Source organism: Schistocerca piceifrons, chromosome 7 (genome assembly GCF_021461385.2).
Source record: "Schistocerca piceifrons isolate TAMUIC-IGC-003096 chromosome 7, iqSchPice1.1, whole genome shotgun sequence".
In the NCBI taxonomy this organism is placed as follows: domain Eukaryota; kingdom Metazoa; phylum Arthropoda; class Insecta; order Orthoptera; family Acrididae; genus Schistocerca; species Schistocerca piceifrons.
Genome location: NC_060144.1, coordinates 537950348 through 538022436, shown reverse-complemented (window position 1 = coordinate 538022436; position 72089 = coordinate 537950348). Strand labels below are relative to the sequence as shown.

At 43.1% G+C, this 72089-nt stretch overlaps 1 protein-coding gene across 1 annotated transcript; it reads left to right on the top strand.

Moving 5' to 3' along the window:
- Nucleotides 1-29347: 29347 nt before the first annotated feature.
- On the top strand, nt 29348-55068 carry LOC124805199. The gene is made up of 6 exons (XM_047265695.1): nt 29348-29467; nt 36300-36410; nt 38142-38278; nt 43334-43398; nt 51581-51664; nt 54900-55068. Exons 2-6 carry the CDS (start codon nt 36300-36302, stop codon nt 55022-55024), a joined length of 522 nt encoding a protein of 173 aa, XP_047121651.1. The 5' UTR covers nt 29348-29467; the 3' UTR covers nt 55025-55068.
- Nucleotides 55069-72089: the final 17021 nt, after the last annotated feature.

The following is a 72089-nucleotide window of genomic DNA, read 5'->3' as shown; positions in this document are numbered from 1 at the left end:
TGTAATTCATGGGAGAAATTAAAATTTGGAGATTGATAAGCAGGACGCAATACACAGTTAAAATCACCACCCAAGAGAATTTCCGGAGAACTCTTACACAACAGATAAACTATACCCTCTTTATAAGAACAAGGGCGATCCACCGCGCGACCAGTGCCAGAAGGGGCATATAAAAGATCGAAGGAAAGATTAAAAAGTTAACGACCTATTCCCCTGCCAGAATCCAACATTTCCACCTTCACGGAAGAATAAGACGATCCCCGTAGAATGTTCAGGTGCTACATTAAAGATCATACGAAAAACAGGTAAGGCGAAATTACTATATAACGCCTTCTGTAAGAAGACTACGTCCTTTAAATGCGAACATTTTAGGTTAGGCTTCACCGTCACAGTTATTTACAAGTTTATTGTTACCAGTCACCGTTAAATGATAACAGTAAACTTGTTGTTTCATTTAAAGACTATGTCGGCACACGAATCCTAACTGAACTGACGCAGCGAAGCCAATCGCGTTTCTGATTCCACACTATTAACATTTAAGGAAAGGAACGTGCAGGCTTGGGTCATTGGTCACAGCTATACAGGGATGTACGGAAGGTACTGAGCAGAATTAGGTAGACAGCTGAGCGTCAAGGTACATTGTGGAGTACACAGATGAATCAGACATCGGGGGACCAAAACCTCAATCATCCCAACCTTTTCTCTTCGATTTCTTACGTTCCACCGCATGATCAGGTCGTGTACGTTGTTTCTGTCGGCTGCGTGGCATGGCGGCCTCCCACGGAGGTGTGGGAGGGGTTATAGGCACAGCCTTCTGCCCCTCAGAACAAGGTTCACATACTGCAGGTCCAGTCACTAAGGCGGAAGCATTCTGTGGAACTGCCAGCACTACAGGTGATACTTGGACGCTAATTTTATTATCCTCAAGAGTTGTTGTAGCCGGAAAATTCGGGAAACCGTCGGCGTCTGAAGGCGAAGAAGCAGAAGGACATTGCGTTGTCTCAGACTGTAACGGAGGACACAAAGACGAAGGGGAGGACTCCGCTCCCCCTCCACACACAGGCAGTTCTGGAGGAGCCACTTCGCGAGCAGGAGGGATGCTGGAGATAACTTCTGCGCCACTCACCGTACCACGGATGGGAGGTATCGTAGCATCGAGAGGAGCAAGGGACACAATCGATGCGGAGGAGATTGGGGCAGAAGGCACAGCCAAATCGTCACCCTCACCATCTTGAGTGCGACGTCGCTTGTTTGTCACTGTTACGGGTTCTATCCTGGGGACAATAGGATTCTGAGCCTGTCGCGGAGGTAAAGGAGGAAATTCAGTTACATGATTGTCAGAACAGACTTTTTGTTCATTATGATCAGAAGCAGTCGTAGGTTCGATGTCGAGACTGGAATGAACGAAAGCAGCAACCGTCAATTTGCGCCTCTGCATTAATTACGGCATTAATACAAAAGACCTCCGTGGGCAATTAGGACGAACGTGTCTTCTTTCGTTACACAGAAAGCAGATTCCCACTTAACTAGTATACATGACACGATCGCGATAAGCACACACTAGTAAATGTGATGGAATATTACGTTTAACATGCATTTCCACGGAAAGAATTCCACAATAACACTGTAATCTGTGTCGAGTAGACGAGTAGACCAACGTTCACGACGGGCGTTATCCACGTTACCATAAGGAGTCCATACGTCCTTTAGAAATTTGTCATCAGCTTCCGGCGGGAGGTTGAACACTCGAACATTGCTATAGTCAATTTCAGCATCCTCGAGTGATACCATACTAACAGAATTATCGCGATGCTTGAACGGGATTAGAGAACCATGTTGCGACAATAATCTTTCGACGTGTAGGGGATCAATAAACTTCACTTAAAACACGTAGTCGTCTGCGTCAAAATAAACGGTGTGCACCTGATCAGAGTTCGCATGATCACATGAATGGCACCGACAAGCCAATCGTGGATTTCTAGGGTCCCGGGCTGCACATGACGCGTTGTTATGTCGAAAGTGAATCTCACAGCACCTATTCGTGGAATACACGTGGAAACCATGGTAGCCATAGCGGAGCGGTCGACGCTGCTGCGAGCAGACGAACACAGACAGAGAGTAAGAGCCGAGCGGAGGCGGTACGACTCACTCGGCAGGCAGAACAACGCTAACGAGGAAAACCTTACACAAGCGATGCTGCGGTAAGTGAAATAAACAAGAGCCTTCTCGACGCGGAACAGCCGGCCCGAGTGGCCGAGCGGTTAAAGGCGCTACAGTCTGGAACCGCACGACCGCTACGGTTGCAGGTTCGAATCCTGCCTCGGGCATGGATGTGTGTGATGTCCTTAGGTTAGTTAGGTTTAAGTAGTTCTAAGTTCTAGGGGACTTATGACCACAGCAGTTGAGTCCCATAGTGCTCAGAGCCATTTGACGCGGAACTGTTAGACCAGCTTACCCTACTTTTTCTCAGAATTTGAAACACATTACACCTCTACATTGTCGAACGCTATTCTATTAAGGTCTCTATTTATCGGCAGTCTATTTTCCATTACAAAGCTCAGCGTCAGGACCGTCTCTCCGATGTGTTTACCATTCAGAAAGCCGGACTTTTCGTCAACTAATATATCCTAACTTTCCTTTTCCATTATTTGGTGTTCAATTCGTGTCAGCAGCCTAGACGCGTAAGCTGTTAAGCCGACTGTGTGATGTTTGCTGCACCTATCACCTTTGCTATCTTCGGAACTGTGCGGACTGACGTTTTTCAGTCAGTCTGATGATGTCACTTGTCTCACGTATTGTACACGCCAACTTGAATAGTCGTTGGGTTGTGACGTCCACCAATGATTTCAGAAATTCCGATGGAGTATTATCTACCCCTTCCAAACCCAAGTTCTGTTACCGGATCTTCTACCTCGTCTCACCAATTTCTTCTTCTGTCACGTTATCAAACACTTCCTTCTCCTCAAAGAAGCAATCGATGTACTCTTTCCACGTATCCGCTCTCCACTCCTTTTTCAGTCAGAACGTTTTGACATTGCCGTAATTGCTATTAATTTCATCGAAGTATGTTTTCTGTTTTCAATACGTGTTACCAGCTCTCCCGATGATCATTTCTTTTTCTATTGTTTCAATTATTCCTACAGCCATTTCGCTAGTCTACATTTCACATTTACTTCGTTCCAAAGTAATACATATATAAGTTTTGCCCTGTTTTTATCTTTGCCAGAATATCTTTGTACTTTCTTCTTTCACACACCACTAGAAGTGTTACCTCTGTTACTTCAGGGTTAAAAAAAAATGGTTCAAATGGCTCTGAGCACTATGGGACTCAACTTCTGAGGCAATTAGTCCCCTAGAACTTAGAACTAGTTAAACCTAAGTAACCTAAGGACACCACGCACACCCATGCCCGAGGCAGGATTCGAACCTGCGACCGTAGCGGTCTCGCGGTTCCAGACTGCAGCGCCTAGAACCGCACGGCCACTTCGGCTGGCACTTCAGGGTTCCTCGTAGTTAACTTCCTGATATCTATCTTACCAACATCAGTGATTCCTCATGTTACAGATATCCAGTACCCGTCAACTGAACAGCCTACTGAGCTATTCTCTATCAGACTATCCACATCGCTGGAGATCTTCAAACGTGCTTCATCCTTCGTCAGTGCTTCAGTATTCCAATTCTGTCCACATTGATGGTTCTGGATCATTCTATGAAACTTCAGTCTTTTTCTTATCATATCTAAGCTGTTGTCTTTATCTACGCATGCTTCTGGGTTTGCCTTACAATACAGTATCGGACTTCCGAATCTCTGTCTAATCATGATGCAATCAATCTGGAACTTCTCCTTGTCTCTGGGTCTTTACCAGTTGTTCCTCTTCCTCACGTAAGTCTTAAAGAAAGTATGTGGTAATTACGTCTGAAATTTATTGCATTACTTACTCTTTCTCGTCTCTCATTTCTACCACCTAGCCTACATTCTGCGTAAGCCTTTCTTGTCCTTCTTCCTACAACAGCATTCCAATTATCATGACTACTAGATTTCCATCTACCATTACATACTGAATCAGTCTTTCAACAAGCTGATATACTTATTCTGTCTCTTCATCATCTCCTTCCGACGTAGGTCTTCATTACTGAACTACTTCCATCAGCTCTGGTTAGCTATCGTTTCTGATGAGAGCAAAGCTACCACTGAAGAGCTCACGATATCTCACTGTGCACAACTTTCCTTGCCGGCCGGAGTGGCGGAGCGGTTCTATGCACTATCGTCTGGAAGCGCGCGACCGCTACGGTCGCAGGTTAGAATCCTGCCTCGGGCATGGATATGTGTGATGTCCTTAGGTTAATTAGGTTTAAGTAGTTCTAACTTCTAGGGCACTGATGGCCTCAGCGGTTAAGTCCCATAGTTATCAGAGCCATTTGAATTACTTTCCTTACTCATAACGAATCATAGTTCCGTTATAAAATTTTCTGATGGTGTTGATATTACTCTATATTCATATGACCGGAAAGGGATATCTACATCCCCTTTGGCTTGACTGACCTCCAATAGACTAAGCTTTAGGACTTCACTCTTCAGTGGTCACTCTTCGGTTTTCCTGATACTGTCAAAACTTCTAACATACAAATCTTCGACTCGTGTAAATCTCATCGTTGGTTATTCCGTCTTTTTCTCATGGTCGCCTGTCTCATTCAGAGATCTGAATGGGGGATTAGTCCAGAATACTTTGTGGGGCCAAGTCATGAGATACCTCCTAACATTTTGGCGGATCTGCTTTTGCACAGTGTAGTGCAGCAGCTTAACGTGGCATGAACTCAACCAGTCGTTGGAAGTCCCCTGCATAAAATTGAGTCATGCTGCCTCTATAGCCGTCCGAAATTGTGAAAGTGTTGCCAGAGCAGGACGTTGTGCACGAAACAATCTCTCAATTGTGTCTCGTAAAGGTTCGATGGATTCACGTCGGCCGATCTGGGTGGCCAAACTGTTCTCTCGAATTGTCCCAAATGTTCTTGAAATCAATCACCAACAATTGTGGCTGGGTGACACGGCGCATTGTCATCCATAGACCTCCCATCGCTGTTTGGTAACATCAAATCCACGAATGGTTGCAGACGGTCTCAGTTGGTTCAGTTGGGCCAGGGAACTAAGTACATTCCATGTGAACACAACCAATACTATTATTGAGCCATCGCCAACTTGCTAAGTGGATCTGCGCCATTCTAGAACCCTATCATCAGCTCTTACCAACTGAAATTAGATCTATTCTGACCAGTTCACAGATTTACAGTCGCCTAGCATCCGACAGATATGGTCACAAGCCCTGGAGAGGAGCTACAGGCGATGTCGTGCTCTTAAGAAAAGTTCTCGCGTCGGTCCTCTACTGCCGTAGCCCATTAACGTCTAACCACTTGTCTACACCGAAGCCATAGCAATAGAGACTTGATATCAATTACAGGATGGCCGTTAGTGAACTGTAAGAAATAAAATCGTCATAACTTCTCAACGGTTAGCGCCAGGACGTTGGTCGTGGGGCATGATAGGAATTAGTATGCGCATGAATGGTTTGGTTTAGCAAAGAAGCCCATTTTCATTTGGATGGGTTCACCAATAAGGGAAATTGGTACTTTGGCGATTGAGAATCCGCATTTGGCTATAGAATAGTCTGTTTACCCTCAACGGATGACTGGTGTGCAACGTTCAGTCACGGAATAATCGGTGCGATATTTCTTGACGGCACAGTGACTATCGAACGATAAAAGGAGGTTTCGGAAGATGATTTCATCCCCATTATCCAGAGTGACCCTCAATTCGACAAGACGCGGTTCATGCAAGACGGAACTCGACCTCCATCGAAGCAGGAGAGTGTTTGAGGTCCAGGAGGAGCACTTTGGGATCCGCATTCCGGCTCTGGGGTACACACAGGTCACTGTCATGGGCCTCGATTGGCCGCCACATTCTCCGAATGTGAGCACATACGACTCTTTCTTGTGGGCCTATATTAAAGACAAATGTGTACAGCAATAACCCCAAACCATTGCTTAGCTGAAAACAGCCATTCAGGAAGTAATCGACAGCATCGATATCGGCATTTCAGCGGGGTCATGCCGAATTTCCCTTTCCGTCTGCGCCACATCACTGCCAATGATGGCAGGCATATCGAACATATCATTACCTAATTTCGAATATTTGTAGTGACCTTTATATGTTTAATAAAGTGGGTGCACGCCGTACTTTGTAATTAATTTACGTTTTTTCTCATGTATTTCAGTAATTGTCACCCTGTACTTCAGTGGTGTTGTCAAATAACAGTTAACGGCTTTCAAGTAAGGTATAAGTTTATAAATCTGGCAGTAACAGTGCTTTATTCTGAGATGATAGTAACTATCCGTAAAACAATACATTAAATCCTCAAGATAATACTAGTCAAAGGAACTAAATTACTCACCAGGTCAGTTTGACCAGACCTTCAGGAAGCCGACATGCAACCACCTTAATTACAGTTACCATTACCAGCGACGAGTTAGCACGTTGCTCTACAGGGAAGAATGGCGTGTGTGGTACGTAAATTTAAACTGAGCCATCGACCAAACGTCACTAGTTGGCTACCGTTAACTTACAACAATTCTTCGGCACGTAAAATGGAGTGCACAGCAATTTACAATACTTGAGTAAAACACAAAGAATAGAAAACAGTCACCTTAGCAACGAAGTATTGGCATCAGAAGGCACAGTCCTGCGCGAGTTTACATTTACTGTACTTCCGTCTGAACATTAACGGACTGCGTGCCAGCAACAGGTACTGGTCAGCCACTCATGTGCCTTCAGCCAAAATTAAACAAATGTCATCTGAAAATTGTAAGGACGGAGTTAAAGAAAAACAAAATACTAATAATGTCTATTAACAGAGATGAAGAAAAGAAACCTGGGATATATATAGACAGAAAAAATTATAAAAAAGATCGTAATAAAAAGATACCGTTGTGAGTGGTGGGAGAGGTTCATTGTTAATGTTGAACACGGCACTCAAAGAAGACAGAATATAGCGTCTAAACTAACGAAGTACGGAACAGAAATGAGAAAAGATACTACAAGCATGAATATAATAACAGAAAATCAATGGATACACCATTACAGAAATCTATGTTATAATGAAGATAGTGAAGAAACTTATTTTATAAAGACTAATAGTAACTTCGTAATCAAACAGACATAATAGAATTAAAAAGAATCGTAAGAATAACAAAAATACAAACGCTCCTGGACTAGATGGCATTAATGCTGAATTAATCAAACATGGAGGAATCATTTCAGAATTTTACTTCCTACATTTTTTTTATATACATATGTTAGAAAATCTGTTCTGCACCTGGAGAATGGAACGCAGCTAAAGTCGTTTCTGTGCTTCAAAAGGGCTATAGGAGAAACACGAGAAATTATATGGGAATAAATCCACTAATGTAAGATATAAAACTTTGGGAAAATTCTTAATCAAAGATTACAAACTATCGCAGATGCTATAATCCCAGAAGCAAAATCATGCTTCATGAAAGGAAGTTTATATAAAGATTATACATTTATAATGATGCAAATTATTGAAAGACGTAGCGAATTTGGCTTAGAAACGTATCTAGCATTGAAACTTCCTGGCAGATTAAAACTGTGTCCGGACAGAGACTCGAACTCGGGACCTTTACCCTTCGCAGGCAAGTGCTCTACCATCTGAGCTACCCAACCACGACTCGCTCCCCGTCCTCACAGCTTTACTTCCGGCTGTACCTCGTCTCCTACTTTCCAGATTTCACAGAAGCTCTCCTGCGAACCTGCAGAACTATCACTCCTGGATGAAAGGATATTACAGAGACATGGCTTAGCCGCAGCCTGGGGGATGTTTCCATAATGAGATTTTCACTCTGCAGCGGAATGTGCGCTGATACGAAACTTCCTGGCACACTGAAACTGTGTACTGGACAGCAGGGGAGCTTCAGTGAAGTTTGGAAAGTAGGAGACGAGGTACTGGCGGACGTAAAGCTGTGAGGACGGGGCGTGAGTGGTGCTTGGGTAGCTTAGATGGTAGAGCACTTGCCAGCGAAAAGCCAAGGTCCCGAGGTCGACTCTCGGTCGCAGGTTCGAATCCTGCCCGGACATTAATGTGTGTGTTGTCCTTAGGTCAGTTAGGTTTAAGTAGTTCTCAGTCTAGGGTACTCATGACCTCAGATGTTACGTCCCATAGTGCTCAGAGCAATTTGCTGACAATATTGACCCGATATTCTCGCCGCCGCCGACCGTCAGTCCTTTTGTCACTAGTGACCCGGTGATGGAAATCACACGCACACACACACACACACACACACACACACACACACACACACACACACACACACACACACAATGAGAGAGAGAGAGAGAAAGAGAGATGTTCAGCATTCAGGCCATTGCAGCAGGCCACAGTACATCATATTACGTTCATCAAATTTACTTTCCAGAGACATGTAGCAATATCACCCACCAGGATAGCCGAGAGCGCTAACGCTCTGCTTCCTGGACTCGGGTAGGCGCGCCGGCCCCGGATCAAATCCGCCTGGCGGATTAACGACGACGGCCTGTGTGCCAGCCAGCCTAGATGTGGTTTGCAGGCGGTTTTCCACCACATCCTACTAGGTGAATACTGGGCTGGTCCCCACGTCCCGCCTCAGTTACACGGCTAGCAGATATTTGAAACACATTCACACTATTTCACGATTTACACTAGACGCAGACGGCAGGAAGGGCATCCGGCTACCCCTTAAAATTCGCCGTGCCAAATGTGTACTTAACCCTGTCGACACTGCGCACAATGCGGGATAAAGGCAGTAGCCAAAGAAGAAGAAGAAGGCATGTAGCAATATCAGTTCATCATTCTGAAGACAGCCTTTCGCAGTAGTCTACATCTACATTTATACTCCGCAAGCCACCCAACGGTGTGTGGCGGAGGGCACTTTTCGTGCCACTGTCATTACCTCCCTTTCCTGTTCCAGTCGCGTATGGTTCGCGGGAAGAACGACTGTCTGAAAGCCTCCGTGCGCGCTCTAATCTCTCTAATTTTACATTCGTGATCTCCTCGGGAGGTATAAGTAGGGGGAAGCAATATATTCGATACCTCATCCAGTCGCTAAGGTAATGAAGGGAGTCGTATTTGCTTTTCATGTGCCTTTCGCAGGCTGGTGCTCAAACGCGAAGCAGCTGCGGCCTCCAGCAGCTAATACTTGTGTTTACCTTTCTCGCACGTGCCTTAGCCAATTGTAAGCTGTTCTTGCCCTTGACATTATGTCTGATTCTGTAGATCATTAAACGTCTTCAGTTCTTATCTCTACAAACCATGGAAAATTCTTAGTGCTTCGGTAAGTAATAGATTACAATTATACGTTTTAATGGAGTAATACGAGAGGCTGCTGAAAAGTACTGCCTGCTCATTTTTTATGTCAGAAGTCCTAAAGCATTTTAAATGAAACAAACGTTATTAACATTCTACAAGTTTACTCTTCACATTTGTATAGTGATTTCTAAAATTAGCCACACTAGTAGCGAACACATTTCTCACAACAAGAGACCAGTTTGTTGATTCCGTGATTGTAAAATGTCTGAGTTTGTGGATGGAGCCACAACATTATTTCCGCCTTGACAGTTTCTTTATTATCAAAGTGAGTCCTCGACGGTGGTCTTTCACTTTTGGAAACACATGAAAATCGGATGGGGACGAGTTGGGACTGTAAGGAGGATGATCGATGACAGTGAACCCAAGGAATCTGATTGTTACAGATGTTACAGCACCCGTGTGCGTTCTGGTGTTGCCATGCCGACGGAGAGCGTGCTCTGTGCTTCCACTTTGTCACATTATTACCCTCAACAGACTCCGCAGGTAATGCAACCACGATAGAAAGGCGTACCTAGATGTACTAACACGAATTCTTTACAGATGAATGGAAACACTGGTAGAAGCCGACCTCGGGAAAGATCAGTTTGGATTCCGTAGAAATATGGGGACACGTGATACAATACTGACCCTACGACTTATCTTAGAAGAAAGGTTAAGAAAAGGCAAACCTACGTTTCTAGCATTTGTAGACTTAGAGAAAGCTTTTGACAATGTTGACTGGAATACTCTCTTTCACATTCTAAAGGTGGCAGGGGTAAAATACAGGGAGCGAAAGACTATTTACAATTTGTACAGAAACCAGGTGGCAGTTATAAGAGTCGAGGGACATGAAAGGGAAGCAGTGGTTGGGAAGGGAGTGAGACAGGGTTGTAGCCTCTCCCCAATGTTATTCAATCTGTATATTGAGCAAGCAGTAAAAGAAACAAAAGAAAAGTTTGGTGTAGGTATTAAAACCCATGGAGAAGAAATAAAAACTTTGAGGATTGCCGACGACATTGTAATTCTGTCAGAGACAGCAAAGGACTTGGAAGAGCAGTAGAACGGAATGGACAGTGTCTTGAAAGGAGGATATAAGATGAACATCAACAAAAGCAAAACGAGGATAATGGAATGTAGTCGAATTAAGTCGGGTGATGCTGAGGGAATTAGATTCGGGAATCACACACTTGAAGTAGTAAAGGAGTTTTGCTATCTGGGGGTCAAAATAACTGATGATGGTCGAAGTAGAGAGGATATAAAATGTAGACTAGCAATAGCAAGGAAAGCGTTTATGAAGAAGAGAAATTTGTTAACATCGAGTATAGATTTAAGTGTCAGGAAGTCGTTTCTGAAAGTATTTGTTTGGAGTGTAGCCATGTATGGAAGTGAAACATGGACCATAAATAGTTTGGACAAGAAGAGAAGAGAAGCTTTCGAAATATGATGCTACAGAAAAATGCTGAAGATTAGATGGGTAGATCACATAACTAATGAGGAGGTATTGAATAGAATTGGGGAGAAGAGGAGTTTGTGGCACAACTTCACAAGAAGAAGGGACCGGTTGGTAGGACATGTTCCGAGGCATCAGGGGATCACAAATTTAGCATTGGAGGGCAGTTTGGAGGGTAAAAATCGTAGAGGGAGACCAAGAGATGAATACACTAAGCAGATTCAGAAGGATGTAGGTTGCAGTAAGTACTGGGAGATGAAGAAGCTTGCACAGGATAGAGTGGCATGGAGAGCTGCATCAAACCAGTCTCAGGACTGAAGACCACAACAACAACAACAGATGTTATTGTTCATAGTTCTTATTTTGAATGTTTCATATAACCTGTAATGTGTATTACTTTAACCGATTCCATAAACAGCAGACTGGCGTGACGGCCATGTGCACACGTCAAAAACACTAAAACTAAGATTTACATTTGTTTCACAAAGAATGTACAAATCAGTTTATGATAGCCTGCATTTTAAGGGTGCTCTGCGTTGTGATTTATGATGACCACGTGAGTTGAACCTAGGGAAATAGTTCAGGCAACGTACGACGATTGCGGCAGGGCTTAAGGCAGAATGGTCATCAACCGCAATAGTAAGCGGCTGGCATCTGCTCAGTCTCCCATATATTTAAAGGTTTCCTCGGACGGATCAGCATTGCCAGGTTAAAAGAAACAATTGACAATGGAATGGTTACCATGTAGAGTTTGTTCCAGACTGGTTATTTTGAAAGTACTCTCGTTAGAGCATAGCTACGAATATTTTTTCATAAATATTAAGAACAAAATATGTTATTAATATAGTAGATGGATCTATGTTTAGTACGGCGGGAGTTTTTCGTGGGTCGCGTACACCGAAGCACCAAAGACACTGGTGTAGGCATGGGTATTCAAACACAGAGATAGGTAAACAGGCAGAATACGGCGCTCCGGTCTGCAATGCCTATATAAGGTAACAAGTGTCTGGCGCATTTGCAAGATCGGTTACTGCTGCTACAATGGCAGGTTATCAAGATTTAAGTGAGATGGAACGTGGTGTTAAAGCCGGGGCACGAGCGATGGGACGCAGTGTCAGTGAGGTAACGACGAAGTGGGGATTTTCCCGTACAACCATTTGGTGAGTGTACTTGATTGTCAGGAATCCGGCAAGACATCAAATCTCCGACATCGCTGTGGCCGGGAAAAGAACTGCACGAACGGGACCGCCGACTGAAGAGAATTGTTCAACATGTCAAAAGCGCAATCCTTCCGCAAATTGCTGCGGATTTCAATGCTAGGCCTTGACCAAGTGTCAGCGTGCGAACCATCCAACTAAACATAATCGATATGGGTTTTCGGAGCCGAAGGTGTGTAACCTCGATGACTGTACGACAGAAAGCTTTGCGCCTCGCCTGGGCCTGTCAACACTGACATTGGACTGTTGATGGCTGGAAACATGGTGCCTGGTCGGACGAATCTCGTTTCAAACTGTATCGAGCGGATGGACGTGTACGGGTATGGAGACAACCTCCTGAATCCATGGACTGGGTATGTCAGCAGGGGACTGTTCAAGATGGTGATGGTTCTGTAACGGTGAGAAGGGTCTGCAGTTGGAGTGATATGTGACCCCTGATATGTCTAGATATGACTCTAACAGGTGACACGCACGTAGGTATCCTGTCTGATAATCTGCATCCATTCTGTCCATTGTAAATTCCGACTGACCTAGGGAATTCCAGCCGGACAATGCGACACTCCACACGTTCAGAATTGCTACAGAGTGGATCCAGGAAAACTTTTCAGAGATTAAACACTCCCAATGACCACCAAAGTCGTTAGATATGAACATTATTTACCATATCTGGGATGCCTTGCAACGTGCTGTTCAAGAAGAGACCGTCACCTGCTCGTAGTATTACGGATTTATGGACAGCTCTGCAGGATTCACGGTGTCAATTCCCTCCAGCACTACTTCAGACATTAGTTGAGTCCACGCCACGTCGTGTTGCGGCACTTGTGAGTGCTCGTTGGGGCCGTACATGATATTAGGCCGGTGTACCAGTTTCTTTGGTTCTTCAGATTACGAAACGTTACTCATTTTCTAAAACATGGCGTTTCAAACCTCTATGTGATGAATGACCTCACAGGGTCTGAATCAACGAACCTTATAGTTTTCAAACACGAACTTCATTTCAATAATGACGACGTGCCAAGATTTTTACTGACTCTTAGGACTGGCATCCAACCCACAGAGCCGGCCGGTGTGGCCGTGCGGTTAAAGGCGCTTCAGTCTGGAACCGCGTGACCGCTGCGGTCGCAGGTTCGAATCCAGCCTCGGGCATGGATGTGTGTGAGGTCCTTAGGTTAGTTAGGTTTAAGTAGTTCTAAGTACTAGGGGACTGATGACCTTAGAAGTTAAGTCCCATAGTGCTCAGAGCCATGTGTGGAATAGCACGGAAGCGGTCCGAATTGGGAGCATTCGATCCGGAGTGGATGGCAGATGGAACTCCAGTCACCACCCAGACATAAAACTTGATCCTAGTCTGCCAGACAACCAGTCTCAGGGAAGACCTGATCAACACGTCGAGATACGGCTTCGAAATACTACGCTGGGAAGACACTGACCACTGCTAGGACACCCGATCTCAATGAAATGACTAAATACTGGGAATGTAGGCCTTTACGGACGTATTGTGTCTACATCTGTACTTGGCAGCCAGCTTAGCGCAAGAAGATTGGGACAGCTTAGAGGGTGTATAACGGTAGCTGCTGGCAAGCATCAAGCATAACGCTACACCACGAAAACTGTCAATCTCTGAGCGTACGAACAACAGAGTACAACGAACACGTGACACCTGAAAGGTGGTACAATTCAGTTATGAAACTTTCAACGTAGCCTCCCTGAACGTACTTAGAAGCGACCTTAGCTTTGCGGTTACTCGCAGAAACATGCCACTGGGTAGCTTCATTCACTTTGTGGAGTGTGTGACAGACACATGCAGGAAGCTAACCAGAGCCAGGCCGCCCAAACTGATGATCTCAAGAAATAAGAGGATGGCCCACAAGAGACTGTGGGATGATGATGGCATAGTGGTATTACCCACAGACAAAGGGAATCCCGTGGTCATACTGCAGAAGACTGACTACGATCTGAAGATCAACTTCTAGAGGACGCTGCTTATTATCCGTAGCGGTAGGGTGGATAGAAAAACTAAAGCTCTTGTTCAGGGCAGATGTAGACCAAAATTTATACTGTCTTTTGAACACGGCTTGTCCTACAATAGTACAGTTAAAGTATTAAAACTTGAGACTGTGATGTATAATATGGTTCACAGTATTCTGTGTTGGTTTTGTTTGATAATCTTCATCGACATTCGTTTTATAAGGATCTGAATTTTGAATTCTTCGAGGAAGGTTTAAGAATTTTTAAGGCTTGTGTCAAATTTCACTATGTTAGCTTTTATAGTTCCTGAGAAATGGTTCATTATATCTAAAAAAACACTCTTCGGCTATTCTCATTTAAATTTATTATTTGGTTTGTAATAATATTCCCATACGTCTAGTCACCAATGCTGTCCATTTCCCTAATCTTCATTCTTTACCTTGTCTTCCTGGAAAAATCTATTCTCCTACCACTTTTGTTTAGTCAACTTCTGAAAATTTTCTTATGCTTGCCGGGCCTTTGTCAGTGGAGCTTCATCGGCACTTCTGACTATCTTCATACCGAATGCACCTGGACGGAAACCTAGTCTCTGTAAACACTTCGCCCTACCTACATTTTCAGTATTGAACGCTAGACAGGTATCACATCCAGCTATTTTCGTAATATTTGTAGTCACACTCGTCCATATGAGGTAACTTTGTCCCTCCTTCGTGTTTTATATTTTCCCATGTACATATTTTTTCCAGTGGATCAGGATAGGCTACGTATCTGAAAATTGGTTTTATAATATTTAAAACAGCAAGTCGCAAACCACGATTATGGGTGAATGGCTTTCCAATGGCTTCTGCATCAAAATGTTTTCCCCACGATATGTCTCGAAGGGATTGTTGAGGATACTCATGTGTGGGAAGTTTGTGGAAGAATGTCGCCTACACTGCTTGCTGCATTGCTTTCACACTATGTGTAATGTCCTTGGTGTAGTTTCCATGTTATATTTGTGGTCTGTGAGTTTCTTTGTCTTTCAGTCTCTTAGCACCTCAGAGTAGCTTCCTAATTTCTTTCGCTTTATTTCTTTCACAGCCTTCTAGATACATCTGCATTTCGTTTATACTGACCGACAAACAGGCACAGAGGGCAAAGAATTTTTCGAAAACTTTTTTCTATACAGGTTTCGATAACTAAACTTTTATATGTCCTTCTTACAACATCAATGTAATAAATTAAGCAGAGAAAATTACCTACTTTTTCGCTGGTTCGCCCTTCATCTGCCCTTAAGGTAACAGGCTGGCCTGAGAAGGTTGCAAAGCGACTTAAATCTAAGCTTGCCCAGATTAAACTGGTAACCCAGATTATATGGATTACGCAAAATCCACAAAAAGTGTACCGCTACCTATCACTGTGAAAGACTTTGGTGCAGCCGCCTACCCGACAGCACGATATATGGGAACGTGCATCGACCACATCTGCAATTTGTCAGACTTCGTGGAACGTCTCAAACATTTACTTATCTCGGAAGCAAACATCATGATCTGTGTAATGGTGGATCACTGTTCATCAGGGTACCACTCCAGGACACATTCGATTTGATCGGTGACAGATTTGATGCAGTTTTTCTGGATATTTTTCAAGCGTATTTTGACATCGACTTACTACGTCTTGGCCAATTCTGCGAGTAGACTGAAATTGTAGCGATAGGTAGCCCCCTTTCCTCCGGTAGCAGCCAATCCGCTTATGGAGATGTTAGAGGACGAGGACGTTACAACTGCCATCTGTCCTCTATATGTGGATGACATCTTCATCATCTGGTCGCACTGCCGGGAAAGACTGGACGAGTTCTTGGCCTACCTGAACTCATGCCACTGCAACATAAAATTCGCCATGGAGCAAGAGAAAGATGGTCACCTTCCGTTCCTGAATGTCTTCGTGAGGAAGAAGACAGATGGCACCTTTAGCCACAGTGTGAATAGAAAGCGAAGACACACTAATGTATAAGTAAACGCTCACAGCTGCCATCACCCAGCACAGAAGATTTGGGTGCTTAGAGCACGTATACTCTGAGCCAAGATACTTTCGGACTCTGGCAGCTTGACCACGGAATTAGAACATCTTCAAAGAGTGATCACTGACAATGCATATTTAACCACAATATCCGCAATGCATTGTATTCCACCAGATGAACTGATACACCCGAAGAGGAACAAGAAGAAGGGACTAGGAAGGTAGCTTTTCTACCGTTCTGCCAGCATCAGTAGAATGCTGAAGAAACATGAAATCAGATGTGTGTTCCACCTGCCCAACAGCATCGGGGTTTTCTTGGAACGGTCATGGATGATCTAAGGTTACGGAAACCCTGTATTTATCACACTATTTGAGTCTACGGAATGTTTTATATAGGTCAGACTGTCAGATCAGTAGAGAACATGGAATATGATAAAACCAGGATTCTGGCCCAAACCCCAGATCGTGGGAAATATCATCAATGAATTACTCAAAATCAAGACGGCAGACAATGCAGTCAGTTAGAAAGCAGGATACCAACTCAGCACTGCGTGGAATAAAGAGTTTGAACTGCAATGGAAGCATAGGGAAGAAGTTCGCAGCTCCAGTAAAGAACCTCGGACAACTGTAGGTGTAAGTGGCTGGATTAGACCACATATGGAGCACAGGGCGGTAGCTACCACAGTGGGAGACAGCCACAGCCGGCTCAGAGGAGATGTGGGACAACATCAACAGCCTCAGACCTCAGGGATCGCGCGTCACTGGAGCAGCTCTAATGAAAAACACCAGTCGTCTCCTCAGGAGAGGCTGCTGCAGTCGGAACGGACACAATACGAGACTCTAGCAGCAGCGTGAGACTGGAGGCAGTGCATCTCGCGGATGCGGCCCGAATGCGGGACACCAGGTGACTGGTTGACTGATACTTCTGTTAAGGACAGCCAAACACGGGCGCTGACAAAAGAGGAAACAACCAATCCAGAGCGGACGGCAGAAGGAATTATAGGCACCACCCAGGCGTAGATATGGGATCGAATCATCCAGGCAGCCCCTATCAGAGAACACCGAATGAAGCTACAGCATCAAAATACCGTGTGTAGAAGACGCGGATCACCGGCAGAATTTCGCAAAATGTTTGTGGGAAGAAGTAACATGTCCAATTTTTCCCGGAAAGTGGTCTGTCGAAATTTCAATGGTAAAACTACTCGTCATGCACAACGCTCTCTTTTAGAGCACTACATGACAATGCTCCAAATAGAAGCAATCTAGGTGACGTCAGTTGAAATAAACGGTCATATATGTAACCTGTTTGTTGTTCTTGACCGTGTAAACTTACTGGAATTGATTATTTTAGACCTTGGTCATACCCTTCGATGAGGCAGCGACATACAAATTATTTCAGTAACGTTAACTTATACTTTTATTGGAATGAATAGTTTTTTTAAATTGAGTAGGTTTATTTTACACTATTGACTACCTTGTATCAACTGGGTTTCACACTATTTTTTCGGTCCCTTATCATTTCTTTCCTGGTGTTAGGAACGAACTTGTCTAAGTAAATCACGCCACTGTTACCTTAGTATGACGACAGTACAGAATTTTGCAAACGTAACTCTAGTCTACCTTGCCCACCGTTCACTACTAGTAAACAATGTTTACCTAACCTATGTCTGATTAGCAATTCGTATGTTCTCCTTTTTATAGTTCATTATTAAAATAATAATAATTACAATGTACAATGTTCCACGCCTATATCATTATCCATTAGAATAACGGCTTGTCGCTTAAGCTTTTGTATACTCCCAGTTTTAATACCTGATGTTAACCTATAACAAAACGATTCTGCATATACAGCTTCATTTGTATTTAGTGATACCACGTAAATGGCTAATGTTCAGAGTGATGGCATTTTAACGGAAATGACAAAAAATGTAATTAGATTCATTAAAATTATCCATTATGTAATATGGTTATAATAGAATTGTTTTGCATAATAACTCATAAATTACTGTTCAAATGGTTCAAATGGCTCTGAGCACTATGGGACTCAACTTCTAAGGTCGTTAGTCCCCTAGAACTTAGAACGAGTTAAACCTAACTAACCTAAGGACATCACACACATACATGCCCGAGGCAGGATTCAAACCTGTGACCGTAGCGGTCTCGCGGTTCCAGACTGCAGCGCCTAGAACCGCACGGCCACTTCGTCCGGCTAAGTTACTGTTGTTGCATTGTTTGTATATGTAAGGTATGTTGTATTTAGGGTCTGAAGATGATGTTGTAACAACATCGAAGACAGTTGTCAATAAAACCAACACCTTAATACAGCTGGAGGAATTTCGTCATTTTTAACAAATGCCTTATTAGTCACTTCCTTCGTGCATGAGTTACATTTCCTTAAGATTCTTCTTATGAACCTCAGTCTCACATCTGCTTCTCTTAGAATTAGTTTCATGCGGTCATTCCATTAAGATAGATCTGAATAGTAACTCCTAGACATTTTATGGTAGATACTGTTTCCAGCAGTTTGTCGTCAATAGTGTAGCTGAACCGAGTGGATTTTTTTTTCGTAAGTGTGCGCGATATATTACATTCTCTCTTGCTCAGGTTCAACTGCCAGAGACATCATTATGCATTATCAATCCTCTCTGCTTGTCATTCTGCAAATCGTTACGACCTTTGGCATTCCTGCTATTCTATAGACAACCGCATCATCTAAGAACAATCTTAAAGAGGTTTCGAGGCATTCTAGTAAATCATTAATGTGCACTACAAAATAGTAACGGTCACATCACACTTTCTTGGGTACTCCAGAAATTACTCCCTGTCCAGTTTGTTCCTTTAATGGCGACGTGTTGAGTTCTATCTGCAAGGAAATCTTGAAGCTGATTGCAAGTCTGGTATTATACTCGACAATCTCGTATTTTTATTTCACGAACCAAAAAGTTGAATGCAAGCGTTCAAGCGTCCATGAATTTTCTTGTACAGGTGCCTGATATCAGTTTGTTGGGTGGAGTTCATGCCTGCTGCAGTTGTCCTGTTAGTATAGGGACAGGGACGGTTAATGACGGTTGTGGTCGACGCTGGATTTGTTACCCTATGATTTGCAATATATGCTCGACTGGAGACAGATCTGGTGATCGAACAGGCCAACGCAACATTTCTACATTCCATATACTGTAGTATATTGGAAATGTCGTGTGGCTAGGGCCTCCCGTCGGGTAGACCGTTCGCCTGGTGCAGGTCTTTCGATTTGACGCCACTTCGGCGACCTGCGTGTCGATGGGGATGAAATGATGATGATTAGGACAACACAACACCCAGTCCCTGAGCGGAGAAAATTTCCGACCCAGCCGGGAATCGAACCCGGGCCCTTAGGATTGACAGTCTGTCACGCTGACCACTCAGCTACCGGGGCGGACATGTAGTATATTGGGTTATATCAGCTGTACAATGGCGAGCGTTATCCCAGTGGAAAACACTCCCTGGAATGCTATTCGAGAATAGCAGCTCAAAAGTTCAAATCATCAGTATGACGTACAGATTCTTAGTCAGGGTGAGTGGGATACCAACGGGAGATTTTCTGCTGTCATTATAATCGTATCCGAGATCATAATTCAAGGTGCAGGTCAAGTGTGTCTAGCATTCAGACAGGTTGGCTCCAAGCCCTAAACTGGCCTCATTGCCAAGACACGGCCATCTCTGGAACCGAGGTGGGACCAGCTTTCATCGGAAAGACCTCAGCCCTCCCCTCCACGACCTCTCACTTGGTGGCAATGAAATCGCAAATGGCGGTGGTTCGGGTTCAGGGGAACACACGCTAAAGGGCTTCTGGCTCGGAGCTGTCCTTGAAGAACCCGATTTGTAACCGTCCATTGTGTCACTGTGCTGCCGGTTACTGCTCAGATTGCTGCTGCAGATGCAGTACAATACGCCATAACCATACATCGAACAGCCCGCATCTCGTGGTCGTGCGGTAGCGTTCTCGCTTCCCACGCCCGGGTTCCCGGGTTCGATTCCCGGCGGGGTCAGGGATTTTCTCTGCCTCTTAATGGCTGGGTGTTGTGTGATGTCTTTAGGTTAGTTAGGTTTAAGTAGTTCTAAGTTCTAGGGGACTGATGACCATAGATGTTAAGTCCCGTAGTGCTAAGAGCCATTTGAACCATACATCGAACACGATGATCTTCCCTCTCGGTAATGTCGTGTGATCGTCCGGAACTCTGTCGTCTTGCGACTGTACGTTCTCGTGACCACCTCTACCAAAAATCATGTGTACCGGCTGCATTCCTGTCGTGTCTTTCTGCAGTAAGGAACATCTAGCTTTTCGTAGCCCTTTTACAGATATCGCTGAGGCTCACTGAAGTGTTGGTAATTGCGTATTCGTCCCCTTAAAGGTGTTCTTGACTGTTATCAACTCACTACGTGCAATCTCATAGATAACTGACGCTCACCACAGTACAGCGTGTTTTGAAGCAAATCTGATTTGCATCCTCATCATGGCACTATTAGTGCCACTCTTATGTGACTGATGCGAAATTTGTATAGACACAATCTTCCTGATATAGAAATACACGTACCAACTATCCTTTATGTCGCATTACTCCTTCTTGGTGTTACGGTTTTTTCTCCGGCCACATATTATCTAATTTTTTACTGCAAAAATACGCCAAAATCACCGGCGACTAACCTGTCCTTACGATAAATAATCCAGTCTAAGCGACTTTGGATTTAATTGTAATTCACTTCAAGTTTCAACGAATTTTCTGTTTCTGCACTACTGGCTATTAAAATTGCTACACCAAGAAGAAATGCAGATGATAAACGGGTATTCTTTGCACACATATATTATACTAGAACTGACATATCATTACATTTTCACACAGTTTGCGTGCATAGATCCTGAGAAATCAGCACCCAGAACAACCACCTCTGGTCGTAATGACGGCCTTGATACGCCTGGGCATTGAGTCAAACAGAGCTTGGATGCCGTGTACAGGTACAGCTGCCCCTGCAGCTTCAACACGATACCACAGTTCATCAATAGTAGTGAATCGCGTATTGTGACGAGCCAGTTGCTCGGCCACCATTGACCAGACGTATTCAATAGGTGAGAGATCTGGTGAATGTGCTGGCCAGGGCAGTAGTCAAACATTTTCTGTATCCAGAAAGGCCCATACAGATCCTGCCACATGCGGTCGTGCATTGTCCTGCTGAAATGTATGGTTTCGCAGGGATCGAATGAAGAGTAGAGCAACGGGTAGTAACACATCTGAAATGTAGTCCATGCTGCTGCAAACGTCGTCGAACTGTTCGTGCAGATGGTTGTTGTCTTGCAAACGTCCCCATCTGTTGACCCAGGGATCGAGACATGGCTGCACGATCCGTTACAGCCATGCGGATAAGATGCCTGTCATCTCGACTGCTAGTGATACGAGGCCGTTTGGATCCAGCACGGCGTTCCGTACTACCCTCCTGAACCCACCGATTCCATATTCTGCTAACAGTCATTGGATCTCGACCAATGCGAGCAGCAAGGTCGCGATAAGGTAAACCGCAATCGCGATGGGCTACAATCCGACCTTTATCAAAGTCGGAAACGTGATGGTACGCATATCTCGTCCTTACACGAGGCATCACAACAACGTTTCACCAGGGAACGCCGGTGAACTGCAGTTTGTGTACGAGAAATCGGTTGGAAACTTTGCTCGTGTCAGGACGTTGTAGGTGTCACCACCGGCGCCTGCCTTTTGTGAATGCTCTGAAAAGCTAATCATTAGCCTATCACGGTATCTTCCTCCTGTCGGTTAAATTTCGCGTATCTAGCACGTCATCTTCGTGGTGTAGCAATTTTAATGGCCAGTAGTGTAATACGGTCTGAACATTATAACTTTCTATCTGCCTTGCTACTTCTGGGACATTTCCTTGGATGCTTCTGCAGTATACTAATACCGTATTATACTTACACGATCTGAGAGGACAAGCATTCACCGAGAATACTGTCACTGCTATAACTTCGATTTTTGCATGCAGTTCGTCTCTGATTACAATAGGATTTCTCTAATCCTAAAAACCTCATACACGCTTTACCATAAGCCGCAATTTTTCCAAGACATTCAGAGAAAATTTAGGCTTCTACCGTCGTATTAACTCATGCTTCCAAGACCCTTCAGGCTTTTGGGAAGGAATACAAAAGATAATAGTGAAATTCTAGTCAACATTTCAGTACAGTCCCTAACTGTGAAGAGCCATCTGAACATCTCTGCTGGTTCGCTTCCACTCTCAAACGAAGAAATCGTGAAAATAATCAATTCGCTGGAAAACAGTGAGGCACTTTGCGAAGGAGGAATTATTGCACAAATATGGAAAAAACACATAATACCAAAAATTCACATAATAATATCAGAAGACCGCTAAACAGAGAAAATTCTAAATGAATGGAAGAGCACCATGTACAAACATTTCACAACAAAGCAGATAAAACTACTACGATGGATTACATAGGAATCTCACTGCATCAGTGATTTACAAAGTTCTCTGCAAAGCTTTGCTAAACCAACTCTAGACTCAAGGGCACCATCACACTGGAGAGTATCTGGTGGCGTTCCAGAAAAGGAGACTCCGTTACGAACAAATCTAGAATCGCAAAACCAAACTACACGTCAGACAACGTTGGAATATCACCGTCAAAGTTGTGAATTTCAGAAAAGCTTAAGACTCTGTTGTGGGAAAACGCTGTGTAATAGCCTAGAAGTGTTAGAAGTCTGTCGGAACACCTGACCCATCATGAAGAAATTCTTATCATTAACCACCCGAAAAGTGTATTTCGTGGGAGAAATCTCCTATTCAGTCGAAATTCACACAGGAGTCCGATAAGCATATGGCTTATCAGCACTGTTGTTCAACATTGTAACGTCCCGGCGGGGTCAGGGATTTTCTCTGCCTCGTGATGACTGGGTGTTGTGTGCTGTCCTTAGGTTAGTTAGGTTTAAGAAATTCTAAGTTCGAGGGGACTGATGACCATAGCTGTTATGTCCCATAGCGCTCAGGCCCAGAGCCAACATTGTAACGGAAAAAAATCATCATCGAACAAGAGGAACACATCAAAGGTATCCAAATTGGAAAGACAAAGGAAAAAGAATCATTGTCAAATTCTTAGCCTTTAGAGACGACCTGCCTATAGTAACGAAAAACGAAGATGAAGCCCAAGTAGTACTAGAAAAACTATGTGAAGTTATCTTCGAAACTAGTGTCTAAGTTTGATATGAAAAGACTCAGTATATGGACCCAAATCAACCGGAACACTCCCACTGTAAAAAATGACACATTTTTGTCACTTAAGAGAAACCGTCCCACCTACACTCCTGGAAATTAAAATAAGAACACCGTGAATTCATTGTCCCAGGAAGGGGAAACTTTATTGACACATTCCTGGGGTCAGATACATCACATGATCACACTGACAGAACCACAGGCACATAGACACAGGCAACAGAGCATGCACAATGTCGGCACTAGTACAGTGTATATCCACCTTTCGCAGCAATGCAGGCTGCTATTCTCCCATGGAGACGATCGTAGAGATGCTGGATGTAGTCCTGTGGAACGGCTTGCCATGCCATTTCCACCTGGCGCCTCAGTTGGACCAGCGTTCGTGCTGGACGTGCAGTCCGCGTGAGACGACGCTTCATCCAGTCCCAAACATGCTCAATGGGGGACAGATCCGGAGATCTTGCTGGCCAGGGTAGTTGACTTACACCTTCTAGAGCACGTTGGGTGGCACGGGATACATGCGGACGTGCATTGTCCTGTTGGAACAGCAAGTTCCCTTGCCGGTCTAGTAATGGTAGAACGATGGGTTCGATGACGGTTTGGATGTACCGTGCACTATTCAGTGTCCCCTCGACGATCACCAGTGGTGTACGGCCAGTGTAGGAGATCGCTCCCCACACCATGATGCCGGGTGTTGGCCCTGTGTGCCTCGGTCGTATGCAGTCCTGATTGTGGCGCTCACCTGCACTTCGCCAAACACGCATACGACCATCATTGGCACCAAGGCAGAAGCGACTCTCATCGCTGAAGACGACACGTCTCCATTCGTCCCTCAATTCACGCCTGTCGCGACACCACTGGAGGCGGGCTGCACGATGTTGGGGCGTGAGCGGAAGACGGCCTAACGGTGTGCGGGACCGCAGCCCAGCTTCATGGAGACGGTTGCGAATGGTCCTCGCCGATACCCCAGGAGCAACAGTGTCCCTAATTTGCTGGGAAGTAGCGGTGCGGTCCCCTACGGCACTGCGTAGGATCCTACGGTCTTGGCGTGCATCCGTGCGTCGCTGCGGTCCGGTCCCAGGTCGACGGGCACGTGCACCTTCCGTCGACCACTGGCGACAACATCGATGTACTGTGGAGACCTCACGCCCCACGTGTTGAGCAATTCGGCGGTACGTCCACCCGGCCTCCCGCATGCCCACTATACGCCCTCGCTCAAAGTCCGTCAACTGCACATACGGTTCACGTCCACGCTGTCGCGGCATGCTACCAGTGTTAAAGACTGCGGTGGAGCTCCGTATGCCACGGCAAACTGGCTGACACTGACGGCGGCGGTGCACAAATGCTGCGCAGCTAGCGCCATTCGACGGCCAACACCGCGGTTCCTGGTGTGTCCGCTGTGCCGTGCGTGTGATCATTGCTTGTACAGCCCTCTCGCAGTGTCCGGAGCAAGTATGGTGGGTCTGACACACCGGTGTCAATGTGTTCTTTTTTCCATTTCCAGGAGTGTAGATGACGGGACACTGTCTCCCACACAGAAGGAATATTGAAACATCGAAATGCGTGCGAACTGACATGGAATCACTACAAAAATGAGTGATACCTGTTAACTCAAAAGGACGCTATTACAACACGTTACTTTTGCCAGAAGCCTTGTGTGCTTCAGAAACGGCAGCAATTAAAGGGACGATAAAACGTCACGACATAGAGAAACAAAAAGGGAATTTTTTTAGAAAAAAAGTATGGCACTGTTCTCAGAGTAGTAACTTGTCTCAGACGAACGAGCAAGCAAGTGTATGAAAACACAGACAAAATCATATATAAATTTCGGAAAATATACCTGCAGTTCTACGGGTACCTTCTTATGATAGGTCAAAGCAGACTCTCTAAGAAAATTGTTACATAGTTAATGGATGCAAATTAAAGAGTAGTTGGATGAAAGAAACGCTGGAATACATGCAAAATTTGACAATTTTTGGCAGAAGTATATGAGAACAGAAAACAATTTAAAAGTAGAAAGAAATGTCTCCTCGAAAGAATAAACAGAGAATATATGGACAAACGAAAGGAAGGAAAACACTGTGAATAAAAAAAGACCTTTAGAGAAGAAAAGAGGAAGAAGAAGTGAAGCTGCTATTAAGTGATGTTTACAGGCTCTTCTAAGTGGGAGTAACCGAAATAACAATAGTAATATGTGTTATCCACTGTAAGAATTTCTGTATCCACTGATAATACGATCCAATATTAACCGACGGCACATGAAAAAGGAGAGCAGTATCTCTCCTGCATTTATGGGGAAATTCAGTTTCTATTTATAAACGTAAATAGAATTAACCTAATAATTTTACAGAAGAACATACATTTTCCTACATTTATGCTACATATTTCATAATTCCTCTTCAAATCTAAGTATACCTTTTAGGGGAGTTGCTAAGCAAAGCTAAGGTAATCCATTCGAATGAAGTCGTTCAATGTATTTTAGCAAACTGTCATGCAGAAGTGGCTGTTGTCCGATATATCCTTTGAAATAATCTCTCAGTTTCTCTACAGCCGGATAAAACATGAAATATCGGAGGAATAGAAAACAGCAAAGATTATTTTAACAACAATATGGGACTGTGTGTACGCCTTGATGCAGAACACTTCTGTTTTTTTATTCATTTATTCACAAACTAATTTCAGCGACAATATCTCCACAAGTGTGGGTTCTTTTAATTCTAGGCTGTTCAAAAATAGCATAGTTATAAACATTATAAAACGTAATTACATATGTACAGTTCGACTCCAAATATTGCGTTCTGTAAATAGTTTTATAATACCTTATTTACTTTAAATGGTAACATGGTTTTTTATGTCTATTCGGCATATTTTCTGGTTTTTTGTTGTAATGGCAACAGCGACAAGAAACGTATAAATCATGACATGACTTAAAGTAAATAAGGTGGTTTGAAACGATTCACAGAATACAATATTTGGAACCAAGACTACAAGTGCAGCAATATTTTATAATATTTATAACAATGATATATTTGGATGTTTTAGAATTAAAGAACCCAGTGATGATGTATTGGGAATAAATGAATAAAAAAGAGATTTCATTAAGGTGGACCCACAGTCCCATTTAGTTATTTTTATGCACACACGAACCAATGGAAGAGTTTCAAGATAAAGTGATTGTAATTTCATCATACAAGAAACGCGAAAGAAGTAATGTAGCTAATTACGGGGTTGAAAGTATTCTGAATGTCGCTTACGAAATGTACAGTAAAATAATAAATGAAAGGCAACGAAATATCTCCTATACAGTGCTGGGGCAGGGTTTCCGAATGGGAAGATGAGGAAAACGAATTCCAAAATTATTTAGATAAGATATCTGTATGGTGCGGAAAGTGGCAGTTGACATTGAATAAAGAAAAATGTGAAGTTACTGAAATGAGTATTAAAAGAAATCCACTAAATTGTGATTAGCGATAAGTCACACAAATCTTAAGGCTGTTAATTCAAATAAATACTTAGGGTACACAATTACAAATACCATAATTGGAACGCTGATACATACATAATGTTGTGGGTAGAGCCAACCAAAGCCTGCGATTTAGCGGCAGAAAGCTTAGAAGGTGCAACAGGTCTACTAAACTGACTGCTTACACTTACTTGTCCTCCCCCTTCTGGAATATTGCTGTGCGGTGTGGGATCCGCATCAGACGGGACAGACGGATGACATCGAAAAGTACAAAAAAGGGCAGCTTGTTTTGTATTGTCGCAATGTAGGGGAGATAGTGCCACAGGCATAATATGTGAATAGGAGTGGCAATAATTAAAACAAAGGCTTTTTTTCTTTACCATGGGATCTTCTCATAAAATTTCAATCACAAGTTTTCTCCTCCGATTGCAAGAACAGTCTGTTTGCATGATTATCGTGATAAAATAAGGGGAATCAGGGCTCGCACGGAAAAATTCAGTTCTCAATTTTCCCGTGCGCCGTTCGAGAGTGGAACGGTACAGAGACAGACTGATGGTGATTCATTGAACCCTCTGCCATCCACTTTATTGCGATTAGCAGAGTAATCACTTAGATGTATATGTAGAAGATCATGCGTGAATAGACGGTGCCTTTGCACAGTAGCAGATAACACAAAAGGTACGAGAATGTAATGTAGAAACTCACCTAGCATCTGTGAAATTTACAGAGATAAGCTGTGGGCAATAATGGAAAAAAGGGAAAGCTTTAAACGTTTCCCAACACATGATAAAGATGGAACAGCAAGCATCTTCAGATTTGCTTAATATTGGATGTCGTTAAGTGCATGGTATATCGTGCATAGAGAACGCCCCAGCAAATAACTGCCGTCGTCAAATATTTGGAAACATTGCGTGGTGTCCTCGTTGACGCATGCGACGAAGTCCAGTGGCATGAAATTAGGATCAGGCCTACACAGATCTTTCATCATTCAAACATATCGGACATGTTCCCACGATGACAGATCTGTGTTGGCCTCATCCGTTTTGCTTCGATAATTTTGAGCTCATATCATATAATAATTCATTAGACATACTGTAAGCGGGAACTAAGTCATCGTCGGACGTTTTCCCCTGCTAGCGATATTACGTTTGAAGAAGTTTTAATAGGCTAAGGTAAACCAATTCACATTAAATTCACATGAACTGAAAATGGTCTTTACGTCTGCTTTTTGTGTAACTATGTTTGGAGAGATTGTTTAGTATGACCTGGCCTCTTACGTAAATTAAATTGGTGAAGAAACAGTGGTTGCCTCATGCGCTTTGTCCTGAGCGTAAGATATAGCCGTAGCAAATATTCGGAAAGTTAATGTATGAAGCAGTAGAATCAGTATCTCAACAGACTTCTGCAAAACTGCTCCATGACACGGTAACATCTCACAGTGTAGAGAAACGCTTTGTGTGTAGATAATATATCTTTATTGCTCTCCCTCTCTCTCTCTCTCTTTCTCTTTCTGTCTCTCTCTCTCTCTCTCTCTCTCTCTCTCTATATATATATATATATATATATATATATATATATATATATATATATATATACGAGGGCCGTTCAGAAAGTAACCTGCGGTTGATTTTAAAAAATGCACCAAGTTAAATAAAAATATTTTAATATATACATCTTACAACTACATCTTTGCACTATTTTTCTACATAGTCTCCATAGCGATTGAGGCACTTATCGTATCTCTTCACAAGCTTTGAAATTCCTTCTGCATAAAAATCACCCGCTTGTGCCTGGAGCCAGCCTCTGACCGCATCTTTGAGCTCTTCGTCGTCATCAAATCGCTGTGACCCGAGCCATTTCTTCAAATGCATGAAGAGGTGATAATCACTTGGCGCCAGGTCTGGGCTGTAAGGTGGATGGTTGATAACGTCCCACTTGAAGGACTCAAGGAGGGCCGTTGTTCTGCGAGCAGAGTGAGGACGGGCGTTTGGCTGTAAAAAACCTTATGACAGCACGCACTTCACATTTGGCGGGGTTTTCTATTGCAGCACACATTTCAAACTGCCACAAAAACTAAACTAGCGCAGGTACGACGTTCACTCGACCACAGCTTGATGCCGACTGACCTGTTGAGTGCGTGAACGCACAGATGGCGTCGCTACTCCCCCCGCAACCCGCACTGTGACCAATCGGAGGTTACTTTCTGAACCGCCCTCGTATATATATATATATATATATATATATATATATATGTATAACTTTAATCTTCTTTATGTTTAATTAATTCGTTATTATTAAGTAATTATGCAAAATATATTTTATTTACATTCTAAACTAAGAACTTTCTCAAGTTAAATGGATGCCTAAGAGAAGTAAGGAAAACCTTACGTAACAGAATAGCGACTAAAATCTGGACTCGTGGCGAACTGTCTCACGGCTACACGTGCAGGAGTTTACTTTCGGTGTTCGCAGCTGTTTAATTAATGTCTGTATTGTTGTCATTAATGTGGAACCTGCACTCAGTCAAACAAGTAGCATGATACACATACATCCTTACCAAATGCACAAATGCACATTTGGCGTAATCCTTCTGCCTTTTCGTATACTCAGCTGGCAGCGGGTCGCAGAGTGTCGTTATGAATTTGAGGCGCATCTGATATATAAACGGTGTGAAGATGAGCTGTGGTACCACTTTGACAAAGCACCGTTAACCGTAAGTGATTCTTAGCTTTACTTGCACTGTACGTTTCCGGTAAGTTTTTCTATCGTACTTTGCTCTTTCGTATAGAATTTCTGAAGTGGTTAGAGGGCGTTACTAACTCAGATTTGCGAAACTGATCACTATAAATCGCTTGAAAACGTCTCAAAATTATCTCCGGCACCCATAATAACAGTGTTACGGTTTATGAGGCCAAAAAAGTATTTACAGCTATATTAACTTAATGCTGGTACTTGCCTAAAAGAGGCTGAACGGTTATCGTCACTGAATTTTGGAAGTAACAGTATCGTTACATAAGTATTAAAATTATCGCAGCCGCTACGATTTTTCAGGTGAAGTGTATCGGATACCAGGAATTATTCTCAGTTCCATGTGCAGTAGGTTCCACTTCTTAACGTGGAGGTTCCATGTTTGTTCAACCCATATCAATGATTTTGTATTGTTCCTTTTCTACTATAAGCAAGTTACAACAGAGCTATTTGGTACTTGGTTGCCACTCTTTCCAGATGACTGCTAGCCCATATCTTAATCTCCTTAATGGTCCCATCTCAAACGAAAATAAATCTCTTCACTGAAGAATACTTAAATTGTCAGTGGCAAAAATTATATAAAATTCACTCAAAAAACTTGTAAATTCTACACGTAATATTTAAATTATGGTTACTGAATAGTGTACACACAAGCAGTGTGCCGTTGAAAGCATATACTTTTTACGCCAAACATATAATTTATATTTAACAAAGTCAAAATGTAATAATGAGGTATTTCCGACCTTACTGCGTTGCTTCCACCCGATTTCCCCCAATTGTAGCATATTTGTAAATTTTTTTCTGCATAAGAAAGAAGGTGAAGATATTTTTAACGTTGAGTACGTTTATCAAGCCTGTTAAAACCATTAATCATTCTATTACTAGTCTGACTTTGTAATACGACGCCGTAAGTTCCTCATTGAACAAAAAACATCACGAAGTAATATACACAAGACAAAAATCTAACAAGTTACTTTGCTTAACCACTACGCGTCTTACACTCTCAAGACGCATGGCAGTACTGAAATTGCGTCTATTATCATGGTCTAACTCGTAAAGAGAAATATGAGGGTTCACGGTTTCACCCCCATAACCGATTATAATCCATAATAACCCAACTTCCCCCAAAAGAAAGGCTCCGCGACAACTATGTTTTCCAAAGCTCCAATTTAAAAACTTCAATTATTTGTTAATTTATTTTTATTCTGTCTTCTGTCAATGGACCACATTTTGAAATATGTTTCATTGGCTCAGTATTTACTATTGTATTAAACGTTATCTAATAACTATTGTTAATAACATTACACGGATTCAAAGAAAGTATAACTCGTTAAAATCGATTTTCTGCTCCTGTATTAGGTTTAGTCTTTACTCAGTGGTTGTAATTTGTAAACACAAGTAGCGTGGGTTATTTTTTATTTTAGCAAAATGATGGATTCTCTGTAGCTAAACAGAAGCGAAAATTATGACCAGTTGAGAGACTGACTATCAGTTTCTTATTTAGCGTCTCTTCTCTTTATTTTTGTATGATTTACCGTAATTTCTAATTCCTCCACTACATACGTTGCTTAAGAATTTTGGGTCTTCTTCGACTTTCTTTTTCCTGACCCTATTCCGTGTCTTCACATCGTCGCTATGTTAATCTGGGTTTGACAATGTTAGCGGTAGATGGCGGACGGATGACCTTCCAGTCGCTAAACTTCTCCCTCTGAAACGGAATTTGGTGCCCTCGTTTGTCTGCGTCTTGATTTATCATATGCGAAAGTATGTAAACATTTTCGGAATGTTTGTATCTCATGTAACTGTGACGGTACTTGGGTACCAGCCCGCTATTCCCTTAGTGTGTCGTGGTGAACAGCCTAAAAACCAGCAAACGGGCCGTCGTCATTAATCCGCCCGGCGGATTGATCCGTAATGGCCGTGCCTCCCGGAATCCCGGAAGTGGCGTGCTAACACGTGCGGCTAACCTGGAATGCCTATACATTTCCTGGATTTTCTTTTATTCTTTTAATTAATGTTTTGTATGTGTTGCCGGCCGGAGTGGCCGCGCGGTTCTAGGCGCTTCAGTCTGGAACCGCGCGACCGCTAAGGTTTCAAGTTCGAATCCTGCCTCGGGTATGGATGTGTGTGATGTCCTTAGGTTAGTTTGGTTTGAGTAATTCTAAGTTCTAGGAGACTGGTGACCTCCGATGTTAAGTCTCATAGTGCTCAGAGCCATTTGTATGTGTTTGCTGCGGCTGACTTTATGATTTTGGTGGTTGAAGTTGATATTTTCCTTAAATCTACAGTTGTAACAAAGACCCATAGATATGAAAGATATCTTACGACTCTTAAGAAATTCTCTATCCTACAGTATGAGGGACTGTCAATAAGTGAAAAGGCAAATTTCTGAAGGCAAAAAACTGCATTGTTACAGAATGAGACTTTTAATACTTCGATACCCCATTCCCACCACTATTTTTTTTTTTTTTTACCCACGCAAAGAAGCCTTTGTCTTCTTGTTTGACCCGTTTTCCCACAATTTCTTAGACATGCTCTTTGTTGCTAAACTTTTTCCCATGTAATGCCTCCTTGTGTGGATGAACCGAATGAAGCTTGTTTAGAAAGAGGCAGATTCACTTCCATGACGCTCTTTCATGCCTGTACATACTATGAGTCCTGTTTTGTTGAGTTTACTATTTCCAGACCTACCTTGCACTTGCTTTATTCTAGTTTAGTTCGTTATTGATAATAGTATGAACTTTACCAACACCTATTGCCACTATTTTTGCTATAAGTTCTACAGCAACACGTCGGTATCCATGAATTATGTCGTCAATGTGTGTTTCAACGAAGGACATTTCAACCGGGCCGTCCACGACGTTGCTCATCATTCACTGGGGTTCGATTGTTTTTGAACCATGTTACCACCTAGTAAAAATGTTTATGATTGTACAAGTTTCACTACACTGCAAAGTAATTCGAGAGAATACTTTCACAAAAACAGTATCACTGAACCATTTTCAGCTAAGGGGGAAACTTCAAGTGGACACGCCTTCGTTAAATGTAGTAGTCCCAGGGATAGCCACCTAAAGTCATGAAAGTACAGAACTTCTGCTACAAACTGTTTCATTTCCACATCAGTTTGTCTCTTTAATTATTAAATGTACCATGTACAGCTACGAGGCCCTGCCGAATTTTAATTTATACTTTTACATGTGAAAACTCTTAAAGCTTTTTAAATAAAACAAATATTATCAACATGCTACATCTCCGTTTTTCATATCTACGTATTTGGACCACTATGCCGCTAGAGCGCTCGGAATCGTAGCGTGTAACATGGTAACCCGGTACTTGAGAAACAGTGTGCTGTGAACGAGTTTCACGAATCCGAAGAGTTTGTCCACACACGGTGCTCCCTCTGCTTCAGCGTAACAACACCAGACCACACACGACTGCTGCGACGTCTACAACGACCTGACGCCTTGGGTTCACTGTCATCGACCATCGTCCATACAGTCCCGACTTCATTCCATCCGATTTTCTCCTGTTTGAGAAACTTAAAGGACATCCACATAGACATCACATTGATAGTAATGAATCTGTGCAAGCAGAAGTGAGATTGTGGTTCCATCAACAAAGTAAAACATTCTACAGTGACGGTATCAACAAACTGGTCTGTTCTTAGGAGAAATGTGTTTGTCGTCATGGTCGCTATGGTGAGAAATAGATATGTAGGCATGAAAAATGAAGATGTAGAATGTTAATAACACGCGTTTTATTCAGAAAGCTTTGAGAGTTTTCATGTAAAAAATCAGAAGCATTACGTCAGTATTCAGTCTAATGTTCAGTGATTAGTCTCCATTAAATGCTAGAACTAATTTCTTTCATATCGAATGTATCTATACTGTTATTCGGCTTATCCATATTCTTTGACACATTCCCGAGTCATTGTAAAAAGGAATGATTGCATCGCGACTTTAACATTTTCAGAGGTTGTGGTTCCATTTGAAGCCACACAGGATTTTCTGTGTTCGTGGTGCATGCACAGTATCCACCCTTTTCGTCTCCAGTACATACTGCCTGTAGCAGTTGCAGTTTCAACAACTTCATATTCTTAAAAATGGTTCAAATGGCTCTGAGCACCATGGGACTCAACTGCTGAGGTCATTAGTCCCCTAGAACTTAGAACTAGTTAAACCTAACTAACCTAAGGACATCACACACATCCATGCTCGAGGCAGGATTCGAACCTGCGACCGTAGCGGTCTTGCGGCTCCAGACTGCAGCGCCTTTAACCGCACGGCCACTTCGGCCGGCTCATATTCTTAGAATTGTAGCAGGGACACGAGAGAACCAAGAAGCAATCTTTGTACACAGTGCACGATTCTCTTTTTTTTCTAACTGTGATTCAGTTTGCCTCTTTAAAGTGTGTTTGTGCATTAGGATTAGGCACAGAAAGCTTTCCTGTTCAAATATATACACTGTGTATTGAGATAATAGTTAAATTTATGTATTTATTCTCATAACTACTGTGGTGGTTTCTTTTTGAAACACTGCAGGTTTAAGGGCAACATGAGTAACTATGACAGGTTGTTGTATTTCCAGTCTTACACGATGTACTCTCGCAGAGTAAAGGAGGAAGAAATTCTGGCATGCCTTTTGGAATGAATTTCTTTCGATGCCGACTCGGACGGACAACAGCAGTGACAATGGAGATGGTGTGTTAGCTGAAAACTGTGGTCTCGATTTTCGAACGAAAGTATTCGTGTGTTCATGCATTATTTCAAAGAATTAGTTCAAAGAATCAATTAGCAAGGAAATGTAGAACTGTTCTCCTAGTAAAAAATAAATAAATGAAAAAAAACAGACAACTTATGCAAAGTGTCTACCAGTAAATTGCGCCTCAGGCACTGTGTATATGTACCAGGAGGAGGAACATTACACAAGCAGTGAATGTGTGCTCTCTGTCAAGCAGCCCGGTGCCTAACTACTAAGACGAACTGCATTTTGCCTTTTAACAAAAAGTAACGACATTCTTGTACAGAGTCTCAATTTCAGTCCACCCAATATTTATTCAGTTTGTGTATGTAGCAATTGTTTCTCACAGTGGTCTGTCTCAATGTATGTCTAATAATCTACGAAGGGGGCCCAGAAAATAGTTCACCGAATTTTTTTTTCAGCCGAAAACAACGTGAAACGTTACGTATGTATTATTCGAAAACTCCTAAGTGAGCGTGCCAGCTTTCCGTCACTTCCGACAGATAGCGTAGCTGCAGATCAGTTTCAAAGTGGTGTCTGTAGATGATTCACGTTACAAGCAACGCTCGGTTATTGAATTTCTCACTGCAGAGAAAGAAACTGTGGGGAATATTAACAAATTCTTGTGCAAAGTCTATGGACTTGCAGCAGGCGGGGAGACAATCAACGGCTGTCACACCTGATACGTTGGAGCGAGCTGATGTTGTCACTGGCGAGGACAGGCGCATTACGACACCAGAGCTGGTGCTGTATCTCTTGGTTAGCAAAGGAAGTGTGGATGAAATTATTCGCACTCATGGATATTCAAGCGCGTGAAAGATGGATTAAACGGTGTCTAACTGTGGATCACAAATCGCACAGAAAAAAAGTCACGATTTGTTGCAACGTTTTGAAGCTGAGGGGGAGGCCTTCTTGTCCCGGGCTCTGACATGTGATGAAACCTGGATTCACTAGTTTGAGCCTGAAACAAATCGATAGTCGATGGAATGGCTCCATTACCACTCCCTACAGAAGAAAAAATTCAAAGCAACTGCTTCCACCGGTAAGAGCATGATCATCGTGTTCTGGGACTGTGAAGCAGTGATTCTCATTGATGTGATGCGAAGAGGCGGTACCATACATTGAGAACCATATGTCAACACATTAACAAAACTCCAGGTGCGCTTCCAGCGACTTGGGCGGCACAGCAACTCAGGAGATGTTTTGCTGCAACACGATAACGCTCGTCCCCATAGAAGTCTGAGAACTGCTGAACACGTAGCAAAAGAAGGTTGGACAGTGTTACCCCGTGCACCCTACAACCCCTTGGGAACTTCCACTTCTCTGGGACATTAAAGGATGCCATTCGTGGGAGACATTTTGAGGACGGTGAGGAGGTGATACACACAGTGAAGCACTGGTTCCGCCACCAGGACTGGGATTGGTACCGACAGGTCATACACGCCCTTGTTTCGCACTTGAGGAAGGCCAGAGAACGGGATGCCGATTACGCAAAAAAATATGGTGTGTAGATACAACACCATTCTTTCCTGTGTCTAATTAGCATTACGTTCAATAAAGAAATGCTGAAGAAGAAAATGCGGTGCATTGCTTTCTGGGCAATCTTCGTAATAAAAACAAGAAAATTCAAAAGATGTATTCAGTAATTTTTGAGAACATTTCTAATGGAGAACGGCGGTCTTGCAAACTGTACTTTAAAAGTGAACACAAAGAGTCTCGACTGCAAAAAACGTTTATTTTGTGGTAACCGGTTTAGGTCAGATCCTCATACCATAACGGTGGACGATGGCGGTGAATGGAGTGGTTGTAACTCCACTTATCGTTCGTGGGGTTATAACATCCGCCCTCTTCACCGCCACCGCCTAGCTTAATGGTATGAGGATCCGAATGTGGCCAAGAACTGATCAAAACCGGTTACCACAAAATAAACTTTTTTTTGCGTTCGAGACAGTTCGTGCTCATTTTTTAAAAAAAAGGTAATGTTCAATGTTTCACGCCCGATGCCGGATGCCCCCTGCTGAACCTCGGCACTTGCCCGGCGTCCCATTCTCTTGCAGATGACGTCCTCGCTGTTGCTGGTGGTTGGGGCGCTACTCCTGGCCGGGACTGCCGTTGGCGACACTTGCGTCCTGCCGGACGCCTCCACGGAGACCTTCGACGTCACCACCGTGAGTCCACATCGTTTCTCTCTTTTGCAATGATTTTTCCAACAATTACCTGTGACATCGGTCACAGTATCTGGAGCTGTTACTAGATGTACACTACTGGTCATTAAAATTGCTACACAACGAAGATGACGTGCTACAGACGCGAAATTTAACCGATTAGGAAGAAGATGCTGTGATATGCAAACGATTAACTTTTCAGAGCATTAACACAAGGTTGGCGCCAGTGGCGACACCTACAACATCCTGACATGAGGAAAGTTTACAACCGACTTCTGATATACAAACAGCAGATGACCGGCGTTGACTGGTGAAACGTTATTGTGAAGCCTCGGGTAAGGCGGAGAAATGCGTACCAACACGTCGCCGACTTTAATAAAGCTCGCATTGTAGCCTATCACGATTACGGTTTATTCTATCACGACATTGCTGCTCGCGTTGGTCGAGAACCAATGACTGTTAGCAGAATATGGAATCGGTGGGTTCAGGAGGGTAATACAGAACGCCGTGCTCGATCCCAACGGCCTCGTATCACTAGCAGTCAAAATGACAGGTATCTTATTCGCACGGCTATAACGGATCGTGTAGCCACGTCTCGATCCCTGAGTCAACAGATGGGGACGTTTGCAAGACAACAACCATCTGCACCAACAGTTCGAAGACGTTTGCAGCAGCATGGACCATCAGCTCGGAGACCATGGCTGCGGTTACCCTAGACGCAGCATCATAGACAGGAGCGCCTACGATGGTGTACTCAACGACGAACCTGGGCACACGAATGGCGAAACGTCATTTTTTCGCATGAATCCAGGTTCTGTTTATAGCATCAAGATGGTCGCATACGTGTTTGGCGACATCGCGGTGAACGCACGTTGCAAGCGTGTATTCATCATCGCCATACTGGCGTATCACCCGGCGTGATGGTATGGGGTGCCATTGGTTACACGTCTCGATGACCTCTTGTTCACATTGACGGCACTTTGAACAGTGGACGTACATTTCAGATGTGTTACGACTCGTGGCTCTGCCCTTCATTCGATCCCTGTGAAACCCTACATTTCAGCAGGATAATGCACGACTAATGGGCAAGATAATTGGTGATGCCATTTTCACTTTTATACAATATTCGCTGGTATTATAGTAACGCATTTTCCTTTCTACACAAGTATTTGCATGGATGGTATCAGAAACAGTAATCTATACTGCAACTGCAAGCCCTCCGGAGTGTGCAAGAGGTTCTAGGTGCTACAGTCTGGAATCGCGCGACCGCTACGGTCGCAGGTTCGAATCCTGCCTTGGGCATGGATGTGTGTGATGTCCTTAGGTTAGTTAGGTCTAAGTAGTCCTAAGTTCTAGAGGAGTGATGACCTCAGAAGTTACGTCCCATAGTTCACAGAGCTACAGAGCTATTTCAACATTTTTTTTTTTTTTTTTTTTTTTTTGCAACTGCAGGATCATAGTCATAGGTCAACAATCCTCTGTTTATGATCGTAAATAGTGTGTGAATAGAACACATTCATGAGGTATAATACTCGTAGTTCCTGATGATCATTTACCATTTTCGCTATGGCGCGCCGATACGTTTTAACTTGCTCCTTTTCAATCGCTTAGTTTAGATAAATATTGGAAGAGAGTTACACTGCAAAATAATTTGTTTTATTGCTGTAGTAAAGTGTACACTCCTGACGACAATGTGAAGCAGATGTGGCTGTGAGTGTTTTGTGTGGTCCGCAGGCCCACAAAACCTGGTACCTCCAGTACCGCTACCCCTCAGCTGAAATGGACCCCCTTGGCTGCCTCGTTCTCACCCAGGACCCTGGTGAAGCTGCCAACCAGATGACGCTGAGTGGTGCCTTCAGCAAGGATCCCTCGTGAGTAGCTGTAACTGTACTTCATCTGCTGATTACTACCATTGTCTTCAGTGTGATTTCCGACGGAAATGTTTTTCGTTGTCCAAAGTTTCACAGCATATACATGCTTGACTATGGTGAGTACAGGTTTCTGAATGCTAATATTAAGGTATCGCTTATGACGAATTATTAGGAAACATATTAAGACTGTGCCGGACCGGGATTCGAACCAGCAGTCTTTGCGTCTCTACCGACTGAGCTATATACGCAAGAGTCGCGTTTTGCGAAAGGCAGAATTAGTGGGTACGAGGTTGGTCCAGTCACAGAGCTGTATTCTGGCACGAAATTTCATGTCAGCTCTCACTCTGCTGTACAGTAAAAATTCATTCCGGAAGCGTCCAGAAACATTAGCGCACTGTATAAGAAATTATCTTCATGACACATTCAGTATGCTTTACAGATTTTTTCTATCGTGAGGTCATCAACATCCAGCTTAAATTCGAGATGTTAACTCATGCGTCGTACTATTTTATGAAGACATATCGTTACCTAGAGATCGGATGCATCATTGTTAAGATGTCTGTGTGATGCGGTGATGTACCGTTATCTTTTCTTGATTTAATGCAAGATATTGGTTTGAAAAAAAGGATCAGAAAGTAACTGTATTGTTTATTTATCCATGTCAATTTTGGTTGAGCCCCGTATCTGTTGAGTGACTTACTTAAAGAAATACAGTAACCAGCCACAATTTCTGCAGCTTTCATTATACCAAAGACGTGTTTCAGCATTTCTCGCCATTCCAGTAGGCGTAACACAATATATATCTCTGTCAGATAACGTTTTTATCGATTGAAATTAGAACGGTGCTTCTGCCATTCCTTTTCTAATTTCTGGACTGGAGGACTGTGGCTTTCAGCAGTGTTGCGGTGAATTTATAAGCGTTCGTACTGTTCATATTAAGACAGAAAAATGAGCCACAAGCTATAGAACAAACAGTACTACGAATTTTCAAAATTCAGTCAGTAAAAGAGCTACGTTCGTGTAGATATGAATGTAATATGCCACTTGAAGCTGAGCTGGAGTTCAACAAGCTTCTTGGCGCAAATAAAGCTATACGAGAATTGGGTGTATTTGATATTTCATCTGGCAACGTACCTTGTGTCTTCAACTAAAATAGCTTTCTTTTTTTCTTGTGTTTTGTTCTTGCTATACGCTGACTCCGTCAACCATCTCCTCCTGTCTTGTATTAATATTTCCTCTTTATCTTGACGACTTCGCATTGCATGCTCAGTACTACACACGCATTGCTGGAAGACTCCCTGAGGATGCTGATGGAGGTAGCTGAATATGGTGAAACGAAACGCATTTAACTGGTATTTACAATAGCCGCCTGCCTTAGCTAGCAGTCCGCACTGATTTTAGTGCGCATATTACGTTTGCAATTAAAATTAATTCAATGATCGTTACTACAGCTTGTTACATATGTTTTTTGAGATGTAAATGCCTTAAACACAACTCACGTTAAAAGTAGCCAGAAATTGTTTGACTTCCTTCGTTTTATAGTCTGCTCTAGTGATTCCGTCATCCAAAACGCCCTTACAGTAATGCCCTTACAGTAATCTGTATCAAACACAAACTTAGTCATCCTCACAGTTCCTTTTTAGAATTTCACGTTTCCCTAGGTCTATTCTTGTAATGAGGGATTCCTTCCCCACCAGTTCCTTCAGTTTCACTTTGCTTTCAAAGTTTTAGCGTTCTAATACACTACATTTCAGATGCTGGCGATTACTATTGCTTTCATACATTCTAGTGCTCCAGGCAAACTCTTTTACACGGCTTGACGGACGTTCAGACGGAATGAAGTATACGCCCGTGAAATTCTTTGACAATATACCCATTGAAATGAAAGATATGACAGAAATATGCTTTCAGAGTTTTATGTGCTACTAGCCACACCCATCCCTGAATTTCCTTTCCCTCGTCAAAATCTTGTAAAGCGGAGAGTATTACATCATGTCTAACACTGGTTGAAATAAGAATTACTGTACATAAATCTTGGCCGAGAGGCTGTGTGAAGGGGATATATATTACCCATCTATTAATATTACAATATGGCTGATGCTGCCAAACCTCCACTCTGTGGGCTCCGTTGATTACAGTTTAATCCTTATGGTAGCTTATCTTAAGTACAGTATAAATCTATTCGTATAGATGAAGAGTGATGAGACTTCGTAATGACTATTTATTTATAGTACCTGATAAGAATGAAACTTTTCAGATGGTGGTCGCTATACAGACCGCCCGGAGGGCGGTCATTTTCAGCTTATCGACGTCTTTCAGACAGGTCGAAAAATTTGCGCCTGGATCATGGTGTCACAGGGGTGTAGATGTAGCGTTTTCGAATACTAATCAAAACGTCCTGGGTCCTGGGAGCTATCCTACCCACTGTTTAAACCTTGAATAAAAATGGTGTGCGGTGACAACCGAAGACTTCCTAAACAAGAACGCACGCCCCTTCTACCAACAGCATTGTTGAAAAGGTTGGAGAAACGGCCAGAGATTCGTGCACAAAATGAAGTTAAGGTGAAATGGCCGCAAGAAAATACGAAGAGGTCGAGACGAAATGATCTTCGTAAGGACAGTTTCAGCATATTCAAAACATACTGTGAAATAAAGAGTAAAACTGTCAATATTATTATAATCACAGAGGGGAGAGTTGGTATCTGTGAGGAATTCATTGAGGTTCTCTGGGATGGAGAGGGACTGTCTGACGACCTGACAAAAGAAGAAATGGAAGTCAGCCTGTCTACTTACTTACTTTCCGTGTCCGGAACTAGACTTCAGACTTCCAAAAATCAGCAGCCAATATGGCCTTGTCATTTGCCCCCCATAAGTCATTCATTGTGCAGGGCTGGTCTAAATATGGACAGATAAGCAGGTGTTAAGGATCCTGGACAGAACCACACAGACATAGAGTGTTCTCATTCTCTTTTAGGTAACCCCAATGCTGCAGGTTTGTCTTGCACTTTGGCACTTCTAGTGCAAGACAAACCTGCAGCAATGCGGTTTCCTAAAAGAGAATGAGTAAGAATAGGGGATCTGTTACAACAGCGTCCAAAGAAACTTGTGAGCTACTAAGGGAGAACGCGTGGGTAACATTCGTTCCGAATCTCTAAAATAATGGGGGAAATGGCAGTCAAATGACTGTTTAGGTTCATGTGCACAGTGTATGAAGTAGCGGGCATACAAACAGGCATTCAGAAAAATCGTGCACACTACCTGAAGAGTAGGTAAGTGAGAGAAATATCGCACACCTTGCCCATCCATTTTGGAGACAAGAGTTATATACAGAACTGAGGATCTCGTAAGTGGTAATCATCATGGCTTAACGAAAGGTAAACGCACCTTAAAGGCAGTTTTGATGTTGCACTTGAGAACGGAATCGAGAATTAAGAAAAATGGAGACACCCAGAAAAAGCGTTCGACAGTTTTGAATCGTGCAACGCATTCTAAGTTCTCAAAAAATTAGTTATTAGTTATAGGAGAAGACGGGTATTACTTAATATGTGTGAGAACTAAGAAGAAACAATAATATTATCATACAAAGGACTAAATGCTCGAAATGAAAAATATATGAGACAGGGACGTGGTCCGTGTCTCCGTGTAACTGAGTGTTTGATCTGAATGTCATAGAAACAATCACGCAAATAAAATATCTGCTCACGACTGGGTTTAAAATCAAGGAAGAAATAAGGTTAGTCATAAGATTCGCCGATGACATTGCCATCTTCGATGAAAGCGAAGAAGTATTTCAGGAACTGCTATCGAAAATGAGTTGAAAGTGAAGCAAAGGGGGACGGAAATAACGGGAAGTGGCAGAAATGTGCTCGAATTAGAAAGCGTATAAAACGGCGATGTATTTTTTACCATGTTTATACAATTTATACATGCAAGAAGTAATGACGAAAATAAGAGGCAGATTCGAGAGAGGGATTAAAATTCAGCGTGAAACGATATCAATAATAAGATTCGCTGGTGACTTTGACGTCCCGAGTGAAAGCGAGAGAAAAAGTGCAGTTTTTGCTGAATGAAATGAACACACGGTATGGAGTGGGAGTAAATCAGAGAGACACGGAAGTCATGCGAAATAGTATAAATGAGACTAATGAGAAATTTGAGTTCAAAATTTGAGAGAATGAAGTAGACGGAGTGAAGGAATTCTGTAACCTTGGAAGCAAAATAATGCATGACCGACGAAAGCAGACTTAAAGAGGCAAGAGGTATTTTATGGGTATAACAGATCCACTGTTATTCTAGATTGCTCCTAATTGGAAGACGAAATTTCTGAGAATATACGTCTGCAGTACAGCACTGCACGCTAGTGAATCATGGACCGTGGGAAATCAGAAACGAAAATAGTACAATCGTTTGAGATGAGTTCAAAATTTTTGGAGGTCTTGCGTACGGCAACAGGACTGACCTCGTAATTGTTGAAAGAATGCTGCAGTTCACCAGTATGAAGGATGAAGTGTACCAAAATCCATGTTCTCGCAGGTTAATGTAAGATCCGACTCCGCAGTGTACACCATTATTACACTCATGATTGTCCGGATCCTTCACTGGTTGCTCGGTCCCCTGATTTTTCACCCATAGAGCGTGGCTGCGGTGCGAAGGGAAAGCGTATACTTTCATACCACCAAACTCCTTGACCTGGAACGGTATGATTTCAGGTCTGGCTCAGAAATCCTCAGGGTGATGTTCCAAGGCTTCCCGTCGACAACCTTTATTGTAGTCGTGCCCGCTGGAGTCACGTCTAACACTGGTGCACATGCGCGGCATCAGTCCGAATGGAATGACAGTTTAATTGGTCACTATCGTTTATTTTGTGAATATCTCCACAAAGTTTGACAAATTTCGGACTAGTGCCTCATGGTGCCACACTTTCAATTTTTGTCAGAGTTCAAGCACTAGTGCTGCGGATTTTCCTGTATCATAATATCTATTACTTTACTTAGTAATGTCTCTTTATAGTTAAATTGAAAAGACTTTGGCATTGAGCAACACACATTGTTGCAGGACCCTCATCACAGCCGATGTCACAATGGAGGGTAACCGTCTTCATTGCACCTACTACGGAAAATGTGAGTACAAGCCTTTGCACTACAAGGAGCTTCACTGAGAGCTCGATCACATACCTGATTCTTATAACATATTTGATTAATAGAACTACAATAGCCCATGGTCGAAATTTGACCACATGTGTTCATAAAGTAAAGAAAGTCATTTATTCACATGATTAAATGGATGTTTTCCGTATGCAGATTCTTAGTTCTTATCAGTACACTAAGAAGGTTTGAGGTTCTTACCCTAACGTTCTAGCCGGCCGGAGTGGCCGAGCGGTTCTAGGCGCTCCAGTCAGGAACCGCGCGACCGCTATGGTCGCAGGTTCGAATCCTGCCTCGGGAATGGATGTGTGTGATGTCTTTAGGTTAGTTAGGTTTAAGTAGTTCTAAGTTCTAGGGGACTGATGACCTCAGATGTTAAGTCCCATAGTGCTCAGAGCCTAACGTTCTGAGGAAAAGACCGCTCAAGGGGGAAGAGGAAGCATTGGGAAAATAAAGACATAAATTAGGGAAGTTATTACTATATATCCGCAGATCGTGGCCTCTGGGTAGCGTTCACGCTTCCCGAGCACGGGGTCCCGGGTTCGATTCCCGGCGGGGTCAGGGATATTTCACCTGCATCGAAATGAATGGGTGTTGATGCGTCATCTTCATCGTCATCATTCATTCCCATTACGGTCGTAGGAAGGCAATGGTAAACCACCTCCGCTAGTACCTTTCCTAGTATGGCAGTGCGCGTCCCCCGCATCGTCCCCTGCGCTATGTCTAGGAGTACGGGACTTCATTATCATCATTACAATTTAACGATGCGAAACTTCAGTATAATCTATATGTTTCCTAAAATATTCGTTCATTAGTCGCTAAATGCCTTCTTCGGTATGTTCAGAAATGTAAAATTTCAAACTATTGGGAGATCTAACTCTGCTTAATGCAAGATGTAACTGACTATGCGTAAAACATGGTTTCATCAATACAATCCCAACTTTTCTCCTGGGACTTATCTATGTAATTGCTGATGCAGCATTATTTGCAAATCGTTTTGTTTGAAACTCAACAGGGAAAATAGGACCAGAATAAGTCATATCTACATCAGGAATCGAAAATCGCTTACGTTGTGCTCCAAGATGCTACTCCAGGTGGCTGTAAAATGAATGTGCACCACGGAAAATAAAGGAAGAGAAAAATGAAGATTTGGCCCTATTTGACTACCCCCTGAAGCAGATCTTATGATAATGGTGAAATTATATCCTCCTTCTTGCTCTTTAACATATAAATTAAAACATAAATATAAATGAATAATTAAGGGAACTAGTAACTACAAATGACAAATGCTGTTTCTCCTTACACACTTATTATGCATTAAAACCCCTTTATATTTTACAAATGGTCGTATATATCAATATTCAATGGACATAAAGAGATACAAATGGATTTCCTCACAAACATGATTGATCAATTGCCCAAATATGCCCGTTCTTATGGCTACGCCATCTAATATAAATAACGCGAAATGATTGACATCACCTGCGTACCAAAAACTAGAAGACACTACTTTCAAAGATGATCTACAGTGGTGTGCAATCTCAGTGGAAACAAAATTTACGTGATCACAACTTTTTAGCTTTATAGCCCCAATAAGCCGAAGCAATTAGCATTATCACCGTAGGTACTGCGTCCGGTGCGTCGGAGTGATAGGTCTCGTACACGTCTGCCACAAAATTAAAACTCAAACACTAGGACGTCAGAAGGCGGTCCCCTGACTAGTATAATCTAATACTGTCTTCTCCTCTCTGTGTTCTAAGGGCGAGAAACCCGAGCTCCCAGCCACAAGGACGAAATTCAGATAACGTCTTTACGTAAGTATAGACAGAGGAAGTGCAATCAATCACTGAAAGCTGCGTACTCAACGACGGCTCCCTACCCGGAGGTAAAGTCCGGAATCGTATAACTTCGCAACAGCACAGTGCCTAATCATTCCACCTATAAAATCTCCTGAGAGCAAAGACAGCAAGTCCGTCTGTACCAACAAAAGCTGATACTAAGCGACCGTCAAACACGAACACTTAAAACGGAAGACCTCATTCTCTCCATCGGTGGCTTCCCAGCAAAGCTTTGCTCCCCTCTCTCGTAACTGCAGAAAGCGAATCATATTCTCGAAACGAGCGCAGTCTCTTCCGAACGCCCACCTACCATACTTTAGTCTTTTGTCATCCAGCGCGGAAAGCTTGCGAGGAAATACCTATCCCCGTTAATTAGGAATTAAAACAATGGTACATTTCTCAGAGTAATGATCCTCGGAAATAACTCAGCCTGCGTGATTTCCGAGGTAACGTTTCCTCGTTCCTCTCTGAGGCGTCCAAGATCTTCAGAGTTTTCGAAGTATTATCCGCTTATCCTTCCGACCCCTCTACAACACTTGCCGGCCCCTGCTGTATTGTGCTTCAGAGCTCAGGTGCCCCGTCCGTCCGTCTTGGGATACTTCCTGTGTTAAGCAGACCAGCACAGCTGTGCGGACTTTTCCACCCAGAGCCTGAGATACGCCTGCCGTTTCATTTCCACTGGCGTTCCAACCACTGATAGTATAGGTAATCATTCATTACGCCTTTTTGATAATAAAGACAATCCATTACCTTTCATGGAGTAAGAGTTAACAACTACACTCCTGGAAATGGAAAAAAGAACACATTGACACCGGTGTGTCAGACCCACCATACTTGCTCCGGACACTGCGAGAGGGCTGTACAAGCAATGATCACACGCACGGCACAGCGGACACACCAGGAACCGCGGTGTTGGCCGTCGAATGGCGCTAGCTGCGCAGCAGTTGTGCACCGCCGCGGTCAGTGTCAGCCAGTTGGCCATGGCATACGGAGCTCCATCGCAGCCTTTAACACTGGTAGCATGCCGCGACAGCGTGGACGGGAACCGTATGTGCAGCTGACGGACTTTGAGCGAGGGCGTATAGCGGGCATGCGGGAGGCCGGGTGGACGTACCGCCGAATTGCTCAACACGTGGGGCGTGAGGTCTCCACAGTACATCGATGTTGTCGCCAGTGGTCGGCGGAAGGTGCACGTGCCCGTCGACCTGGGACCGGACCGCACCGACGCACGGATTCACGCCAAGACCGTAGGATCCTACGCAGTGCCGTAGGGGACCGCACCGCCACTTCCCAGCAAATTAGGGACACTGTTGCTCCTGGGGTATCGGCGAGGACCATTCGCAACCGTCTCCATGAAGCTGGGCTACGGTCCCGCACACCGTTAGGCCGTCTTCCGCTCACGCCCCAACATCGTGCAGCCCGCCTCCAGTGGTGTCGCGACAGGCGTGAATGGAGGGACGAATGGAGACGTGTCGTCTTCAGCGATGAGTGTCGCTTCTGCCTTGGTGCCAATGATGGTCGTATGCGTGTTTGGCGCCGTGCAGGTGAGCGCCACAATCAGGACTGCATACGACCGAGGCACACAGGGCCAACACCCGGCATCATGGTGTGGGGAGCGATCTCCTACACTGGCCGTACACCACTGGTGATCGTCGAGGGGACACTGAATAGTGCACGGTACATCAAAACCGTCATCGAACCCATCGTTCTACCATTCCTAGATCGGCAAGGGAACTTGCTGTTCCAACAGGACAATGCACGTCCGCATGTATCCCGTGCCACACAACGTGCTCTAGAAGGTGTAAGTCAACTACCCTGGCCAGCAAGATCTCCGGATCTGTCCCCCATTGAGCATGTTTGCGACTGGATGAAGCGTCGTCTCACGCGGTCTGCACGTCCAGCACGAACGCTGGTCCAACTGAGGTGCCAGGTGGAAGTGGCATAGCAAGCCGTTCCACAGGACTACATCCAGCATCTCTACGATCGTCTCCATGGGAGAATAGCAGCCTGCATTGCTGCGAAAGGTGGATATACACTGTACTAGTGCCGACATTGTGCATGCTCTGTTGCCTGTGTCTATGTGCCTGTGGTTCTGTCAGTGTGATCATGTGATGTATCTGACCCCAGGAATGTGTCAATAAAGTTTCCCCTTCCTGGGACAATGAATTCACGGTGTTCTTATTTCAATTTCGAGGAGTGTATTTACAAGGTGTACGAGAGAATGCCAGTCTTCTTTAAATATTCATATATACACTCCTGGAAATTGAAATAAGAACACAGTGAATTCATTGTCCCAGGAATGGGAAACTTTATTGACACATTCCTGGGGTCAGATACATCACATGATCACACTGACAGAACCACAGGCACATAGACACAGGCAACAGAGCATGCACAATGTCGGTACTAGTACAGTGTATATCCACCTTTCGCAGCAATGCAGACTGCTATTCTCCCATGGAGACGATCGTAGAGATGCTGGATGTAGTCCTGTGGAACGGCTTGCCATGTCATTTCCACCTGGCGCCTCAGTTGGACCAGCGTTCGTGCTGGACGTGCAGACCGCGTGAGACGACGCTTCATCCAGTCCCAAACATGCTCAATGGGGGACAGATCCGGAGATCTTGCTGGCCAGGGTAGTTGACTTACACCTTCTAGAGCACGTTGGGTGGCACGGGATTAATGCGGACGTGCATTGTCCTGTTGGAACAGCATGTTCCCTTGCCGGTCTAGGAATGGTAGAACGATGGGTTCGATGACGGTTTTGATGTACCGTGCACTATTCAGTGTCCCCTCGACGATCACCAGTGGTGTACGGCCAGTGTAGGAGATCGCTCCCCACACCATGATGCCGGGAGTTGGCCCTGTGTGCCTCGGTCGTATGCAGTCCTGATTGTGGCGCTCACCTGCACGGCGCCAAACACGCATACGACCATCATTGGCACCAAGGCAGAAGCGACTCTCATCGCTGAAGACGACACGTCTCCATTCGTCCCTCCATTCACGCCTGTCGCGACACCACTGGAGGCGGGCTGCACGATGTTGGGGCGTGAGCGGAAGACGGCCTAACGGTGTGCGGGACCGTAGCCCAGCTTCATGGAGACGGTTGCGAATGGTCCTCGGCGATACCCCAGGAGCAACGGTGTCCCTAATTTGCTGGGAAGTGGCGGTGCGGTCCCCTACGGCACTGCGTAGGATCCTACGGTCTTGGCGTGCATCCGTGCGTCGCTGCGGTCCGGTCCCAGGTCGACGGGCACGTGCACCTTCCGCCGACCACTGGCGATAACATCGATGTACTGTGGAGGCCTCACGCCCCACGTGTTGAGCAATTCGGCGGTACGTCCACCCGGCCTCCCGCATGCCCACTATACGCCCTCGCTCAAAGTCCGTCAACTGCACATACGGTTCACGTCCATGCTGTCGCGGCATGCTACCAGTGTTAAAGACTGCGATGGAGCTCCGTATGCCACGGCAAACTGGCTGACACTGACGGCGGCGGTGCACAAATTCTGCGCAGCTAGCGCCATTCGACGGCCAACACCGCGGTTCCTGGTGTGTCCGCTGTGCCGTGCGTGTGATCATTGCTTGTACAGCCCTCTCGCAGTGTCCGGAGCAAGTATGGTGGGTCTAACACACCGGTGTCAATGTGTTCTTTTTTCCATTTCCAGGAGTGTATATGATGTACAGCCTATCAGATGATACCTAATTCCGGTTGTAAATCACGGCAAAGTACGTAGATGAGTGCTTTTAAGGTGTGAAATTAGTGCCACCTTACAGTGTGTTACCATTTGATCGATTCCAGCCAGTTACATTATTATCAGGACCGATCAACAAAGACTGAGAGTGATTTTTTCCTGTAGCTTCCATGATAGTTTCCAATCTGTACTACGGATATTTAAGAAGAGTTGATTTTTGTATATTACGCCCGAAGGCAGCAGTGATTCAGTAAAGCTAAGTGTAGTAATGCTCTATTTGGCATGCTCTATTTGGCGTGCCAAACAATGCAGGTGACGAGAGAGGACCAGAACGGAGTAGTAAAACTCTGTGTTCGTTTAAGACCTACAGCAAATGAAATTTACGAAAAGCTGCAGCAAGCGTCCGATGAAGATACACTACTTCATACCATAATGTTTATGTGGACTTAGTTGACCAACTTGCTGTCTTAAGCAATGTGAGCCTTGTGTTTCTTCTTGTGCTGTGACAAGTCAACATCAAAACAGCTGCTGTTTATCTGCCTGAGGATCGGCTGGTAACATTTTGTGACCTCAGTGAAGTACTGAGAATTTCGTATGACAGTGTCTTTATGATATTGCATGATCATCTCGATCATCACCATATGATCTGTGTTCATGGCCGTTGGTTGTCACGTCTGGTGAGTCCCGAATAAAAGGTTGTGTGAATGGAGAGAAGTCATGTTACGTCTCTTTGCACATGGAGATTATGCGTTTCCGGAATCGACTGTCAAGAGTGATGAGTAGTGGCAGCATCATTATAACCCTGAAGTAAAACGACCCAGCACAGTGTTAAAATCACCAGGTTCTCCAGCATTAAAAACGCGTAAGCTGTTTCATCTGCAGGGAAAGTAATAGAGATCACAGTTTTTTGACTGTTATCGAATGATCTGCCAGTATATAGTTCCCCCTCGCATTAGTGTGACATCAGCATACTACACGTCGGTATAGCTTGAAATCAGGAAGCACATTGCAAGGAAACTATCAGAACTATCTCAGACCGGACGGCGACTTCATCATGAGATTGCACGGCCTCACATCGCATATCAAGGTATGCAGTTTCTTAGCTAAGTTCGACATTATCTGTGTACCTCATCCACTTTATAGCCTCGATCACGCATCCTGTGATATTTTTCCATCACTAAATGTAAAGCTTCGGGGTATTAGGTTTGAGAGCTCTGAAGAAGTGCTCAAGAGAAATGAGACGGTTCTCAAGAACCTAACAGAGAATGGCCTTCACCGTGTGTTCGACGACTGGTAGAAGCACGATGAAAATTGCATTCAAGTAGGAGATAGTACTTCGAAAAAGCTCATGCAAACACTGAAACAGAATAATAAACGTCGGTGAAACAAATGTTTCAATCTTTGTTGATCAGCCCTCGTGTAGAAATATTTAAAACGCATTCTGGTTGCATTAAATAGCGCTTCGTTTGTTGTTTATACCTCTAACAAGAAGAACAGTGCAATTAATATTCAATTGCAACTTACGTGGCGGTAACCCAATGACACAAAGAAAATTCAAAACCTCTGTTGTATAGTAATTATTTACGCCGTAATCATTGTCACAAATTATTTTATCATAGCTGTGGTAAATTTTTTACCTCATCTGGAACAGCATTTACTAGATCGTTGAAATGAGTCATTGATATTATGTGTTTGAGAGTAAATTTTGCCGTAAAGGCCGTAAATGAACTTCCCCGTTAAGGCAACAGAATGTGAATGTCCTTGTATCACGTAAGGTAACAGCAGACGTGAAGTATTTTGCATTACAGTACCTGCATTGCAAATTCATCAGATCGCCGTTATGACCCTCAAAATAATTTGAACTGCTTCAGTGCACATTTAGCTGTATCTTCGAAATCAGCAACAGAATTATCGTTATCAATGACCCCAATATTCCAGTACTTTGTTTACGCAAAAAAGTCTTTCTGTAGCTCTTCATATTTCATTCTAGAAAATTAGGAACTTACTTCACATTATGTAGTAACGTTGGCAAATGGAAACAAAGTTAGTTCCGTTTAATCTCAGACAAAAGTAAGCGAAAAAACGACTTCAATACGTGTATTATGTTCAGTTTGTGTTGCTCCTGAAGGCTTCGTTACTGCGATATCTTGTTTACCACTGCTGACAACATCAGCGACATGGCTGTTGTGGCAGCTTCGCAGCTCGGTATACGTGTGTGAATAATCTGCAAAATTTAAACACGAGCTTCCGTACAAAGCGATTTCACGAAACGTTGTTATCTTCGTGTGTAATTTCTAAAATAACACATGATCGGAACACGCGGTGGAGGTTGGTAGCAGTGTGTGACACAGAGAGAGGAAAACTATTCTCGGGTGTGTATATCTACTTCCTTTTACCTCTCTTCACGGCTACTTCTACAATTTTCTCGTGCACATCTGTGGCAATGCACCTTTCTAACTGTAAAAGTCTCACTGGCCTCCTTGTATAACTAATAATAAACAAAATGTTACATCAATTTTCTACGTTCACGTAATAATATTTTTGTATGATTACTCGTATACTTTAAGCTCTCTTTGTTTTAACATTACGTCAGTTCTTACGGTAATTGAGTGAATATTTTTTCAGATGCTGATTTGTTGAGTGCTGATCGCAACCTCGTGTATGGAAGTTCCGACATCTTCATTGAACACTTATGCATGTCGACCGGAGGTAAGTGTCTACCCACCTTATGTCACAATCCCCATGCCAAGAGTCACGTTCATAAATCTCTTTTTAAATGCTGGGGAATATTTCTGATCATCATTACTCGTTTGCTACACTTTGTGCGAAACTCAGTGAAGCTGTTGTGTCATCAGCCCAGGTATCAGAAAACGCCGTAGTCCAATATGTTAAGTTGTATTTGATGTTTATACACTGTAAATAGGACAGGAAAAGGAGCCTATGAGCACTGAAAGGCGGTATCAAACTTAATTCAAAAGTTCTATATAGAATTCATACATGCCTTCTTAATTTACATAAATCCATCTGATGACAGGCATTTAATTCTCCAAAACCCGTTCTGTAAATAAAAACACATCGTGACTTGTTACTGTAACTTGCAGATGAAATTGATCTGATCAAGTCGCCGGTTCTAAAGATGAGTTATGGTTAAAAGATTAGTTTTTACTTATAATTATTACTAAGAGTTCAGTTATTGGACGTATCCCAAGAAACGTGATGATATTAATTTAGAAAATCAGTATACGTAAATCCTATGCTTACCATTTCATGCTAACCTGAAGATTTAGTATGAATTATTCCCCACAACAGGCAAAGTTACCAGCTAATATATAAATCAACTGAGCTGTGTGCTATGAGTGAAGTCGCTGTCAGTACTTGGTGTATATGTTCGCTTATTACAGCTACTTACAATGTTACGGAAATAGCTTCAAATATGGACAGTTCTGTAGTAGTCAGCATAAGAAAGTGAAGGTATGTAGTATGTTAGATGCACTTGGGTAGTACATCAAACAACAGACTCGAAACAGATCGCTGGTGTAAGTTTGTCTTCCAATAATACTATCATGGGATTTACCTGATATTCTCAAAACTTCCGTAGCATACCCTTGCGACTTTCAGATTCAGTGTTCAAGCAGTTAATGCTGACTTTTTTCTGTCGGTCACTGAAGTTTCCTGTCAATAGCAATTGTAAGCCTGTTCCTGTAACAACAGCGTCAGAGGAAAGAGCAGTCCTTAATTTCATACGCGCGATGTCAAAAAATTACTTATGAATTCTATTACTATGTAGATTCCAACTAATGTAACAAAGAACCTACCAACAAACACAGGACGACGTCTGGTAGGGAATATGTTGAAAACTACTTCAGTTTGCAGTGGAACCTAACTGTAGGCCGTAGCTTTGCTTAGCTTACGCTAGTGCCTATGGATGAGTGAAATACCAATAAACAATGTTGCCTTTGTAGGTGAAGCACCTTCTGGTACGTGTAAACAACATATACACTATACCGTTTCTCACATGAAAATCATGTCCGAAAGAAGGGACACTACATACATACAAATAAACTAAATACCACACACGATGGAATAGAAAATGGATAATTTATTCAAGAGAAAGAGGAAGTCAGTAACATGTTGGTTCACCTCTCTTTATGCAAACTGTTATTCGGCTTAGCATTGATTGGTAGAGTTAATGAGTTATTGAATACCCTCCTCTGAAGTATCGTGCCAAACTCTGTCTAATTTCCGCGTTGGATCGTGAAAGTCCTCAGCTGGTTGGAGGGCCCTGCCCATAATTTTCCACACGTTTTCAACTGTGGAGAGATCCGGCCGCTATCTTCCCCAAGGTCGGGTTTGGCATGAAGCAATCACCGTGTTCGAGGGGCCGCAATTTTGCTGAAATATCAGTCCAAGGTGGATTGCCACGCAGGGCAACAAACCGGGGCGTACAGTATCGTCGACGTACGACTGTGTTATAAAGGTGTTGTGGACGACAACCGAAGCGGTTCTGCAATGAAAAGACCGCCACTCCTGGATACCGACCCATATGGCGGGTGACAGTCGGGCTGGTATCCCACCGTCGCCTGGGGCGTCTCCAGTCTTCAGCCTGGAATCTCATTGACTGGAGTAGAATTGTCTTCCGTGTCGAGCCTTGCTTCGAATGCAGCACCATGTCTGTAAAAGCCTCTGACAGTAGTTGCAAAGCTACCATACTGTGGTCCTCCATGCAGCCCGACAACCAGGATTAAATATCTCAGTTGCCATTTGTTTCCATAGCAGAATGCCTTTGGCAGTCATCTGCACCAACCTTACAACACAGCGGTATGTCGACGATATTCTGCACTTTGATTCGTTGCCCTTCATGCAGCGTACATTTCAGCAAGATAATGACCGCCTGCACACGGAGAGAATTTCTACGACCTGTCTTCGCGCTTGTTAAACGCTGCCATGGCCAGCAAGGTGGCCGGTAATTTCCCCTGTGGAGAACATATGGAGCATTATGAGCGCTGTCCTGCAACCAGCTCGGGACTGCGACGACCTATCAGAACGATAATCCTCAGGAGGTCATCTAATAACTCTATCAGTCAGCACCAAACCAAATAGCGGCTGGAGTAAGTGCCACAGGTGGACCAACACTACTGAATTCTCACTTTGTGTAGCTGTTTCTCTTGATTTAATGAACCTATTATTCTGAAACTAATTTGTTTGTCTGTACATGTAGATCACACCTACCTATTTCGACCACACTAGGACGATCCTTTTGTGGTGACAGCCATTAAGAACATTGAAAGTTCCTTGCAGAACCAGCACTCATGAAAGAAAGGATATTGCGGAGACATGGCTTAGCCACAGCCTGGGGGATGTTTCCAGAATGAGATTTTCACTCTGCAGCGGAGTGTACGCTGATATGAAACTGGCAGAAGTAAAACTGTGAGGACGGGGCGTGAGTAGCTCAGTTGGTAGAGCACTTGCCCGCGAAAGGCAAAGGTCACGAGTTCGAGTCTCTGCTCGACACACAGTTTTAATTTGCCAGGAAGTTTAATATCGGTGCACACTCCGCTGCAGAGTGAAAATCTCATTCTTGAACGAATCCAGCTCTATGAGACGAGAAATGACTACTGTGGACAGGGGACACTGTCTAAGTGGTCTTCGACAGGATGAGAACTTGAGTCACACGGAAACCTTGCTGACGCGGCTGCGCCTGTAAAACGGGATTTCCGGTTACGAGTACCAGGCTGGCTCAAATTTTCTCTTGTCGCCATTCAATTAATTTCAATATACAGTTGCGACCAATGTCAGAACCTATTTTATTTCATCATGTGTGTGTACGGCTGCGGGATGAAGAATAGTGACCGAAAATACAGACACCACACACACATACAAACACACACAGGATCAGTGATGCAATACCATGGTTTTTCACTATTTTTTGTTCTCTTGTTGGCAGATGAGATGGTTTTCATCTACACAAGTGTCCCAAATCCGAGTGACGAGCTGGTGAACCAGATATGGGAAGAAGTTGATGCCAGACCTGAAGTCGACAGGTCTAAATTTCAGAAAGTCAGTTGCTAACGGTGAAAATGCTTGAAAATACATTACGTATTTGGAACTGAGTACGTTAATAAGTGTATTTCCTTCATGAGTATCCCTGCTAATGCTTATAACATTTCCAGTACGGAAGTATTTACTTTCGCGAAATGATTTACTTTAATTGAAATTCACTCGACAATTATATCGCGTTATCTCAGTTGAAGTGTATTTACTACAAATATATACGTTCCGTATTCAACAACTTATTAGCTGCACCGGGTTCAGTCCCACAATGTACATAATGTCCAAATGATGTGTTTGCTAACTATACAGATACTTAAACATCACAAATAGGATGTAGTAAATGGGGCTCATATGCCATCAAGTATGTAGTAAGAATTTTTGTGCGAAAGGGAATATCACGTTTGAACCATAACAGCCACCATTCCATCAAATTCCTTATCTTAGACATTTTTAGAATTTTTATAATTAGCAGAAAATCAAGAAAAATTGACAACTCCGTCAATAGTTTCGGACTGGTCAACAGTAATGAATGGGCTTTAGAGTAGGGAGGATGTTATAATCAGAGGACCGTGTACCTAGAGACTCGTGGTGTTTTTTGGTCGGTACTTCAGTCTAGAGACTGATTTCAGAATCACATGAATCAATGCGCACTGGAGACGACCATTAGCAGTTTTCATCATTTTCTGTTGTTTTTACTGTTGCTAGACATGAAGTTGCTTATTGTGCAGCATTTGTAAATATTCCCACTTCTATATATTTATGTGCTGTATCATGTATCTGAGTTATTTGGGATATTTTTCACGCCTTCAGTTACAGAAATTTAAGGCAAGTAAAACTGTATACATATTTTTTACTCTAGTTATATAATGCGTGGACGATGAAGCCAAATTTCGCCGGTCACGCACCACCTTGTACCTCGAAACCGAAGGTCTTCCACCACAAATCGTGAAACGATGCTAATTAGCTGAGTTTCTTTAACTTCTTAAGGGGATACGGAATCGGATTTTGGGTTAAAAAATCGAATTTTTTTTTATTGGCGTATTATATTCTGCCATGTTTCCTCTTTAAAATGACGTATCATACATAGCTCTACTACAATTATAACTATTTTATTTTTATATGTTTGTGAGATCGGGTATTGCGCTTTAGTTATACACGTCTCTCGTGGCTGACCATGAACTTTTTGGCAATTCCTTTAAAGTGACATGAATTCAAATATCCCGGTTTCCAGCGACTATTTATACACTAGTTGCCCGAAAATGTTTCTCTCTGGTTTCCTCAAGTTACTCTTTGACTTTGTGGCGGGACTGTTTTGTAAACAGTGTGATATAAGAAAGTAGTTGTTGTTGAGTTATTTCGTATTTAGTGCTTCATTTTTCGCAGTGAAAATGCCTAGAGCTAAAGCAAAAGTATTTAAAAAGCGTGTGAACTGGCAAAAGAAAAGAAATAATGATTCATTAGCAAAGCAAAGCAGTTCATCATCATCACTGTTGGAAAATGTGAATCCACTTATTACTGATTTGCCGAACGAACTTACACCAAATGAAAACAGTGCTTCTCATAAAAAACTAAGAGATTTGGAAGAGAAATATAATTTACTTGATAGAGGGAATGAAGTTTTTGAACTCATTGATACGAATATATTGTGTGAAGCTCTTGAAAACAGTTTTGCTGCAAAAAATGTCATGGAAACGTTTCTCTGAAAGTAGAATCCCATGTTGGCCTGGCTGCCCAGTTTAATTTAATATGCAGTGTTTGTAAATACAGCTGTAAGTTTCCAAGTTCGGTTTCAGTAACTGTAAATAATGGATACAAGAAAACTGAACTTTATAGTGTAAATATTAGGTTAGTTTATGGATTGCGAGCAATTGGTAAGGGCAAAGCAGCTGGTGATATGCTATGTGGTGTTCTAAATCTTCCAAGTGCACCTTCAAAGTTTGAAGCTTACAATTATGTACTAGGATCTGCAGTTGAAGATGTAGCACAGAAGTCAATGCAGGTTGCTGTGGAAGAAGCAGTGGAAGAAAATGACGGCAGTCGTGACCTCACAGTGGCGTTTGATGGCACGTGGCAGAAAAGGGGCCACACCTCCAACAATGGTGTTGTAACAGCAACTAGTGTTGATACTGGCAAGGTTATTGATGTTGCAATAATGTCTAAATACTGTAGGTGCACAGGCAGGCTGAAAAATGAACACAGTGATGACTGTGTTGCTAATTATTATGGTAGTAGTGGTGGCATGGAGGTTGCTGGGGTGAAGAAAATTTTTCATCGCTCTTCACAGTGGTATAATGTTCGCTATGTCAAATATCTGGGAGATGGTGACTCTAAAGCATTCAAAGAAGTTTTGGAAAGCAAACCATATGGGAACAGTGTAAATATAAGCAAACTTGAATGTATAGGACATGTGCAGAAGAGAATGGGTGCCAGGCTGAGAAGGTTAAAATCAGTTATGAAAGGGAAAAAACTAGATGATGGGGAAACCTTGGATGGCAGAGGAAGATTGACTGATTCCATAATAGACCACATTCAGAACTGCTATGGCCTTGCAATCAGGCAAAATACAGGCAATCTTGAAGAAATGAGGAGAGCTATATGGGCTTTATATTTCCACACCGCATCCACGGATGAGCATCCACAACATGGTTTGTGCATCAAAGGTGAAAACAGCTGGTGTAAATACAATAGGGGACTAACAACAGGAGAGAAATACATTCACCACCACAGTCTACCATCAGCCATCATGGCAGAAATAAAGCCCATTTTCAGAGATCTGGCTGACAGAAGTCTTCTGATGAAATGTCTTCACGGAAAAACGCAGAACCCCAACGAGTGCTTGAATAGTGTGATATGGCATCGTCTCCCAAAAACAGTGTTTGTCGGAATTAATACACTACATTTTGGTGTGTATGATGCTGTGGCAACCTTCAATCTTGGAAATATAACTAAATGCCAGGTCCTTCAAAAGTTGGGTATGTGTGTTGGTTCCCGTACGGTACGTGCTATGTTCTTTTTAGATCAGCACAGACTAAGGCATGCTGATAATATAATCAAGACATTAGTGAAAAAAGCAAGACAGGTGCAGAGGGGTGCCAAAAGAAGACTTGAAGATGATTATGAAGACTGTGAAGGGGGTATTAGCTACGGATCAGGAATGTTTTAATCTTCTTTCTCCGTTTCCCGTAAGTTTACTTTTTACTTCATCTAGGAACATTATCTCAGGTACTGGTCAACCTAGAAGTCTGAAATTTTTATGACGTAGTGACATAGGTCCCTATTACATACTGAAACAACGATTTTTTAATTACTTGATTTACAAAAGACTTAGGGGTGATAGTCTAGTAAAAAGCGATGGAAAAAATTTACTTAAAAATAAATGTACAATATCTCTGTAAGAAAATACTTTGACAATAAACTGTTGTTTCAGTATTGTTGTAACATATGAATGCACATACAGTAAAATTTTTACCTCTCTGTCTCCAGTAGTTTGTGAGAAAATGTTCCCTATAGTAGGCATATATTAACATTGCGGGGATAGGTGATTCCGTATCCCCTTAAGACATTTACTTGTTTAGAAAATATAAATCTAGGTCAGATTTCAATAGCCTCAATTGGAAAATGGATATAAGTTGTAACTATTTTCTGAAAATTCTTCAGCTTCATTTGATTACACTTACTGATTATTTGTGTGTAGTAGAATAATAATGTAACAGGCGACGACCAAACACAGAATTTCTAAGATTTTCTCGACTGAAACGAATTTAAACTTCAATAGAATTTTTTCCCTGTCTACCTGACCATGTTGTACTTTAGAACCTGTTTTCACATTTAGAGAAACTTCAATTTTCTGGAAGAATCTCTTTAATTTCAGAGGAAGTCCACAGCACTTAAACACTCAATGCCGTCTTTGAAAAATAACACGTATTAAACTTCTACTACAGGGAGGCGAAGAGGTGAAAGACTGGTAAGTATATCATGGTGCATATCTCTCCACTATAGTTCCCTTGTGGAACATGTTAACCACAGGAGTTCTATGAGAAATACTTTTACACTGACTACAGAACCAAAACAAAAAAATTTGTTCGGAACCATCTTCATCGTCTTTGTTTAGTAACATGAGAAGATATTAGTTTTATGTATTTTTCTTTCAAATGGGTGTGTCTGGCTGTGAGTATTAACATTAAATTCAAGGTAAGATTTTTATGCCGATTTAAAGAGAATCAGTGGTTAGAATCAGTTCTGTTATCGAAGTAAGAGTTCCATACCTTTCACCATATGACTTTCCTGTAAACTGTTTATGAAGGAAGTATTGTGAAACGTTTTATATTGTACTAAATTTATGATTTAAATGTGGCCAAAAATTTAAAATGGGAAACTGGAGCAATACAATAACTTACGAACATCGGAATGTGGTCACATTGTAGATGCAAAGACGGATGTGCAACCTCGCTCTCTGGAACTGTATGTTCAGAATATTGTGGGCACAAAGTAAACCCAACATCTGAATCTTGAAATGCTAAATACATATGGCACAGAATCCTGAACAGCCTGATTTTTGAGACGCGCGCTCTACGTCAACCAAATTTGACAGAACACTCATCACCTCTTCTTCTTTTCCCTCTCACCCACCTTGCCTCAAACTCCCAACAATGGTTTCCCTAGGAAAAAACATGGGAGGACAAGACCATGTATTGTTTGCTCCCAGGAAAATACATTAAGTCCTTTCCGGCGCATTATATCTACTGTTACCTTCTATCCAACCTCCATACTTATTTTACTTTCAGATTTTCGTGTGATATTTTCCTTCCTTTGTTTAAGCAACGAATGACGATGCAACATTACTACTGCTCCAGCAGCATATACCTATATCTACATCAACATCATACTCCACATGCCACCCGATGCCGTGTGTTGTAACGTACGTTCGGTACCACTATCTGATCCATGCAATCCTGTTCCACGCCCGAATAGTCCGTGGGAGGAATGATTGTCGGTAAGCCTCTGTATTGGCTCTAATTTCTCGAATTTTCTCCTCGTGGTCAGTACGCGAGATGTGTATGAGGGGAAGTAATATTTTGTCGGCTTCCTCCTAAAAAGTGCTGTCCCGAAATTTCAGTATTAAATCTCTCCGTGATGCACAACATTTCTCTTACAATGTTTGCCAGTGGAGTATGTTTAGCATCTCCGTAACGCTCTATCACCAGCTAAACGATCCCGTGACGAAACGCGCCGCTCTTCGATGGATCTTTTCTATCTCTTCTTTGAGATAGGCATCCGAGACAGATGAACAATACTCAAGAACCGGGTGAACAAGGGCCTTAGAAGCCACTTCTTTCGTGGATGAGTTACATTTCCTTAACATTCTTCGGATGAATTTGAGTCTTCTGTCTGCTTTTCCCACTATGTGTTTTATATGGTCTTTCCACTTAAGGTTGCTCTGGATATTTACGTCTAGACATTTTACGGCAGACGCTGTCTGCAGCTGTTTGTCATCAACAGTGTAGCTGTACAGTAGTGGATTCCTTTTCCGATACATGCTCAATATGTTACATTTTTCTACGTTCAGGGACAACTGCCAGTGTCTGCACCATTTATCAGTTCTCTGCCGGTCATTCAGCAGATTATTACTATTTTCTGGCGTTGCTTCTTTGGTGGAAACAACTGCATCATCTGCGAATAGCCTTAAAGAGCATCCGACGCTTTCTGCTAGATCATTTATGTATATTCTAAACAGCAAGCTGTGCTACTCCGGATATTAATTTTACATCTGTCGATTTAGTTCCGTTAAGAGCGATGTGTTGAGTTCTATCTGAAAGAAAGTCTTGAGTCCAATCGCAAGTCAGCTCCGATACATAAGTACTAAGATCCGTTAGTAATCGCCAGAACCGAACAATTACGTGGACATGTCGTTTCCTACGACAGTAGTTCGAATGCAGGTATAACATGCATGAATTAGTGTACTGGAAGTCGAAGTGAATATAAACAAGAACAAGACACGAACACTACCTCGTGCCCTTTTGTGAAGCAGTACAAGATAGTGCGACCCTATCGACATAGTATTTTACTTTCATCCTCATCTCACAGAGCACTTGACCCATGTAATGTAGCTGCTAGGAGAAAAATTTCGCTTTGCGGATGACATCAACACTAGTTTAACAGGTAAATTACTAGAAGTTCTAATAGAAAAGGCAAGTCACATCCTCACTGATGTACAGAATAAGGTAATAAGCAACAATTTAACACTTAGCATAAAGAAAACATTACAGCATGGAACTGAGTTTGAAGACGGAAAATAATGTAGTAATAATTCCACAGATTTTGTAACAAACGTAAAAAAAATGGTTCAAATGGCTCTGAGCACTATGGGACTTAACTTCTAAGGTCATTAGTCCCCTAGAACTTAGAACTACTTAAACCTAACTAACCTAAGGACATCACACACATCCATCCCCGAGGCAGGATGCGAACCTGCGACCGTAGCGGTCGCGCGGTTCCAGACTGTTGCGCCTTTAACCGCTTGGCCACTCCGGCCGGCAACAAACGTAAAAGTTAGGGATGAATATTAAATATCATCTGAAGTGGACTGAGCGTACAACGATGCTAGCAAAGGTAATGCATTCATGAAAAACTATAGAGTTTTGTTGTCAGAGTGTAACACCATGTATATAGCAATTAGATGGTGTAACTATATACACATTTTCTGGGAATAAAGTTATAACAAAACAGGTCGGTCGACGTGACTTTTGGAAGTTAGATTAAGCATATGATAATGTGGTGACGTAATCTTTTTTTTAAATATGATGTTGTTATTTAAATATATTACTAAAATATCATTTAAATCCGTAGTGTAAATTGACAAATAAAATGAGTCATTTTTACAGTTCAACTCATTCTCTGGCCCTGTGTTATTTCCCGAAAAGCCAAAAGACGGAGTTAATCAGAAGGTAATAGAACTCGTAAAAACCTGATTAATCTTTCAATGGCAACTTGGTTAACCATAGACAATTAGCATGATTAGCGATGGACAAATTTAATTCAAACACTCAATAATGAATTAGCATAGAGAAAAAGCTATGTAAAAATAAAATCGTGTTAAAAAACAAAAGTAAATACGAAACCATCATCTCTCATATACTTGTACTCCTTAGGCTACGTCTCTCAGCCGGAGAGAAAAGGAAGATTAAGGCACAAGCCTAATGATGGCATGCTTAATGATGGCGAAGAACAAGTTCTGTCTCTTCAAAATTAGAAATATCTTCTACGAGCACAATTGTTACCCGACAGTTTTGTAAATTGCACTGAGCATATTTTAATGGGTGTAGGTATTATTACAAAATTTTATCAGGATAATGGAAATAAGGATCAGATAAATAAATTTCACTGTGTTATAGGAATTCCAAACGACACTGACAGTTAAAAGATGACTGCCATTTAAGAGTATCAGAGGCCTTGGGTTCTAAAGTTAATTTCATGCTTTTTACCAATCCGTCTTCAATGTTGAACATGTTTTCATCTGTGTGCCTGATGTAATTACGTGTGCATATTTGAGAAGCTATCATACGTCACAACCGAGTTACGAAAATAAAGAAAAATAGAATTAGCCAAACGGATACGGTGGTATATTTCTGCATATGTCAATGCTAATCCAAATGCGCCTTGGTAAAAAGTCATTCAATAATCACTGGAAGAGCTACAATGAAATTGGTTAATTCCTGTATAATGCATGGTTACACGCTTACTTTACTTTTATTTCAAACGAAAACACCTTACAATATTATATGAAAATAATTAGGACGTAACTGCGACTGTGAGAGCTCATTTTGCATGTCTTTTCGTGAGAAAAGTCTCTCGGTCCACTGGTTTTTAGGCCTCATACGACGCTTAGTAAACAGCTGCCCTCTGTTGGATAAACCAATACAGACAACTAATTTGCAGGGACAGCTCATGATCACATATCAGATTGCTCTTCTAGACGGAGATTTGTCAGAATCTTAAGAAGCTGGCTTATCTCCACGACGGAAAAGATGGTATCCTCAGGTCTTGTCGTTCTTATTGGTTTACCGTGACCAACATTCGCGAGGATCATCATTTAAACATTGCAGCCACCCACCAATCACATAAGAAAAAAAAGGCTCATATATGAGGAACCATGTTGACGACTTGACACAAGATGTAAGAAACTGCTCGTGGTTCAGGTAAGAATGGCTCCTTTACTCTCACCTACTTCTACGTAGTGGGCTGCTGTTGATCTCAGCGTTGTGCTACAACCCTGCAATTCTCCACGTTCGATCAACTGGCAACAAGGGTAAAACATCCTCAAGACGTGCAACGATAAACCGTAATAAATCTCACGAGGAAGAAAAGCTCTGATGGGGCGAAATCACTTCTAGAAAAAGGACTAAATTTGGCACCATGCGACCGTATGAATGTTTTGTTTTGATTGGTCCTGTACCTACCAACCTGTTACTTGCAAACAAACTGTTGTTGTCAAGAAACTTTTCTGTAGAATAAAGCTCGTCAGCCACCAGGTGAGCTGTACAAATTAAGTCACTGCTCGTAGGACCTCTGAATGCGTGGTTGGTGTGCTAAGATGTTGCTACGCTAATGTCTAGAGACGAATCAAACACATTTGCCATAAATATGTTGAAAATATAGTAGCCAAGATCAAAAATATCCAGGCAGGAATTTGCGGTAAAAATTTATTTTCACAATTTTACGATTTAACAAAATGGAGTTGATCCACTTAAAAAAAAAAATCAAAGTTCATTTGGTATAAGTTTTAAATTATAGCTGCAAAGTTACAATGTAGTTCAAATTACATGTTAAGGTCACTAGGCAATAATGGCCGTGAAGTTTCTGACTTCACACTAGTTCTCCTAACATGAATTATAAAAAATTTACGAGTTTATTTATTCACACTCAAATATCACAAGTCCCCGTTTAAACACTTAGAAAATATTTTACGCTATCGAAAGGCGACCTGCATGTGGCTCAGGAATGTCAGGTCCCTCTTCTACCCGAAGTTCTCAAAACAGAATGCCTCCAACAGACCACGAGCAAGATGGCTGCCGACTATTTAAGCTCTCGGCTGTCATGAGTCAAGTTCATACACTCCCGTCTTCCGGAAAAGACATAACAACTATAAATTTTAATGCTATGGACATTTATCATACATCGCATTGTATGAACAGTTCATCAGCTTTCCATGGACGTTCTTGGTTTTAGACTAAATGAAATGTTTTGTTCAGTAATTGAGTTTACGTTATGGTAAAACTGTTTTTCGCTCTTTTGCCGCTAAAAAATTTAAACAAACGAAACTAAGAATATTCATACATTCCTGTCTTTAAGAACTTCCAGCGCGCCGGAGTAGCTGTGGGTCAGCAAAGTCTGTTAATGAGTAGAACGAGAAACCAGCCCAAGCAGCATATTTTACTTTTTTTATTCACTCGATGACTATTTTTGGGTCGAGATCCACTTTCGAATCATCGTAACACAGTCAAAAATGTTATTTAAGAATATGTGAAAACCATGTAAAGAATGTGCAACGAACAGTCACAGCTCATACAGTTATCTGTATGCCAATACACTACTGGCCATTAAAATGGCTACGCCACGAAGATGACGTCCTACAGACACGAAATTTAACCAACAGGAAGAAGATGCTGTGATATGCAAAACATTAGCTTCTCAGATCATTCACACAAGCCTGGCGCCGTTGGCGACACCTACAACGTGCTGACGTGACGAAAGTTTCCAACCGATTTCTCGTACACAAACAGCAGTTGACCGGCGTTGCCTGCCGAAAAGTTCTTGTGATGCCTCGTGTAAGGAGGAGAAATGCGTACCATCACGTTTCCGACGTTGATAAAGGTCGAATTGTAGCCTATCGCGATTGCAGTTTATCGTATCGCGACATTGCTGCTCGCGTCGGTCGTGATCCAATGACTGTTAGCAGAATATGGAATCGGTGGGTTCAGAAGGGTAATACGGAACGCCGTGCTGGATTCCAACGGCCTCGAATCACTAGCAGTCGAGATAACAGGCATCTTATCCGCATGGCTGTAACGGATGTTGCAGCCACGTCTCGATCCCTGAGTCAACAGATAGGGACGTTTGCAAGACAACAACCATCTGCACGAACAGTTCGACGACGTTTGCAGCAGCTTGCACTATCAGCTCGGAGACCATAGCTGCGATTAATCTTAAACAGAAGCGCCTGCGATGGTGTACTCAACGATGAACCTGGATGCACGGATAGCAAAACGTCATTTTTGCGGATGAATCCAGGTTCCGTTTACAGCATCATGATGGTCGCATCGGTGTTTGGCGACATCGCGGTGAATGTACATTGGAAGCGTGTATTCGTCATCGCCATACTGGCGTATAAGGGGAAGTGATGGTATGGGGTGCCATTGGTTACACGTCTCGGTCACCTCTTCTTCGCATTGACGGCACTTTGAACAGTGGACGTTACATTTCAGATGTGCTACGACCAGTGGCTCTACATTTCATTCTATCAGTGCGAAACCCTATATTTCAGCATGATAATGCACTACCGCATGTTGCAGATCTTGTACGGGGCCTTTCTGTATATACACTCCTGGAAATTGAAATAAGAACACCGCGAATTCATTGTCCCAGGAAGGGGAAACTTTATTGACACATTCCTGGGGTCAGATACATCACATGATCACACTGACAGAACCACAGGCACATAGACACAGGCAACAGAGCATGCACAATGTCGGCACTAGTACAGTGTATATCCACCTTTCGCAGCAATGCAGGCTGCTATTCTCCCATGGAGACGATCGTAGAGATGCTGGATGTAGTCCTGTGGAACGGCTTGCCGTGCCATTTCCACCTGGCGCCTCAGTTGGACCAGCGTTCGTGCTGGACGTGCAGACCGCGTGAGACGACGCTTCATCCAGTCCCAAACATGCTCAATGGGGGACAGATCCGGAGATCTTGCTGGCCAGGGTAGTTGACTTAAACCTTCTAGAGCACGTTGGGTGGCATGGGATACATGCGGACGTGCATTGTCCTGTTGGAACAGCAAGTTCCCTTGCCGGTCTAGGAATGGTAGAACGATGGGTTCGATGACGGTTTGGATGTACCGTGCACTATTGAGTGTCCCCTCGACGATCACCAGTGGTGTACGGCCAGTGTAGGAGATCGCTCCCCACACCATGATGCCGGGTGTTGGCCCTGTGTGCCTCGGTCGTATGCAGTCCTGATTGTGGCGCTCACCTGCACGGCGCCAAACACGCATACGACCATCATTGGCACCAAGGCAGAAGCGACTCTCATCGCTGAAGACGACACGTCTCCATTCGTCCCTCCATTCACGCCTGTCGCGACACCACTGGAGGCGGGCTGCACGATGTTGGGGCGTGAGCGGAAGACGGCCTAACGGTGTGCGGGACCGTAGCCCAGCTTCATGGAGACGGTTGCGAATGGTCCTCGCCGATACCCCAGGAGCAACAGTGTCCCTAATTTGCTGGGAAGTGGCGGTGCGGTCCCCTACGGCACTGCGTAGGATCCTACGGTCTTGGCGTGCATCCGTGCGTCGCTGCGGTCCGGTCCCAGGTCGACGGGCACGTGCACCTTCCGCCGACCACTGGCGACAACATCGATGTACTGTGGAGACCTCACGCCCCACGTGTTGAGCAATTCGGCGGTACGTCCACCCGGCCTCCCGCATGCCCACTATACGCCCTCGCTCAAAGTCCGTCAACTGCACATACGGTTCACGTCCACGCTGTCGCGGCATGCTACCAGTGTTAAAGACTGCGATGGAGCTCCGTATGCCACGGCAAACTGGCTGACACTGACGGCGGAGGTGCACAAATGCTGCGCAGCTAGCGCCATTCGACGGCCAACACCGCGGTTCCTGGTGTGTCCGCTGTGCCGTGCGTGTGATCATTGCTTGTACAGCCCTGTCGCAGTGTCCGGAGCAAGTATGGTGGGTCTGACACACCGGTGTCAATGTGTTCTTTTTTCCATTTCCAGGAGTGTAGTTGCAATTTTGGCCACCGTGTCCAAATCTGAGACTGTACTCCATCACTTCAACGTGTCCGGTGTTCATGTAGAACAAATTGTGTAAGCATGTACGTGGCTGTTAGTAATAGAATCTGGATCATGCTATTCACACTTGTCTGACATTTTCTGCCCATGTGACTTTCTTAAACTACTACATATAAAGACATTTCTATACGTCGTTCCCGCAACCAATCGCCAGATTTGTACCTGTTCTCCAAAGCTGGAACTAATTTCTTTTCTCAGTTGAATCGGCTCCGCATTAACGCACTAGCATACCTACCACTTGGCGCTGCGGTATGGTGATTACACCCCTCACTGAACCTCTGTGAGTAGGTACATTTTAATTATTAATACACGGTATTTTTCCGACAGAGAGTGCGTTTTTACCCAAGTACTTATACTATTTTGGTCTTTATAACAGTGTTACTGGCTCCTCAGTAAGTAGTCTGGTTCAGGTTTTATTGCATTTATCTTATTTAATAGTTACGCCGATCATCCAGTTGAGTCAGTGGAGTTATCCTCTCTGCGTCTCTTGCCAACTACTTATTCCATATGCTCGTACCTTCGTTAACAGCCTATAATGGGGCACCGTGTCAAATGCTTTACGGAAATCTAGAAATATGCGATCAGCGACAGTTGCTCTTCGTCCATAGTTCATATAATAGTATGTGAGAAGAGGACAGACTGTGTTTCGCACGAGCGATGCTTTCTAGCAACATGCTGACTCGTGGACATAAGCTTCTCAGTCTCAAGAAAGATTGTTATATTCGAAGTGAGAATGTGTTCAAGGAATCTGCAGCAAATACAACTTAGGGATGGTTTGGCGTAATGTTGGCTCACCGAACGGCAACGTCCCGCCCCACAGGTGTCACGATGAGGACGAACAGGTTATAGAACGGGGATATAGTGTATCAGACCAGCCGTATGTTCTTAGCAGGCAGAACGCATCATGTTATTTAATTACAAATGTTTAAGCCTCCTCCTCCATTTTGTAGCTGAACTAGCTAGGAAACATCACAAACCTGCCGTTCTATTATGAAGAGAGAAAAACACACTTACAAGATATCAGTCCCAGAAATTCACCCTGCGCGAACATTTGGGTCGTAATTCTGATAACACGGGGTAATGTACATCTGAAAGTATAGCTTTTAATCTTCCACACGCAGCAATTGTTTTTCACTCGCTCTGCTCCACTGCAGGTGCCTAATGCCTGAAGTCAGTGTTCTATACAGCGTACTTCGAGGGATGCGAAGATGAGGGAATAAGAGGGAAGAGTTAGACACGTGTGTCCAACGTGTTTTGAAATCTTGTTCGAGAATACATGTTATTATTCGTGAAAAACGGTAAGTAACATGAGTACCTAATATGCCAACCTCCCGCACATGTGAGTTCAATATTATTTTAAGACCATTCTCGAATTAGTATTCCGCAATTATAAAGGCATCAAAATCAAAATAATAAACCTAAGTGACTAGAAAATTATTATGAACTGAAGTAAATGATTTTCTCTTTACAATTTACAGCCGGCCGAAGTGGCCGTGCGGTTAAAGGCGCTGCAGTCTAGAACCGCGAGACCACTACGGTCACAGGTTCGAGTCCTGCCTCGGGCATGGATGTTTGTGATGTCCTTAGGTTAGTTAGGTTTAACTACTTCTAAGCTCTAGGGGACTGATGACCTCGGCAGTTGAGTCCCATAGTGCTCAGAGCCATTTGAACCATTTGAACAATTTACATGCCAATCATATTGAAGACTAGTGTATCCCCTGCAAATATACTTTAATTTAACAGTGCTAACTTTAAAATCAAAGGAAACTAAAACACAACAGCAATGTTAATAATCAGATAGCGCTATGCTACTTATTTAGTGACATACTTATTCGTCTCATTCATTAAGACTGCATTTGTGAATAGCAACATAAAAACGTTCAGTGCAAAGATATCTTTAGCACCAGCTGCAAGTTAGAAAACGCTCACTTTGGCACAATGAACACAGCGTTATCAGTGTCTTAGCAGTATTCACAAATCTCTTACACACTGCACAGTGCAGTACTTCGCGCTCGAGCACTATGTGGCTGCAATGGACGGATAAACGACTTCTGTGCGAGGAACTTTAAAAGCTGTTCTTTCAGAAGTAGCTACCAGAACTGTGGCCCTAATTATTGCGTGGGATCGATTGCCGTAGCTGATATTTCGGAAGTGTGCCTTTTTCTCCTTAAGATATGGCGACGAAAACGAGACAGGTGGGAAAAAAGTAAGTAAAATGTTTATTATTTCATTAGTAATCACAACAACTGTTAATAACAAGGCGATCAGTGCCTGCATGGAAAAATATTTGTACCATAATTGTACCCAGGCGTCCGTTTCCGCAACCGAAGCAAATCGATGGTCGTGAATGTTTTTCTTTAGGACGCCAAAAACATGGAGATCGCGTGAGGAGAGATCGGGACTGTATGAAGGAGGTGTATGGGCTTCCGAGCGAATCTTCTGCAACGTAATCGTAACAACCTAGACAACATTATCCTGCTACAGACTGATACTGCCCATCGACATTCCAGGCCTCCTGGACTTGATGGCGCCCATCAACATTTGCAAATTGCCGACTTACCACGGTGCGTTAGTTGTGGCGCTGTGTTCCTGAAAGTCACGATCACGTTTCAGACATGAGTTTAACTGGTCCGCCAGTCACTTAGAAGCAGAGATGCCGCCATCTATTGATGACACCGCCACACTCACGCGGCTCTCTGAGCACAGCCACAGTGCGGCCTCCGCGCCTCCTTTAGCTGTCTAAACGAGTGTACCGCCCCGAGTGTGTGTGAATTCTTAAGGGATCAAACTGCTGAGGTCATCGATCCCTAAACTTACACACTACTTAAAACTTACTTATGCTAAGAACAACACACAGACACACACACACACACACACACACACACACACACACACACACACACATGCCCGAGGGGGGACTCCAGCCTCCGGCGGGAGGGCCCACGCAATCCGTGTCATGGAGCCTCAAACCACGCTTCCAACACGCGCCGTCAGTGCGCCATCCGAGCTGCACCCGCTTCCTCACCACAAGACTCGCTCCCATTTGCCACTCTCTTTTATTTTGAGAACATAAATAATCAGTCATCATCTGCTAGAATTTTTATTAAATTAATTCTTGACTGATTCGGCAACTTAATTTGCCATCCCCAGAAGATCATACAGTGAAGCTTACATCGGAAGCAGTCGCTAAGTAAATTCTGGATGATAGGGTCCTACAAAAATTGAGTACAGAATTAAAAAAGTGGGGAATACCAGGTTTTGTATCACAATTAACAACAGATTAATAACAGTAAGTGTACAGCAATAAACAGAGTATAAACGTACCTTCGTTAAAAATTTTACTTAGTACTGTCAGTCAGTTGAAGAGTAACGTAAAAATTCGAAGAAATGGTGCCAAAACTAATCCGATTCATAAGTAAAATATTAAAAATCCACGAAACAAATGATGGTTAACAGCAAGAGACTGATCGGTTGACTACAAAGGATTTCACTTCCATAAGAAGCAACGAGCTCTAGTGGACCTATAAGCTTACGTAAACTAAGCACAATGAGGGCGCTCGTGTCTGTGACTGAAGTCAAACGAAACTGAACATTAGACTTAAAGAAATGAAGCCCCATTAAGAACTTATATCACGTGCTAACCAAGTGTATAAATTTTTTGCACAAAAATGGATGGCTTTTGTAAAGGGCTGAAGCTAGGATACAATGATTAGGTTTATTTAATAATCAGCTGATGATGGCACCGTAGGCCGATGGAGAAGCGGCGCTACATTGAACTTTCCAGTATCATGACGTTGAGTAGCCACGCCCCTTGTGTACTTTCAAGTTATTTACACGTTTAGGACCTCTCGCAATAGCTCTTATGAATACTCGCTTCAGCACAGCATGTCTAGTTTAGTAACTTAAAATCTAAGCCAGATAACGGCGTAACCTAGGAAAATATATTACACACACTGACCACTACAGAGATAGTTCCTGTTGATCCACTGTGGACGTGGGACATCGGATGGTTAAATATTTTACGAAGAAATTCGCCAGACAGCCATGCAGATTGAGAAGTTATTTTATTTTCGCTATCAGCAATTTAGTATGCCATCTTCAGGCTCCATATCACCTCTAAATAATTATCGATATTTGCATACTAGGGCCGCCTGTTTCTGGATAAAACGCGCTTCACAGCTGCTGATTGGCAACCACGAATAAAATTTTAGAGTCCGTTTTTCAAAGTTATCAGTCACAGTTATAGGAATGTATCTCCATAAACAACACCGACATTTGCACCTGTTGCTTGTTTCATTAGTCGTATAGAACATGTAATGAGCAGCCTCTCCATACGCGATGTGGAAGATGAAGCGGGGAGCGCACCCACCAGCGCTGCTCCACCGAAGACAAACATCCCGGAAGCGGAAAGAGCTGCCACCCGAGAACGCTCTGACCCGTATTTATCCATATTATCTGCAATAAAAGGAATACCGCTGTAATACCTCCAATGTCAGAGAGCAACAGCAAATTGATCACCTTAGCCAAGGACCCAGAAAACAGGATATCAAAAGGACACAAGAGCAACAGTAATAAAAGGAAGACCATAGAACTGCTCACCAGAAGTTCACAAACAAGACCATCCTCTACAGTCTCTTATAAGCAACACAGGCCCACTGGCATACCAGTTGGCCAAACATCAAACGACAGTATAAATGGCAGCACTGTATCAGGTACATTGCATTCAGCGTCTGCAATCTGTACGCCTTCGTAACCAGAAACTTATGGATGACGTTGATATGTTCTCCCTCGTCAAAAGGATGCCATGTTTGGATCCCTTTCAGCACATCAGGGATATGTGCAGCTCCACAAAGACGAACTTTCGAAGCTGTCCTCGGAGCTAATTATAACTCTTCAACGGTGACTATTGTGATCAATCGGATGGCATCTCCGTTGCCTGCCGTCAGCCTAGATTTCGGGCAAGCCTCTGGAGAAAGCTACATTGAAGCCCACATGG

What these genes read in the sequence shown, in the direction of transcription:
- LOC124805199 (XM_047265695.1), top strand. Translation starts at nt 36,300, where the DNA reads ATGACGTCCTCGCTGTTGCTGGTGGTTGGGGCGCTACTCCTGGCCGGG. An exon ending in AGACCTTCGACGTCACCACC is followed by an intron (nt 36,411 to 38,141) that starts GTGAGTCCACAT and finishes TGTGGTCCGCAG; the next exon opens with GCCCACAAAACCTGGTACCT. An exon ending in GCCTTCAGCAAGGATCCCTC is followed by an intron (nt 38,279 to 43,333) that starts GTGAGTAGCTGT and finishes ACATTGTTGCAG; the next exon opens with GACCCTCATCACAGCCGATG.